Consider the following 72,089-nt stretch of genomic DNA (forward strand, 5'->3'; position numbering starts at 1 on the left):
AGTAGATTCATCAAGGTTCAATTACATAATTTATTCACTATTTAATTCCATTCCTACTATTTTTATTGATTTTTCAAATCAACACCACTTCTGCTGTCAGCATCCGTTTTTAAGGTAAACTTTACCTATTTCATGGTTTTCCATGAATCAACTAGAATTTGTCATACAAAGCACCAAAATGATCATGATTAACCATTCCAATGGCTAATCGTTACTAAACATTTCCATACCTCTCAATGAACAACATACAAAACGATTATAATGCTATTCTCAAAGAGTATATAAGCCATTTTCGTATGGCTATCCAAATTTATACAAAACCAAGGGTACATGACCAACAACAAAAAGGGTAGTCCTATACATGCCATTTTCAGAGTTCAACAAAAAGTGTACCAAAAGGGCTTTGATAGTGTGGACGACTTCGACTTCGACAATCCCGAGCCCGATAGCTGACAAACCAAAATCTATAAAACAGAGATTCAAAGAACGGAGTAAGCATTTAATGCTTAGTAAGTTTTGAGCAATGAAATCATGCACAACTGAAGTATAGTATTCATACGACTAAACGAATAATTTCATATACACATATTCTCACAATCATACCTACTTCACATTTCCAACCTTTATATTCATACGTAAGGAATCAACTTGTCTAAAAGCCGGAAGCTTGTTAGTCGATTGAGCAAATACTATTTAGAAGGAATCAATTATCTCAATGCACATACCGAAACATACCTCATCATTGGGATTTTACGAGCGTATTAATTGAAATTATTACAGCAAGATCGCTCATTCCCAAACCCAAGTATCTTGATTTAGCGGATATAACCACTTGTACAAGGCCTTGGTCTTAGCCGGATATGGTCACTAGCATAAATGCCTTCGGGACTTAGCCGGATATAATTGCTAGAACAAATGCCTTGGTCTTAGCAGGATATAGCAACTCGCACAAATGCCTTTGGATCTTAGTCCGGATATAGTCACTAGCATAAAAGCCTTCGGGACTTAGCCGGATATCATTCAATAACCATGCACATATATCAATAATCATGACACATCCATATTTCATTTTCATTACCAAAGCTCAAACACAAGACACTTATCACACTTACTAATTTCGGCTCAATAGCCACATACAAAGAGCACGATTTTGATTTGCTTTATGACATGATCTCTATGCACATACAGCTACCCATCATACGTATAGACTAATTAATTCAACATATAATTCAAGTAGAATCATTATATCACCATATTTTTGTTATGACTATACGTCATTACTTAATCAAATTGTAAACTAAGTTTCATTACTCGAAAACTTACCTCGGATGTTGTCGAACGATTTCGGCTGCTATTCGATCACTTTTTCCTTTCCCTTGTCCAACTTTGGTCCTCTAAGCTCTTGAGCTAATTCAAGCAAATTTAACTTATTAAGGTCTCATTATGCTTGCTTATGGCTGAATATTACAAGGAGTTGATAGGTCATATGGCCACCTTTAGCTCAAATACAAAGCGGTCATACGCATTTTTAATCACATTGAGCAATTTAATACAATTAATCTAACATTTCCTCATGTGCACCTTCTTGACCGAATACACACATCATTAACCTAATATCAATTAACTAAGCACTTTAACAAATTCTCCTTGAGCCGATTATCTAAGTCAAGATAAAAGCATCAATATGCTTGCCCCTAACCGAATACATGCAACACCAATCTATCTCATGTGGCCGAATATGCATGTCTATGTTGAGGCCAATTGTATGCTTAATACTTCCTACAAATATGGTTACTTGTATTAACTACATACCATTTTGTTTCAAGTTCAAAACTCGGCTAATACACATATGTACACTAGTAATCAAATACTAATATTTTCACTTCACCTTACTACCATTTCTCATGCAAATAACATGAACAACAACCATATTTCCTACTATGGCCGAATGCATCAAGACACCATACCATTTCAATTTTGGTCATGGGTTAAACAAAGAACCTAATGTCTATCTCAAAAAAAATGCTAAAAAGAAAATCCAAGAGGCATCAATCCACCTTAGCCGAAACTTAACTCATCTTCATGCATCATCACTAACATCAAACACCACCCAAGAAGACAACACCCATGGCCGAATACCATCTCCATCACATAGCAAAGATTTAAACCATGGGCTAGGTAGAGCTCAAGCTAACAACTAAAACATGCATGCATCTCATGGAACATCATCAAACATACCTTAATCTAGATACAAGTATGACCAAGCCTCCTCATCCTTTTCTTCCCCTTCTTCCTTTGATTTTTCGATCATAAAGAAACAAATGAGAACCTTTTCTTTTTTTTTTTCATCATCCTACTAACCATTATTATTTTATCATTTCTAACATAAACCATTAACACAACATGTTTATGACATGTTTTAACCATCACACTTTGTCCACCCTTATTGTCATGGCCGGCCACTACTAATTAAATGGGGGAAATTGACATGCAAGTCCACCCCTTTGATTACATGCACTAATAGATCCTTATAGATTAACCTATCACATTTCAAAAGTGTCACACATAAGTCCTATTAACTAAATTCACATGCAATTAACTAAATCAAAGCTTAAAACTTTCACACATTCATATTCACATATTTTAGACAATAATTATCATATTCAAATAATTTGGTGACTCGGTTTAGCGGTCCCGAAACCGCTTTCTGACTAGGGTCACTTTAGGGCTGTCACAGAATGTGAATGCAATCCCAACCCAATCCAGCCGTATACACCCCCGTACCAACCTTACACCATGTGGGGAGACAACTCGACCCACCCATCTGCTACACACTACAGAATTTGCAGCGTGGCTGCCAGGGCAGATATCGTGACAGAGTCACCAGATACAGATATTGTGGCAGAGCCACCATAATCAAATAATGTGGCAAACCCACCTAACAGAATACGTGGCACAAAGCCATAGATAACTGTAATAACTTCAGCACATAGCCATCAGTGACGGTAATATAACTGGCGCAGAGCCTTCGGTAAATATGATTGACACAGAGTCGTCAACAAATATGTTAGGCACATAGCTACAGGTAAATACGTTTGGCACGAAGCCATAGTCAAGATGGCACAAAGCCATATTTAGGTTGGCACAGAGCCATTAATAACGGGTCTATAATCGGCACGAAGCCCACAACAACGGCACACAGCCTTTGGTAGCGTGATCAGCACTTAGCCATCGATCGGTCAACAGATATTTTGACAGAGTCACCAAATACAAATATATTGTGGCAGAGCCACCAGAACAGATATTTGTGGCATAGCCACCAGAACGCTTCCTCCGTACAAAATCCCAACCCATACAACATGTCATGTATGCAGAATGTCATGCCCATATTTGAATCAAACAATCACAGTCAAGTCATTCATATCACCAACATATATTCACAATCAAATCCACAAACACACAAATTAAGTCACCACTTGCCCACAAGGGCAAAATAGTCATTTAACACCCTAGGGGCAAAATGGTAATTTTACCCCACAAGGGTATCTCGGTAATTCTACCCTACGGGGTATTTCGGTATTTCTACCCTACAAGGGTATTTCGATAATTCTACCCTACGAGGGTATTTTGGTAATTCTATCCTATAAGGGTATTTCAAGAATTCTACCCTATAGGGTATTTGGAAATTCTACCCTACGAGGGTATTTCAGAATTTCACAATCAAGGGTAAAATGGTAATTACGTAAATCAAGGGTAAAACAATAATTTTGTAAACCGAGGGTAAACCAAGAATTACAAATCAAGGGTAAAACGATAATTTTACAAATCGAGGTAAAACGATAATTACGTAAATCGAGGTAAAATAGTAATTACAGAAACGAGGTAAAACGGTAATTACGTAAATCAAGGGTAAAATAGTAATTACGTAAACCGAGGGTAAAGCGGTAATTACGTAAATCGAGGTAAAACGGTAATTTTACAAATCGAGGTAAAAGCAGTAATTCTATAAATTGATGGTAAAACAGTGAATTACATAACCGAGGATAAAATGGTAATTACGTAAATCGAGGGTAAAACGGTAATTACAGTAACCGAGGGTAAAACGATAATTACGTAAATCGAGGGTAAAGCGGTAATTTTAAAAATCGAGGTAAAAGCGGTAATTACGTAAATCGAGGGTAAAAGCGGTATTTACGTAAATCGGAGTACTTTGGTAATTTTACAAGTTGAGGCATTTCAAGAATTGGTAAACTAAAGTATTCTAAACATGGATAACAATACGAATGGGCCTAAAGCCTATTCTCTACCAAATGGGCCCACATGCTCGTGTGGCCCTTTTAGCCCAAACCTAGCCACAAATATGCGATTCACCTAGCCTAGTCCAATATTTACTACACAATCAAACAACTTATCCAATTGGGCCCGTAGGCCCATTGGGCCCACATGGCCCCTTTCGGCCCATCGCGGCCCGAAGTAGCCATCCAACAACAAGAGTAGTGATAAATACACACCTAATTGGAGACTAGAGTTAATCCACGCTCCAAGCACTCTTAGCCGACGCCCAACCCAAACGAGCACGCCATAAAGCGAAAGGGATCAGCCAAGAAAGGTACCTTTACTCTCCTCATGGTTCTCTCTATTTAAAGCCAGCTTCCCATCCACTCTTATGTTAGCTTCACGATGTGGGATCCCTCCAACATCAGAGTTTAAATTCAACACCAACTCTTGCCGCCCCCTGTTAGCAAAATAAATGCTCTTTGCTTGCTATGGGATTCGAACCCATGCCTCCCCTCAAATGCTCCACACGCCACTTGCCACTAAGCCATAAGGTTTTTTTGTGTCACAATTTCTCCAACAATATTCTTAAGGCCTACCTACTACACCTGTGGTTTGATTAACCTTAAACCAAATTTTTGCTAGAGTCCGGGTTTAAACCGTGACTTCTCCAACACTTCTCAACACACTTAACCACTAAAACAAGCCTTCATTAACGAAATTTGCATGCACAATAGAATATTATAAGCTGCCTTCAACCGCTCCCATGCTCAAGGCCCAAAACTTCTAGGCCCAAATTCAGGGTGTTACACTTACTCTGTTTCTTTCCTATAAAAATAGACTCAATACATTTTAATTATATATCTCACTCACCATTTAATTTCATTTTTACAATTTTAGTGATTTTTCAAATCCATGTCACTACTACTGTTTCCTAATTATTCCATTACTCTTTCATAGTCTTTGCATCAAACCTCATTTAGGCATACATAATACCAAAACATGTTATTAATTAGCTATATCATAAGCTAATCATTACCAAGTATTCACATGCCATTGTTTAATCATATCATAAGGACATACATACAAAATAGCCAAGTCCCTATACATGCCATAACTTAAGTATTTCTAGTCACAAAATATCGAGATAACTCGTTGATAGTGTGAGGCAAACTCCGACGTCCTTATGATTTCCTGAGTTGGCTTTGAGATACTATAAAAAAGAGAGAAAGGAAAGGGAGTACGCATAAAGTGTAACATCCCGAATTAGGGCCTAGTTGGAACAGTGGTTTCGAGACCACAAATTCGAAGTAGAAATAATTATTTTATGATTATCATAAAGTCTATGATATGTCTACATGCTTGTGTGAAAATTTCATGAAGAAATTTTATGTCTAAGGTGCTTGATTAGACTTTAAAGACTAAATTGAATAAATTGCAAAATATGAGTTCTAGAAGTTTTTAGTATGGAATTGAATTGGATTTTTAATTAGAGGATCTTAAATAGAAATTTGACCAAGTTCTATAATTTTGGACAAAAATGGGCTTGGATGGATAAAATTTTAAAGAAAGGTTAAAAGGGCATTTTGGTCATTTGGTAATTAAATAGACTAAAAGATAAAATAAAAGCCAAATATATCGTCCATCTTCTACCTATGGTCGAATATTGCATGGGAGAAGACATGGTTAGGGTTTTCAAGCTTCCAAGCTCAATAGTAAGTGCATTCAAGCCCCGTTTTTTATGTTCTTTACATTTTTGAAATCCCAGTAACATGCTCTACTCATTTCTACCATTATTTTGTTTACCCATGAATGATATGCATGTATTTTGAAGTTTAATGGTAGAATATGAAGGCTCAGTGTGTAATAAACAAATTTTGCTAAGTGATTTTCAGTAAAAATGCTTAAAAAGGAGTAAATCGTAAAAGTTATAAATTAGTCATAAAAGGGTGATTTAGTGGAAATTAGGGGCTTCCATATTTATGAAAATGATTCGACTAGGCTCAAAATGAAAGGAAATTGAATAAAAATCATTTTATCAGTATTGGGGCAAAAGTGTAAATATGTGAAAGTTTAGGGGTCAAAATGTAAATTTGTAAAAATATGATTTTTGGACTCATATGAATAATGTGACTAATAAATAGGCTAAATGTGATATTATAGATCAAGTAAAACAAGATTCGGGCTTAGAACGAGGTTGAACAATGTTAAGCACAAACTCAAAATAAATAGTCGTACTCGAAACCGAGGTAAGTTCATATGTCAATGATAATACAACAATATTATTGTTCATGCTTGAACTTAAATTGATGTGTTAGCATAGTGTGATGGATATTTATTTAGTTGATATAAAGATTATATATTGTAACAAATGCCTAAATATAATTATATGCAATACCATGTTTATTTCATGGACTAATGTCTAAATAAACATGGGAATGTGTTGAATTGGATGTACATTGCATGATTAGCTATGCATAATGAGATAATTGATGAAAATAGAAAATCTCGATTGAATAAAAATGAAATCTCGATTGAATAAAAATGAAAATCCTATGGATAAATCATGGCTTACATAACTTGAGATCCTGCATGTGTTGCAAAAAAGGATTTAGCCCGGACGGGTAATCTGTTGATCTCAGATAAAGAAAAGGATCTAGCCCGGACTGGTGTTCCTTGAGTGATCGAACCTCCCGAAGAATATGTGTGCATTAAGGATTTAGCTCGAACGGATAATCCGATTAGGATCTGAATTTAACCTAGACTGGTAATTCAGATCCGATCTCATTTGAGTATATGTCATTATAGGGGATTTAGCCTGGACTAGTAATCCCGGCAATACTCTATAAGTTTATATTATGGGGGATTTAGCCTGGACTGGTAATCCCACCGTAAGATGTAAGGTTCGCGGGAGTGTGTACTTGAGATGATCACTTGTATGACTTGACAGTAAATGGATTATCCATCAAGATTTCTAAGAAATTCAATGGGTATTATAAAGAATAATACGATAAAAGTCCCGAGATGGGCACGGTGATAAAGATAAAGTTAATTGATATGATACGGATATGTACAGGTACATACATTATAATCATAAGTGTTGCCTTATTGAAATGTGATAAATGATGAGTAAGCAAATTCATCCACATGTATGTGTATAAATGATAAACAAGTAAAAAGGTTTGAAAGATAAACCATCCTCATGCTTATGATTATGAATTGTGTTGTAATATCATGTTAACTTCCATTATGTAATGAGATATGGGTTTCATGAAATGATGAGTCCATGATCAATGAGCTTATTATAGTTACTATGAATTTGCACTGAAACAGTTTTGGACAGCAGCAATAGTTTGACTTTGAAAATCCACCAAAAATAGTGGAAATTGAGTTAGAGATTGAATAAAATATGAAATTAAATCTTATTGGGTCTAGTTTCATATAAAAGAAATGGTGATAGTAAAGGAATGTCATATGATGAGATATTTAAATTCTTGTGAGATAGAGTTAGAATGAGTTCAAAATCCCTTGTTCTAATTTGGGAAAATTACTAGAAATTGTACAAAAATAATTATAAGTTAGGAATCGTATGAATGAAATCCTTGATGACTCTACTTTCAATATAAAGATGCGGGAACATTATTTGAGTCTCGTACTATGAGATAAATAAATTTTAGTAAAGTAAGGTCAAAGCTGTCAAATAGCGAAATAGGGGAGACTTTGAATAATATACTGTACTTATTGGCTAGACCAAATATTCTAGAAATTTTATTGTAATAATAAAAATGAGTCTAGTTTCATTTAAAATTAACGGGTCTTAATTTTGATTTCCTTAACTCTAAATATAAATAAATTAATAACTATAAGTCGAGAAAATAGCTTAACCAGAATATGAGTAAAAGTGTCATTATGGTTGATTGCCTAAGGAAACATGTTGTTATAATGCTTATTATTTTCAGATGGACTTACTAAGCCTTAAGCTTACTCCCTCCTCTCCATTTCCTTAGTGTTCTCAGGTTGGCTCGGGGTTGGAGATTGTCGGAGGCAGCATCACAATATCAAGCTATCAACTCCAGAGTATTGTCATACGTGTATTAAACACTTTCAAGTGAGTGGTATGTATAAGGACTAGTTTTTACACTAGATATTGTTATGATTAGCCAAATGTACCGGCTTATATTGATCTACTGTATATAGCCATGAGATGTGGCTTATGATGGTTATGGCTTGCAAGCCTAATTATTCTTGATATGGGTTAATGCATGTCGTGTGATTATAATTGGTTGCTATGAATAATTAGTATAACACATGTATATGATGAATGTCCTAGAACCATTCGAGGTGGTCGCAGCCCTGGAATGAATATTTGGCCTAGTATTAAGTTGATAATGATTAAACATGGACAATTGTAGAATGTGTAGAGATTAAATGTTGGGTAATAAACACAAGTAAGACAATATGAAAATTATTTATTTGAATCTTTGTCAAGGTCGATTAACCATTAAATTGATGCTATAAGTCGGGTCCATGATGTGTAAAGTATGGGAAAGAATTAAGGACAACATAAGGCTTGGAAAATAGCCTAAGTGTTGGCCACACAGGTAGATACACGACCATGTGTCTCAGCCGTGTGGAGGACATGGTCTAGTACACGGGCGTGCGACTTGACCGTGTGGATCAATTTGTGTGGCTAATCTCATAAAGAGAGAGTTACACGGGTTGAGGATACGGGCGTGTCCCAAGCCTCATGGGCGTGTGTGACCACACGGCCCAACCCACACGGGCGTCTGATTCTCCAAAGCAAGAAAATTGGTTAAGTTGTTAAAAGTTTTTCAAAAGCTCTCGGTTCAGTCCCGAACCACCCTGACGTATGTTACAAGCTTCAAAGGCCTGTATAAGGGATGATATGCATGTGTTTGAGATGCTTTAATGTTGGGAAAAACTTTTGTGGCCTGGTTTTCAATGTTGTGAATGTTTAAGTCTAATAACGCCTCGAACCCTGTCCCGGCGTCGGATATGAGTAAGGGATGTTACATTTAGTGGTATCAAAGCTATGGTTTAGTCGGTTCTCAAACTAACCTAGCCTGCATGAAAGTCTAGCTATACATGCCACAAACCCGTGATAGTGTGATGTCTCCTGACGCGAATGAGAATCATCCTTTTTAGAAAAAAGTGCCCTCCAACAGAGCAATACCAACCATGTTTGATGAGAAGCTAAGGTTAGGGTAAAGTACAGTTATGATGAGCTTAAAATTAGAAAAGTATGAATAAAAGTTCATGATATGTACACGATAACATATGAGATGAAAGTTTAAACTGTGATGTATTTGTCCATGTTTGTTTGGCCTTTATAAAAAGTTATATGCAGGATTTGTTTGATTGAATGAATGAGATTAGTAAGCTGTCCAAAACACATAGAATGCATACAAAAATATTCTTTTTTAAATAAGATAATTGAAAAATTCTTGTCATACGAACATGAATAAAAGTTTGCCTGAAGTGAATGATATGCTTATGAAAATGTTACTTTGATAATGAGCTAATGATATATGTATATGAGTATGAGAAATGAATTAGGGATCTTACAACCCCACCCCCTTACCAGAGTTGTGTTTTGTGAAGGAATTTCACAAGATTCGTATTGAATAAGTTCACAAGCATGATACCAAAGGGTTCAGCTATAGAATGATTATGAACATGATCAGAGATTTAATTGGATTGATAAGTAACGATAGGACTAGTAAGGTAAGATGTTAGGAAATGTATTAACTAGAAATTTCTTCAGAATTGAACTTCTTTAATGAAAAGCATAATGTGAGATTTATGATGGCAGAAATAATTGAAGGAACAATGTTGAAAGGTAAGATACCAGATTATGGCAGTCCTTTCTGAGGTATTATGCATGTTTAACTATTCTCGGAAATATTTTTACGGTTACTGCCCTACTGATAAAATCATTGTTTTATGGGAGTGCTTTCTAATCATGATGTATAGAATGTATTGATAGCCCGACTGGTATATAATCTGTATTGCTCTATGTCTCTCTGGCATTCCATTACATTCCATCTAATGGGACTTTATGAAATAATACGCATGAATTGATGCTCTATTCAATATACATATATGGGAAGGTATATTATCCTTATTGCATTTAATCCTAGTGGGTTGGATTGATGTATTCTTCTGGACTTCTTTTCTCTGAAGAATTATCAAGATCCTTCATATTTTTCTTATGAACATTTTTTTGGGTCTTTCATTATGATATGGTATCTTGGATTATTGTACCTTGGATATCTTTATCTTGGATTCCTCTCTCGAATTTCTTTATTCTGGTTTTTCTTGTTATCTTTATCTCGTAAATTACCAATGATCACTTGTATCCAAGGTATGTTCTTCAACTTATGATGACTATGTCGATTATGAACATGCTTCTGGGTTGATTATAGTAACGTGATGACCCCCGTATCTGGATTTCTCTAAATTTTCATGTAAAAAATTGATATCAATAAAGGCATAAATGATGAAATTGCAGTTTTAGTTTGTATGGTAGATTCCTTTCCTCGAGTAAGTTAATCAAAGTTAATGCATTCAATTAAGGCATTTTTGTTATCTTGAGCTAATGCAATTGAAATGAACTTTCGCTAGTATGATAAGTGAGCTTTGAATGGTTTCATATCAAACCATCCTATCAACTGAAAAAGAGGATCTCTTAAAATGTCATTTATTGATGATTAATACCGACTTAGTGGTTCAAGTGGTATTGATTATTATTTGAAAGATTAAATAAGGTATTCGTGTCTAGGAACAAGATTTTACCTCTTTTCGGGTAAAAGATAGATAGTCTGAATGAAAAGTGGATATATCTTAGAAGACCTTGTTACGATTTAAAGTTATTCTGAGTGATAAATTTTTCATCTTGTGAAAGTTGAATGGTCTATTACATGTCATTAAAGCTTTGAATGAACGAGAACGTTATTGACCAAAGTCTTTGAATCGATGGAGTATGCACTGAACAAAAACTTCTTGAATTTCAATAATGTGTTATTGAATAAATTGTGTTGTGTTCTAAGTTAATAAATCAATGGGATGGCTAATGTATCTACTATCATAAAGGGAATTGGGTGTGAGATTGTGCAAATGACTTAAGTTGGTTATTACCTGATCCCTGAGAAGGGAAAAATATGGTTACAAGTACTTCAGATAAAAAAAAATTTGGGCTTATGTAGAGAGTTTGCAAGAAATATCACAGGAGTAATACATTGATGATCGAGTTTAGAACTAGACATTTCTGATCTTTGTAATTGAATACATGAAAGGTTATCAGGACTACCGCTGAACATTGGTTAATATCAAAACGATCTTCGTCAGTAGTGATATTAGAATGGAAATGAGAACGAGATGATTATGGATTTCTTGTTTGGATTATTCTTATATTTGGAAGAGAAAAAGGATATATGGATTTCTGGTTGACATATGATGAAATTCGTAAATCGTTTTGGTAAATGTTAAATCTACCCAACAGGCTAATGGAATCATGTATTTATGAGATTATCAGATTTCTCGGAAAGCTAGTCTTGGTTAATTGGATTGAGATTCGGACTTTTATATATCATGAGTTATTAGGAAAGCTAAATAAGACCCCAGATTTTAATGAAGGCTAAAGTAAAAGTTCTTTAGCACTAATTATGAGATAGTAAAGATTATGAGGAACTAAACCACTCTTTTGGCAAAATTTTCGGGGACGAAAATCATTAAAGGGGGGAGAAATGTAACATCCCGAATTAGGGCCTAGTCGGAGCAGTGGTTTGAGACCAGAAATTTGAAGTAGAAATAATTTTATGATTATTATAAGGTCTATGATATGTTTCCATGCTTGTGTGAAACTTTTGTGAAGAAAATTTATGTCTAAGGTGCTCGATTAAACTTTAAAGACTAAATTGAATAAATTGCAAAATATGAGTTCTAGAAGTTTTTAGTATGGTATTGAATTGAATTTTTAATTAGAGGGTCTTAAATAGAATTTGACCAAGTTCTAAAATTTTGGACAAAAATGAGCTTGGATGGATAAAATTTTAGAGAAAGGCTAAAAGGGCATTTTGGTCATTTGGTCATTAAATGGACTAAAAGACAAAATAAAAGCCAAATGTTTTGTCCATCTTCTACCTATGGCCGAATATTGCATGGGAGAAGACATGGTTAGGGTTTTCAAGCTTCCAAGCTCAATAGTAAGTGCATTCAAGCCTCTTTTTTTATGTTCTTTACATTTTTAAAATCTCGGTAACATGCTCTACTCATTTCTACCATTATTTTGAACTAAGGTTTATGTTTAAAAATTTACCCATGAATGATATGCATGTATTTTGATGTTGAATGGTAGAATATGAAGGCTCAGTGTATAATAAACAAATTTTGCTAAGTGATTTTTAGTAAAAATGCTTAAAAAGGACGAAATCATAAAAGTTATAAATTAGTCATAAAAGGGTGATTTAGCAGAAATTGGGGTCTGCCATAGTTATGAAAATGATTTGGCTAGGCTTGAAATGCAAGGAAATTGAATAAAAATCATTTTACGAGCATTGGGGAAAAAGTGCAAATATGTGAAAGTTTAGCAGTCAAAATGCAAATTTGTAAAAATATGATTTTTGGACTCATATGAATAAAGTGACTAATTAGTAGGCTAAATGTGATATTATAGATCAAGGAAAACAAGATTCTGGCTTAGAACAAGGTTGAACAAGGTTAAGCACAAACTCGAAACAAATAATTGTACTCGAAACCGAGGAAAGTTCATATGTCAATGATAATACAACAATGTTATTGTTCATACTTGAACTTAAATTGATGTGTTAGCATAGTGTGATGGATATTTATTTAGTTGATGTAAAGATTATATATTGTAACAAATGCCTAAATATAATTATATGCAATACCATGTTTATTTCATGGACTAATGTCTAAATAAACATGGGAATGTGTTGAATTGGATGTACATTGCATGATTAGCTATACATAATGAGATGCTTGATGAAAAGAGAAAATCCCGGTTGAATAAAAAGGGAAATCCGATGAATAAACCATGGCTTACATGACTTGAGATCCTGCATGTGTTGCAAAAAATGATTTAGCCCAGACGGGTAATCCGTTGATCTCAAATATCAAAAAGGATCTAGCTCGGGCGGGTGTTCCTTGAGTGATCAAGCCTCCCGAAGAATATGTGTGCATTAAGGATTTAACCCGGATGGATAATTCGATTAGGATCTGAATTTAGCCAGGACTGGTAATTCAGATCCAATCTCATTTGAGTATATGTCGTTGTAGGGGATTTAGCCTGGACTGGTAATCCCACCGTAAGATGTGAGGTTCACGGGAGTGCGTACTTGAGATGATCAATTGTATGACTTGATGGTAAATTCAACGGGTATTATAAAGAATAATGCGATGAAAGTCCCGAGATGGGTGCAGTGATAAAGGTAAAGTTAATTGATATGCTACGGATATGTGCAAGTACGTACATTATACTCATAAGTGATGCCTTATTGAAATGTGATAAATGATGAGTAAGCAAAATCATGTATATGTATGTGTATACATGATAAACAAGTAAAAAGGTTTGAAAGATGAACCATCCTTATGCTTATGATTATGAATTGTGTTGTAATATCATGTTAACTTACATTGTGTAATGAGATATGGGTTTCATGAAATGATGAGTCCATGATCAATGAGCTTATTATAGTTACTATGAATTTGCACTGAAACAGTTTTAGACAGCAACAATAGTCTGAATTTGAAAATCCACCAAAAATAGTGGAAATTGAGTTAGAGGCTGAATAAAATATGAAATTAAATCTTATTGGGTCTAGTTTTAGATAAAGGAAATGGTGCTAGTAAAGGAATTTCATGATGAGATATTTAAATTCTTGTGAGACAGAGTCAAAATGAGTTCGGAATCCCCTGTTTTAATTTGGGAAAATTACTAGAAATTGTACAAAAATAATTATGAGTTAGGAATCATATGAATGAAATCCTTGATGAGTCTTCTTTCAGGATAAAGAGGCAGGAACATTATCTTAGTCTCGTACTATGAGATAAATAAACTTTAGTGAAGTAAGGTCGAAGTTGTCAAATAGTGAAATAGGGGAGACTTTGAATAATAAACTGTACTTATTGGCTAGACCAAAAATTCTGGAAATTTTATTGTAAGAAGATAAATGAGACTAGTTTCATTGAAAATTAACAGGTCTTAATTTGGAGTTCTGTAACTCCAAAAATAAATAAATTAATAACTATGACTCGAGAAAATAGCTTAACTAGAATATGAGTAAAAGAGTCATTATGGTTGATTGCCTAAGGAAACATGTTGTTATAATGCTTATTATTTTTAGATGAACTTACTAAGCTTGAAGCTTACTCCCTCCTCTCCATTTCCTTAGTGTTCTCAGGTTGGCTCGGGGTTGGAGATCGTCGGAGACAGCATCACACTATCAAGCTATCAACTCCAGAGTATTCCCATACGTGTATTAAACACTTTCAAGTGAGTGGCATGTATAAGGACTAGTTTTTACATTAGATGATGTTATGATTAGCCAAATGTATAGGCTTATATTGATCTATTGTATATAGCCATGAGATGTGGCTTATTATGGTTATGGCTTGTAAGCCTAATTATTCCTTCTATGGGTTAATGCATGTCGTGTGATTATAATTGGTTGCTATGAATAATTAGTATAACACATGTATGTGATGAATGTCCTAGAACCATTCGAGGTGGTCGCGGCCATGGAATGAATATGTGGCCTAGTAGTAAGTTGATAATGATTAAACATGGACAATTGTAGAATGTGTATAGATTAAATGCTGGGTAATAAACACATGTAAGACAATATGCAAATTATTTATTTGAATCTTTGTCAAGGTCGATTAACTATTAAATTGATGCTATAAGTTGGGTCAATGATGTCTAAAGTATGGGAAAGAATTAAGGACAACATACGGCTTGGAAAATAGCCTAAGTGTTGGCCACACAAGCAGAGACACAGCCATGTGTCTCAGCCGTGTGGAGGACACGGTCTAGCACATGGGTGTGTGGCTTGACTATGTGGATCAATTTGTTTGGATGACGTCATAAGCAGAGAGTTACACGAGCGGAGGATACGGGCGTGTAGTGACCTAAATTTTACTGTTATCAGAAAGTGAATTTTTGGGTCTCCATTTTTGAAAAATGGATTCGTAAATATTTATTAAAAATATTTACGAAGTTAAATGAGTGGTTAATTAAAGTTTAATGAAGTGAATTAGCTTAAATTAAGGATAATTGGATAAAAGGATTAAATTGAATATAGTGTGAAAGTTTAATTATAGAATAAAGAAAATTGAAGGGACTAAATAAGTAAATAAGCCAAAGTGAATGCCAAGTGTGTGATAAAAATAAAATACATGTGTAATAAATATTGTACATACATTTGTAATACATGTATGTATTTATTTATTATTTAAGTAAATACTATTATTGTATATTAATTAAATAAAGAAAATAAATAAAATAAGGACAAGTGTGTGGTGGTGATGATAGAAAAATGTAAATTATATGTGTGTACAAATGTAAAATAAGTATTTGTTATTAAATAGATTTTTATTATAGATATTTATTATTGTTATTATTATATTATATATATATATATAAAGTAAATAAAAGAAAGAAAAAGAAATGAATATGAGACGAAACAGGGGAAAGGAAGGAAAGAAAGAAAAATAAAAGGAAAAATGGGATTTTGAAGCTTTAAACTTTAATAGGAAAGTCAATCAAGCCCTTTTTACTTAATTTTGATGGTTTAGAAGCTTTGGAATAAGGTTTTGATGAAATTAAGTTAATATTTTGAAAGTTATTAGATTTTTAGATATTGTTCATGTTGAATAAATTGAAGAATTAGAGGTTAAATTGATAGAATTTCAAGTTAGAAGTGAAATAAGGATTGAATTGTAAAATAAATCATAAGTTTTGAATAGTAGGGACTAAATTGAAAGAATTTCAAAATTATGGTTTTATCGTGAAATTAGTTTAAAGTGGAAATTGAATGGAAATATTGAGTTAAATGTGAAGAATAAAAGTTAGTCTCGGTTTAGGGACTAAATTGGAATTTAGACAAAAGTTGAATAAAATTTGAAACATTCAATGTGAAAATTGTACTTTATTAATGATCATGAATTGTATTAATTCTGTAGCTAACAGGGAGCCGAAAAACTCGACTAAGAAAGGAAAAGACGAAGTTAACGAGGGTTAGCTCGGAAATTGTTGAATTTATTACTTAATGTGTAGGGTAATGCATTGAAAGGTGAAATTGATTGTTAATTATTGTATGTTAATTAAATATTTTTGTAAGTAATTAAAGTATGAATTATTGGATTTTATGATTGAAATGGATTGATTTGGAATGTGTTAAATTTATTGAATTGATGATAAATAAATTGAAAATGATATTGAATTAAGAAAGTGAACCGAAAACCCTATTAACAGTATTGGGCTAAGTCAGATATTGGCATGCCATAGGATTGGAAGTGTTCAGGGATACTCCGACTTTGTGTCGATGAGACATTATAAGTGTCGACTACTATTACTATTCCGGATTCATTCCTAAGAGGTACCCCGTACCTTACTATTACTGTTACTGTTCCAGATTTATTCTGATGAGGTACTCTGTGTACCGTTACTACTACTGCTACTATTACTGTTACTGTTACCGTTACGGTGTATTTTGGCTTTGGCCAATGAAACACTGTATGTTATCCCGGTGTGTGGGTTGGATTCATGTATCCGTCTAGGTCCGAGTATGTTAATAGGGGGTAAATTACTTTACTGAACAATTGAATGATGTTGACAGTTACTGAATAATTGACTGATATTGAATAACTGATTGTCACTGAACAATTGATCGTTACTGAATGATATTGATAAAGTGATTAATATTGAGAATACTGACTGTTACTAGAATGGATAAACACAGAATATTGATTGATAATTGAATCGTTGAATAATATTTATTGATATTGAATAGTGAACTGAAGTATGAATAAGACACATGAGTTAAGTATCTTTGAATTGAATATGAATGAAGAGTATCATTGTTCAATGGTTGGTGAATTTATTGTGAAAAGCTATTTCGGATTAATAGATAATAAGAATTGAATTAGTTACAAGGAATTTATCTATGTATTGAATAATTATATAAATGTGAAGGATATATGATTTTTATGTTAATGTTATTTTTTCATATTATTAAGTGTTCGGATTATAGAGATACCACTGAGTTCACACTTAGCGTAGGGTTTCTTTCCGTGCGTAGGTTAGGTTAAAGATAGACCGTCGAATCAGCATCCCAGGCCGATCTCGAACTCCATAAGGTGAAATATGTTAATTGTTGGTAATGGCATGTACTTAGGATGTTTATGTGTATCATTTAGTGTCGTCATTATAATGATGAAATAAGTAGAATTAAGCTTGGTAATGATATATTGTATGAATAGGCGTAATTGAAATGAATTTGAACTAATTGATAATGTATGTGAATTATTTAAAAAGATCCATTCCAGAGGTTCATAAAATGACTTGTTGGTCATGATTTGGTTAAATTCAAATACGATTCAAAATGATTGAATGATTGGTTTTTAGATTGTTTGGTGTTATTGAATTGGAGGGTTGGTAAACTTGATGTTTAAGGCTCATTTTGAGTCCACAGGTCTGGCACACAGGCATGTGACCAGACCGTGTGAGACACAAGGCTTGCACACGGGCATGTTGTTAGACCGTGTGTCCCCTGCACCTAAAATGCTACAAAACAGATTGCCACACGAGTTGAGCACACAGGCGTGTGTCTTGGCCGTGTGAAATTACTTTGTTCATAGGTAAAAGTCAGAGAGCTCCAAGGGTAGAGGACAGGGGCGTGTTCAAGCCGTGTAAGCCACACGGTGTGGCCACATGGGCGTGTCACATAAGCCACACGGGCGGTGGTACTGTTCATTAAAGGGAAATTTTAAGAATTTTATGAAAATTTTTATAAGCTTCCGATTGAGTCCTGGTTTGGTTTTAACATACATTTTAAGTCTCGAGGGCCCATTAAAGGAACATTAAGATATATTTTATGAACTAAATTGTATTTTCTTTCTTTATTAATCTTAATCGAACTGTAGTGACCGGTAATACTCGGTAATCCTGTTCCGACTACGGGATAGGGTTAAGGGGTGTTACAGGACATGTCCCAAGCCACACGAGCGTGTCCCAAGCCACACGGGCGTGTCTGACCACACGGCCCTACCCACATGGGCATGTGATTCTCCAAAGCAAGAAAATTGGTTATGTTGTCAAAAGTTTGTCGAAAGTTCTCGGTTTAGTCCCGAGCCACCCTGATGTATGTTATAGGCTTCAAAGGCTTGTATAAGGGACAATATGCATGTGTTTGAGATGTTTTAATTTCGAGCAAAAATTTTGTGGCCTGGTTTTGCATGTTGTGAATGTTTAAGTCCGATAACGCCTCGAACCCTGTCCCAGCATCGGATACGGGTATGGGGTGTTACATAAAGCTTAGTAAGTTTGCATGTAAAAAAATAACTACATTCTAAATGAATTATCAAGATAACCTGAACCTTTCGAACGTGGACTTATCTTACCTTCCCTTTGGTACACTCTTTGAATTTTCCGTTGAACCATTTGGAATACTAAGGATACATGGGTACCTTTCCTTTTTAAACTTACCATTGACATGTCTTGACATGGTCTTACGTGGTATCCTTTCCTTATGAACTCACCATTGCCATACCTTGGCATGGTCATACATGGGATCTTTGCCTTATAGTAGTTTATTAATGCTATTTCTTGACAAGGTCTTACATGATTTCCTTGCCTTGTAAAACTTACCAATGTCATGCCTTGGCATGGTCTTACTTGGTATCCTTAAACTCTAATGTCATGACATTTGTATCCTATACATTCCTAAGGTTCAACTGAGACTTTTAAGTATCATTTCTCCGTCAATTCTTACTTGAATCATCAAGGAATAAATTTATAAAATAAATATATAGATGCTAAAAAGTAACATCATTAATTATAAATAATAAAACATTGCATTTATTTACCGCAAACTTACCTCGATACAAAATACGATCAAATATTTTCATTTAGTCGTCAACCTTTTTCTTTCCTCGGTCTAACTCTGAATTTCGTTCTTCTTGATCTATAATAACAAATTGAACTTATTAAATATTCACATTTATCAAAATAGTCCTTAACTATAACTTTGGGAAAATTACAATTTTGTCCCTAAACTTTTACAAATTTACACTTTTGTCCCAAGGCTCGAAAATGAAACTTTGTCCCTAATTCTTATGTTTTATGACATGTTGATCATTTATTTACCTACGGCAACATCAAATTCCCACTCTAACATGTACTTATGACAATTAGGTATTTTTACCGATTATGTCATTTTACTCGTTTTCACTTAAAATCACTCAGCTCAAGTCGTTTAACATAATTTCAAGCTTAATATTCTACCATAAAACATCAAAATAAACACATTTCACCTATGGGTATTTTTCCAAATATGAGCCCTAGGTTAAATTATTGCTAGAATAAGCTAAATCAAGTTACCGAGACATCAAAAACATAAAGAACATTAAAAACGAGGCTTGGAATCACTTACTATGAAGCTTGGAAGCTTGACAAAACCCTAGCTATGAAAAACCCTTGAAATTTTAGCCTAATGAAGAAGATTGGACATTTTGTCCTCTTTTTCCCTTTTTAATCTTTTAATTACCAAATGACTAAAATACCTTTCATTAAAACTTTAGCTATTTTTATCTATGCATGTCCATTGTTGTCCATGAAAACCTAATGGTCTAAATCCATTTAAGGACCTCTACTTCAATTATACTATTCAATTTAATCCTTTAGCATCTAAAACTCATATTTATCAAATTTTGCAATTAAGCCCTAGTAGGCAAATTAAGCATGCTATCTATAATATTTTCCATCGATACTCTAACACATGCATCTAATCACCCGGTAAATTATAAAAATTAATCGAAATAAACTTTTCTATCTCAGATTCACGATTTCGCAACAACTGTTCCGTTTAGGCCCTATTTTGGGATGTTACAACAACACAACTTAAATAAAACACAATCCAAAATATATCAAAACAATTTATACATATACAAAACATATAATACATAAATAACTTCATTATTGGAATATTAGACCTATTTTTATATAAGTCATGCGCATACACAAGATATACATCAATTGAAATAAATTTCATTACTAACCCATTAATTCATATACGCGGCATTAATATATTAGTCTGTATAAAATTCATATGTTTTGCATATTAACACAAATTAAAAACAAGCATTCGGTTATATGTAAACCCATTTCACTTCTTTGTCCATTCGGCTAACACAATTCATTTATACATATTCATAAACTTACAAATAACTAACGAATCTATATAACCATGCACATATACATGTCAACCATAATATAAACACATATATACATACATGTAAACATATAAAAACTCAACTAACATGACATGACCGAATACCAAGTGTACATATCCTTTATCATTAACTCAAACTCCTTATATAAATCCAAGTCCCAATGTGTCTTACTTATCATAACAACAAATCATATGTCATTCATATCATTAATAAAGTCCATAAGTGTATACCAAATTTATACCATGCAAATGTCTTGACTGTTACCTAACAAATACATGACCTACCTTAGCTCAATTATCATCCATTATAAACCAGATGGCCGAAACACATAGCAACTTCACAAACATCATATATTTTGGATACACTTTCAATATAGGCTCAAACCAAAACCAAACATATGTATAACATATTCGATTCATTCATGCCACATCCGAATTCAACAACCAACCACAATATACGATCACATAACACAAATTATAATTATCCATAGAACATGGCATAATAACCAAAATAGACTTAAACCATAATTAAACCAAAACAGATTTCAACCATAGAAGTTAAGCCATTTTCGCATGGCTCCACTTATGCATAAACAAAATATTCCAGCCTATACATGCCATAATTCAAGTTCAACTTATTAAGTACCAAAACAGTAGATAGTATGATGAACTTTGCTGAAGATCCTCGAGCTCGTAACTTGAAATCTAAGAATCTATAAAACAGAGTAAGCATGAACACACAGAGTAAGCTATCATAGCTTAGTAAGTCATAAGCAAATAAACAACCCAATGATATAATCAACTCATTTTAAACTAAATCGAAATTACATTAATATTACCATGCTTAGTTTCAAATTTACAAATTTTATAAATAATACATTATCATACTCAAATCCTACCTTGGCCGAATGCTCACATATTCAAGTTAATATATTATTATTCATCTTCCAAAGCCAAATAGTCATCATAAAACCTAGTCCACATACACTCAAATACATAAGCTCATGTATCAAAATATAACTTCATATACATATGCTAGTTATGTGGCCTAATATACATGATAATATATGCACATAGTTAAGATTCATTTCAATAATATCCACAAGAAGAATACACTTACCAAATTCACATATATTCTTCATTTGCATCACACATAATTTATAACAACTATCAAGTTACTTACTTACCTTATTTCAAGTAGACAACAAGCTAATTCATACCTGGCCATTTAGCTCACTTTACACATTCGTTCATAACTTATCGTTGCCCGTTGAACCATTCAGAATTGGATAGGACACTCAAATAATCACATATATCGTACAATGCCAGCGTCCCAGACGTGGTCTTACATGTAATCACATATTGATGCCACTGTCCCAGACATGGTCTTACTTGCACACAAATATCGGAATCACATATTGATGCCATGGTCTTACTTGCACATCACATATCAGAATCCTATGTCATGACATATGTATCCTAACTATTCATAAGGTTCATACGGGGCTTTCGGACGTCATAACTCGGTCGTAACGAATTCGTAAATATAGTTGCCAAGCTAACTCACATTCGGCTATTGCATATATTAAATCACACATTTCATTTCAGCATATATAATTTTCATTTAATTAAAATTCAGTACGTCTATTTGCTTATAAACTTACTTCGGACGATATAAAACGGAACGGGACGGCTAGTCGACAACTTTTGTTTTCCCCCGATCCAAATCCGATTTCTTTGGTTCTTAATCTAAACATATTCAAATTAAACTCATTCAAACATATTTTCACTCAATTTAGTCCAAAAACACATAAATGGGAAAATTACCATTTTACCCTTGATATTTTACACTTTTTACAGTTTAGTCCGTATTGCACAAAACACAAAATAGCAAAATTTCACTATACCCATGTTAGGCCGAATGTTCCTAGTATTCATACAAGTCCATATATTTTGTTTATTTCGTATTTTAGTCCTTCAAATTGTTATTTTTGCAATTTAGTCCTAATTACTCAAAATCATCAAAAACTCCAATACAAAACATGTTAACCCAAAACATATATTTAATATTTCATTATCAAACAATAAAAATCACAAGCTTTCAACAATGGCATAACTCAAAATATTCACCAAAATAAAAAATTCAAGCATGGGTCTTGAAGATAACTTAGCAACGATCTCAAAAATGTAAAAATTATCAAAAACCGAGTAAGAACGAACCTTGAATCAAGCTTGGAAGGTGGCAAAACCTAGCTTTCTTTTATTTCTTTCTTTTGTTTCTTATTTCGGTGGATGACAATGTAAAATAATGAATATATTAACTTTGGTTTTATTTAATATAAATTTATTAACTAAATTACATATATAACCTTTATAATATAATTTAAAATCATCATAAACCTTTATTTAATATAAGTTTATTAACTAAATTACATATATAACCTTTATAATATAATTTAAAACCATCATAAACCTTCGCTTTTACCGTCCAATACAATTTTCAATGGTCTAATTGCAACATAAATCCTCCACATTTAAAGAACAACCACTATTCCACTCCTTTTTATAATTAACCACCAAATTTTCATTTTACGCGATTAAGTATTTTTATTTAATCGGACACCCAAACGATAAAATTAAAGCACACACATACAAATTCACACAAAATAAACACAGAAAATAATTTTTAATTATTTTTTTGACTCGGATTCATGACCCCAAAACTACCATTCTGATTAGGGTCTAAATCGTGCTATTACAATGGCACTCACATAAATCATTTATTTTTTGTCGATGATGCCCTTCTTTTTATTAGGAAAAAAAAAAGTGAAGTCGAAGTCTTCATGAAAATCCTTAGGGAGTTTGTGCAGGTTTTGGGTCAAAAAATAAACCTCGACAAGTCAATGGTGTTCTTCAACCCGAATACTCTCATAGACCAACATCAGCTTTATGGTGATTTGCTTCGCATGAGAGTGGTTGACAATTTGGAAAACTATCTTGGGTTACCCCTCTACGTTGGAAAGAAAAAATCTATGGCTTTTCATAGCATTCTTAGTCGTTTTTCTTATAGGATCAATAGCTGGTCTAAGAGGCTCTTTTCCTACGATGGTAAAGATTTTTTTATAAAATCTATCATTCGATCACTCCCGACTTATGCACTTTCTATTTTCGTTACTCCTAAGGTCTCTCTAGAGGAGATGCAATCTAAAATCTGTAGGATGTGGTGGATATGCAAAGACAAAGGACGAAGGTGGGCAATGCTTGCATGGGACAAAGTTTGCTTCACCAAGGGCATGGGAGGGCTTGGCTTTAGAGACCTTCGGCTTTTTAACCTTGCTTTCCTTGGTAGACTAGTTTGGAGGCTCTTCACCATCAAATACACGTTGTGCTATCATGTGCTCAGCTCAAAATATTTCCCTAGTGGCGACCTCTTCCACCCTAAAAAGGTTGACAAACTGTCTTACACACGAACTAGTATTGCTACTGCTGCTAAAGCCCTCGAAAATGGCTTCGATTGGCAAGTTGGTGATGGGAATAGTATTGATATTCACAAAGACAATTGGGGCTTTGAAGGTTTAGACGGTGACTCACTGCGCTGCACTACTCTGAATTTTTATGAAAGAAAAGTGCACGATTTATGGGTTAATAATCGTACAAGCTGGAATAAAAATAAGGTGCATGAAATTTATGGCTGCAGTATCGTATTTGTAATTTACCTATTCTATCCAATGGCCCAAACGACAGCATGGTTTGATTCCATAACCCTCATGGATTTTACACCTCTAAGTCGGCCTATTCGTGGCTTCTTCTTAAGCAGATGGGTTTTGGTCCTCATAGATTCTTTGGAAGACTATTTGGAAGCTAAAAACCCTTCCAAAATTTCAGGTTTTTACTTGGCGTATGGGACATGAGCTTCTCCCTATGAATGCAAAGATCTCCTCTATAACACAGAACTTTAGAAGGGATTGCCCTAGGTATGGTGCAAGTGTTGAAACCCTTGTCCACACCCTTAAAGATTGTCCAACTGCTCGAGCCATTCTTACCCTCGGTGGACTTGATGGTAGGCTTCTCAACAAAGACTACTTATGTTGCATTAACTGGATCGAAGATGCCATGTGTTTATTGGATAAGAAAGCTATAGTAGATTTTATAACAACGTTGTGGAATAGTTGGAACAACCGAAACAATTATATTTTTCATGGTAAGAAAGAAGAAGCACAGGTCATTTGGGATAGGGCCATAACTCTTTGTTAAGATTTTTAGATTCAAAATATGGTCAACAAGCCGGTGTTACCTTTAACCCCTGCTCTTAAGAACTGGGAGAAGCCATTAAGCGGGACAGTAAAGATAAACTTTGATGCTATTGTTTCCAACGATAAAACGGGGTTTGGTGTAATTGTACGTGACTCTGATTGCTTCGTTATTAATGGGGGCTGTGGTTTCAAAAATGAGAAGATGATGGTAGATTGGGCAAAGCTATATGCATTTGAAGAAAGCCCTAAGATTGCGCGCTCCCTTAACATTGCAAATGCCATCTTCGAAACTGATTATGCTAGCCTCGCAAACAAGATAAAGAAACGAAGAGAGGATATTACAATCATTGGTCATTATATTAATGAGTCTTTGAAAACCATGGAGATGTTAAATAATGTTGTTGTTAATTGAGTCAACCGAAGTTGTAATAAGGATGCGGACTTCATGTGAAATATGCCATTACTAATTATTGTAATTTGGTCTTTAGTATGGACTACCCTACGAAAATCCATGATCTTGTAATTGATGATTTTATTAATTGAATTTTACTCTTTCCGAATTTTTTTTCCAAAAAAAAAGTCTTTATCGCATTAGATTTTTTGGCTAGATTTTAACTAGCCATATTCATAGGTAGTAGTCACCCAAGAGAGAGTATCATGCACTTTATATGTTGTAAATGACTAGATACATAAAAATAATTTTTAGTATATATTACGAGATTCATGTACTCGTATGATATATAAATTATGAAATGGACCACCTTCTTCTATCCATGTAATACATGTATGTGTTATTTATTGAATTGTAAAATCTATCATCCTTTATGTATTTATAACTCTAGAGTAAAAACATGTTTCAAACAATAAGAGTAATAAAAAAATTAGTAGCACAACAAATTCCTAAAAATTAAAATTACTAAAAACACCTTTGTTTTAATCTTTCTCTACTTTTGACATCTATTGATCATATTAAGGTGTTCATGCTACGTTTGATGAGTATTGTTTTTCCATATATTTTAATATATGAATTAACAATAAATTAATTCAATTGATAACATTTAGTTAATTTTATGACTTAATTTTAGTAAAGAGTAGAAAAAGTAAATTTCGAGATTTTATTTTGACTAAAATTTTACTTATCTTTCTAATTTCGAGCTTAAATTTATATGACTATTCTTTAATTTATGTCTAGTTATGATAATACATACATAATAAATAAATAAAATTATGACCAAAGAAAAAAAAAATTCCTGCACACTAGTAACCAAACCAGATAACAGTGTTGGATATGGTTTCCAAAGCCCCATAAACGTTACCAAGCAGGATCTTATTTTCTTTTTCCTCTATAAACATTTTATATGAAATCTGCAACTCCATGAAAACCGAGATAATCCAACTGATTTATTAAGTTACTTTCAAAAGATGACAGCTAATAAATCTGGAGTTTAAATTACAACATCTGCAAATGTTCCCGACTATGATCTCTTTTGTCTCAAAAATAATTCATCCCATAAGATAAAGTAGGACTCCGATAAACAAATCATAACTCGTCATCAATGCATTTCAGCATCCTTATCATCAAAATAATCCCCAGTATAAGAATCAATAAAATTCAATAAGACAACAATGACCGATGACTCCTGAAAACCAGTTCTACCTTTTACCTGTTATTTGTTCGCTTGAGATGTAGTGATGAACTTGGTAAGAACAAAGCAGTCAGGAGGGTCAATGTTTGTGTAATAGCTCTTGATTGTCTCAGTGATTTCAAACCCGAATTTCTTATAGAAGTTGATGGCATCATCATTGTTTGTCTGAACATGCAAGTAAATTTCTTGTATGTTTTGCTTCAAACAGAGATCAAGAACTGTTGAAGTTGGCATGCATGCAGCAGATAAAGCAACTAAGGAGCAGACCGTACAACATAAGTTATCCGGATGAAGTATGAAGAAGTAGATCAAGCTGTTGTAGTATTTCCGGATGAAGTACTTACAGCTACTGAAGTTAATGCTACTGTTCAATTTCAGTTTCATTTTGTAATATTTTGTAACTTAGTTAAATTAGAACTAAGTAGGTAGTGTATTTAATGCATTAGGTGCTGATAAGATTGATATATCAGTTTATCTAATTTTACAAGTTGCAATTTGCAAGTTGTGCAAGTTGCAATGAAGCCTAAAAATAGTAAGTGAAACTTGTCAAAGCTGACCAGCTTATGACTGGTATATGTACTGGCAGTATGCCATTTTTCAATCCAATGAATTTCAATAGAAATCATTCCAAAAAATACTCTCTCAATTTTTGCTTTCTTTTACCAAGTAAAATTCTGTTTTGTTTACCCTGCAAATATAGAGTTTTTTGAAGCTTAATCTTCCTTCATTCTTTATCCGGGTAAATTACGTTGTTGCTCAAGTTTACACTGAGCTTCATACTTCATCCGGATAAAGTGTGTCAAACACCAACAATTGGTATCTAGAGCCTTATTCTTAGTGGACCTGTCATATTTCAATTCTTACAACCATGGCTTCATCAGGCTTCTCACCAGCTGCACCACCAGGTTTTAATGGAGAGGGCTACCACATTTGGATAGTGAAAATAAAGACCTACCTGCAGGCATTCGATTTGTGGGAAGTGGTCAACTCAGATGTTGAACCAGAACCACTCAGAGCCAATCCAACAGTGGCTCAGATCAAGCAGCATGCTGATGAAAGAACAAAGAGGCATAAAGCTATGTCATGTATCCAGAATAGTGTATCTGATGTGATTTTCACAAGAATCATGGCTTATGAGTCACCAAAGCAGGCCTGGGATAAGTTGAAGGAGGAGTTCCAAGGGACTGACAGAACAAGGCAGCAGCAGCTACTGAATTTAAGAAGGGACTTTGAAAACTTGAAGATGAAAGAGGAAGAAACTGTCAAGCAGTACTCAGACAGAATCATGGCTGTAGTAAACAGCATAAGGCTACTTGGAGATCAATTTAGTGAAGCAAGAATTGTAGAGAAGGTGATCTCAACCTTACCTGAAAGGTATGAGGCAAAGATCTCATCTCTTGAAGACTCAAGGGACTTGACCAGCATATCCTTGACAGAACTAATTAATGCTCTTTATGCTCAAGCAAAGGAGAGCAAGTAGACTGGAGGAGCATCAAGAAGGTGCCTTCCAAGCCAAAACTAGACCAGCCTCAAACTCCTCTAGATACAAGGGGAAGAAAACCTGGTCAGACAAGCCAAAGACAGATGGTGCAAGAAAATATCCACCTTGCCCACACTGTAAAAGGCTAAATCATCCGAGTGAAGTATGTTGGTTTAAACCTGATGTGCAGTGCAAAATCTGCAAAAAGATGGGTCATGCAGAAAAAGTTTGCAAAAACAAAGGCAAACAGAGGCCAAATCAACCTCAACAGGCAAGAGCTGAAGCTCGAGTAGCAGAAGAAGGCAGTGACCAAGAAAAGCAAGTCTTTGTAGTTTCTTGCTCAGCTACCAAAAGAAAAGCCACAAAAGGATGGTTGATTGACAGTGGATGTACTAACCACATGACTCCTGATGCTGCCATCTTCAAGAAAATTGACAAAAGCTTCAAAACAAGGGTGAAGGTTGGAAATGGACACTTCATCAAAGCGGAAGGCAAGGGAGATGTGCTAATTGACATTCCTACAGGTACCAAACTTGTGTCAAATGTACTTTTGGTGCCTGAAATAGATAGAAACCTACTCAGTATAGCTCAGTTGCTTGAAAAGGGCTACTCTGTGGTATTCAAAGGCAATGAGTGCCTAATCAGTGATCCAAATGGATCCAAGCTCATATCAGTGACCATGGCTGACAAAAGTTTTGTGGTGGACTGGAACAAAGGCGTAGACAGTGCCTACACAGCTGCTCGGGATGAATCCAAGCTATGGCACAAAAGACTTGGCCATGTCAACTACAACTCAATGACTCAGCTAACCAAAAAAGATTTGGTTGAAAAATTCACTAACTCAGTTGAAAAAGAAGAAGTTTGTGAAGTATGTCAGCTAGGAAAACAAGCTAGACTACCATTTCCTACAAACAAAGCTTGGAGAGCCTCTCAAAGACTGCAACTTGTACACACTGATGTGTGTGGTCCAATGAAGACTCAATCTCTAAATAGCAGTAGGTATTTCATCTTATTCATTGATGATTACTCGAGCTATTGCTGGATTTATTTTTTGAAACAGAAATCAGAAGTGGCTTCAGTATTTTTTAAGTTTAAAGCTGCAGCAGAGACTGAAACAGGTTGCAAGTTGAAGACATTGAGGTCTGATAATGGGACTGAGTATACTTCATCTAGGTTAAATACGTTTTGTGATGAAGCAGGCATCAAACACCAGCTTACCAACACTTATACACTTCAACAAAATGGTGTAAGTGAAAGAAAGAACAGAAGCTTGATGGATATGGCCAGGTGCTTGATGTTTGAAAAAAATTTGCCTAAGACATTTTGGGCAAAAGCAGTTAACACTGCTGTTTACCTCCAAAATAGGTTCTCAACCAAGGCTTTGGCTCAAAAAACTCCATTCGAGGCCTGGTTCGGGTTCAAACCATCATTGGCTCACCTAAGAGTCTTTAGATGTGTTTGTTATGCTCATATTCCAGCAGCAAAAAGAGACAAGCTTGCTAAAAAAGCTCATCCTGGTATTCTGGCAGGCTACAGCAGTATCAAGAAGGGTTATAGAATACTTGATCCTTCAACAAACAAAGTCTTTGTAAGCAGAGATGTTGTATTCGATGAGAAAGTAAGCTGGAACTGGGATAAAAATGAACCAAAGGCAGTCTCTGAAGATCTTGCAACAGACCAGACTGAAGCTGATCAAAATGGTCTTGAAATGGACATTGATGATGAACCAGTCAGAGGCACTAGACCATTAGCTGAGATTTATGAAAGAGCTCATGTGGCTGCTATTGAACCAAACTGTTTTGAAGAAGCTAAAGCTCATCAAGGATGGAAACAAGCAATGGCTGATGAAATCAGTATGATTGAGAAGAATCAGACCTGGCAGCTAGTTGAAAGACCAATCAATAGAAAGGTCATTGGAGTGAAGTGGGTATTTAGAGGCAAGCACAATGCTGATGGAAGCTTGAACAAATTGAAAGCAATGCTGGTTGTAAAAGGGTTCAGCCAAAAGTATGGCATTGACTACTTTGAAACCTTTGCACCAGTGGCCAGGCTTGACACCATAAGGCTACTAGTTGCCTTAGCAGCACAATTGCAATGGAAAATTCATCAACTCGATGTGAAGTCAACCTTTCTCAATGGTCTCCTTGAAGAAGAGATACATGTTAAGCAGCTTGAAGGCTTCAAAATTGTTGATCAAGAAGACAAGGTGTACAAATTGAAGAAAGCCTTGTATGGCTTGAAACAGGCTCCAAGAGCCTAGTATAGCAGGATTGATGGCTATCTAGCTAGCCTTGGATTTGAAAGAAGCATCAGTGAACTTACTTTGTATGTGAAAAAGCAAGGTAGAGAAACTCAACTGATAATGTCTCTATAAGTTGATGATTTGTTAGTAACAGGAAGAGACAAAGCAATGTTGACAAACTTCAAGTGCAAGATGCAACAAGTGTTTGAGATGTCTGATTTGGGACAAATGTCTTATTTCTTTGGCATGAAAATATCCCAAACTCAGCAAAGGATCTTCCTAAGTCAGAAGTTTTTTGCCTTAAAAATTCTAAACAAATTCTCCATGTAGAATTGCAAGGCAACAAGTACACCAGTTGCCATTGGAGAGAAACTATCAAGCCAAGGCGATTTTGAGAAGGTTAGTGAATCAACCTATAGAAGTCTAGTTGGATGTTTACTCTATTTAACTGCCACTAGACCAGACATTATGTTTGCTGTAAGTTTGCTTTCAAGATTCATGCATTGCTGCAATGAAAAGCACTTCCAAACTGCCAAAATAGTTCTCAGGTACATTAAAGGTACACTGAGCTATGGAATGATGTTCACTAAGGCTGAAAGCATGAAATTAATTGGCTATGCTGATAGTGATTGGGCTGGATCGATAGATGATATGAAGAGTACCTTAGGGTATCTATTCACCCTTGGTTCAGCCATCTTTTGCTGGAGTTCAAAGAAGCAAACTGTTATTACTCAATCAACTGTTGAAGCAGAGTATATGGCACCTGCAGGAGCTATCAACCAAGCCATTTGGCTAAGAAAAATAATGGTCGATTTAAATCAACACCAAAGGGAAGCAACAGAGATTAATTGTGACAACCAATCTGCTGTTGCAATTGCAAAAAATCCAGTGTTCCATGGGAGAACAAAACACTTCAAGATCAAATTTCACTTTGTTAAAGAGATGGAGCAAGCTCAAGAAGTGAAGCTGATTCATTGCAGTTCTGAAGAACAACTTGCTGATATCCTAACAAAGCCCCTTAGTGTGTCAAGATTTGAAGATTTAAGAGCCAAAATAAGAGTTTGCACAATACAAGCCAAGGAGGAGTGTTGAAGTTGGCATGCATGCAGCAGATAAAGCAACTAAGGAGCAGACCGTACAACATAAGTTATCCGGATGAAGTATGAAGAAGCGAGATCAAGTCGTTGTAGTATTTCCGGATGAAGTACTTACACTCACCGAAGTTGATGCTACTGTTCAATTTCGATTTCATTTTGTAATATTTTGTAACTTAGTTAAATTAGAACTAAGTAGGTAGTGTATTTAATGCATTAGGTGCTGATAAGATTGATATATCAGTTTATCTAATTTTACAAGTTGCAATTTACAAGTTGTGCAAGTTGCAATGAAGCCTAAAAATAGTAAGTGAAACTTGTCAAAGCTGACCAGCTTATGACTGGTATATGTACTGGCAGTATGCCATTTTTCAATCCAATGAATTTCAATAGAAATCATTCCAAAAAATACTCTCTCAATTTTTGCTTTCTTTTACCAAGTAAAATTCTGTTTTGTTTACCCTGCAAATATAGAGTTTTTTTGAAGCTTAATCTTCCTTCATTCTTTATCCGGGTAAATTACGTTGTTGCTCAAGTTTACACTGAGCTTCATACTTCATCCGGATAAAGTGTGTCAAACACCAACAAGAACATGGTTCAGTAGCCTCGTACCTGCAAAAATACCAACATTTCAGCAAATTTCTGGACAAATAAGAAACCTGAAGGTACCTGGTTTTTAACCAAAGGAACAAATTTTCAGTGAAACATGTTTGGGACGGTTCTTGCATTTCAATATTTGTTTCTTCAGAGTAAGCTCTCAACATTCGGTTGATTATTCTTTCATGATAGTTATCAATAAGCATGAATCAAGGTTATTCCATTGAATCCTTGCAAGACCTACACCAGAAGAAGATTTTATTTGTTTACTAACCAATGCCTAGCCCGCGATATGGTGCTAAAACACCTAATGTCATGATATACACGCAGATGGCCCCACCTTCCTTCTTCTCCAGCCGACAAGCAATTGATTCAACACATATGTCACTGTAATATGCTGAGTTAGAAAGCAAAAGAGTGACAGTTAGACAAGACCGAACATGACTTAAGTATTAAATATAACGTATAATGTATATAATTATCATGACAAAAGGAAATGGTATGATAATTTTTCTTCGAAAAATAACAGGTTTTGAAATGTCTACAGTTTCAGTGAACAGATATAGACCATAAAGCTCAATAAGCAAGTACCTGCTACATAGCATCGTAATTTTTGGAATCAGGAAATGTTAGCTTCGTATTTTATGACTTTCAGAAGTTTTCTAAAAAAGTTTAATACAGCTACAAACCAACTACCTAGAAGCTCAAAAGCAAAGCAGGGTTAAGATGGATGTATTAGCATTCCATAATATGAGGACAAAGATAGAAAAGACGGTCCAACGTTGAAGATCCATAATGTATTTGAGTCTATGGCAGCAGAAGAGATAATTAATAGTTGCATAGTAGGAACATATATATGCATGTCTTGAAGAGGATGAATGGCACAGATGATGACACTTTTCTTAAGTTCAATAAGCCCAAAAAATTGAATATTGGGGAAAAAAAAGGTTGAAGGTGTTAGTTATCAAATGCTGTGGGACACAATAATTAGAACAAGCAATATATATATATATATATATATATATATATATATATATATAAAGAAAAGGTTATTAAACCTAAAACCATGAATCCAACAACAAATTACTTTCAAAAAGGGTTCCCCTGGAACAATGCAAGGGGCAATTAATCAAATATAGAAGTTAATGTTTCAGGAACAAAGGCTGCCAATTTCATTACCTAATTAAACATAATGGCTGCAGTTTGGTCTTTCATAATAGAAACATAACCAATGGAAGTTTCAACTTCATTATAATCCCGTTGCCAGGCTTATAAATTCTTATTAAACTACTTATGGATCATTTGTAGGCCCAGAAAAACTGGCATTTTTGCAATGCAAAGAGATAAAACCCTAAAAATGCAAAGCCAAAGCCAAAGCCAAAACCAAAAAACACAATAAAAAAATTCCCATAATATGATATGCAGCAGGTAAACGGAACAATAAATTACCCAATAGATAGTATATGCTAATGAACAGAAAAGAAAAAGCCATGATTGAGAAAAGCCATTGCAGAGAAAGAACTAAACGGCATAGAATAAACAAAGAGAACTAGGCATTGTGTTTTCAATCTAAATAAGGAAAATCCAGAAAGGAATAGGCAAGATATAAGGAGCAGACCAAGCTTGGCGAAATCGCCAGAAGCGAGAGCATCGGCGTAGTACTTGTCGTTGTAACGAACAGGGAAGAGAACAGTGTTGAGCTTCTTCAGCTGCATCACATTCTTGTCCCTCACTCCGTCTAGTGATATTGCAAATTCTCGGCCACCCCCCATTGATTACTTTATGGGTCGAAGAAAATACAAGATTTTTGCTGAAACAATGGTGATGATTGGAGAAGGAATGGTACGGACAAGACTGGAACTCTTGTATGTACAACAATGGTAGGCTTTTATACCAAAGACAAGGAAGGATAGGGAGGAAATTTTGGGTTTCCTTCATTTTTCTAAATTATTATTGTTCGCTTCCCACAACTTTTCATGGTTTATTATTATTATTATTATTTATGCTTTCTTCTTCAAAGCTGGGATTGGGCGTTTAGAATATATGCCAGCAAATGTCAAATGTAGTTACCAACGACAAACTTGTATACATTTCAAAATTATCTTCATAGAACAGTCAAATCAAACAATAACAAACGAATTCCATTTCAAATTCTTCTTATAAATAAAAAGAGAAAAAAAGAATTAATTTTTGAGGACCATAATTGATTCTCACCTCCAAGCGGATACCACATATTATTCTCACGGTTAAAATTATTACTCCTTTTAATAAAAGAGATTTAATTCATGTATAACCCTTAAAAATTATGCATTTCTATTTTTCAATTTAAAAATCGTTTATTCATTAAATTTATTAAGTATTTTTTAATTAAAATTTGTTAACAGGTTAGGATTGATAAAAATAAGTATGATAATTTTTACATAAACTACCAACAATTATAATTATTCAACTAGGATTTTAAAATGAAATGGACTAGAATTCAAATTCTATACAATACAGGGGCTAAAATCATATTTTAACCTATTCTTATTCACGTCTGCATCTACGACTACAATCAAAGAGATCCCATTGTCACATGCTCACCAACACCCTTTCTTCACCACAAATTCCCTGCTAAACCAGAGCGAGAGAGCTCTAGAAATGGCTGAGAAGCAGAAGAAGAAGAAATCAAAAGTAATCATCGTAGGAGGGAGCATAGCAGGGGTCTCATGCGCCCATGCGCTTACTTCAATAGGATGGCAAGTTGTGGTGATCGAGAAAACTGCCGCTCCCCCAACCGGTAGCCCAACCGGTGCTGGACTGGGGCTGGACCCTTTGGCTCAAATGCTCATTACTTCATGGATTGCTAATCCCCACCTTCTTCAGCACGCCACCTTGCCCCTCACAATTGATCGAGTAAATGTCAAATCTTTTTACTTTCCCTTTACCAGATTTTCACTCACATTAGCTATGCAGTTTCTTAATAATTGGGCCTATCTAGATTGAATCTTGTGGTTTCTCGTATTAATTTGACATCTACATGACTACTTTGCCGGGTAGTTTTATCAGTCGGTAATCTTTACATTACATGATTGGTTGCTAGTTTTGTTACTATATTGTGCCATTTTTTGTGGAAAAGTGTTATTAACAGAACCAAGCAACTGATAGTTCTACAAAGGTGAGTTGGACACTGACAAGAGATGAGGAATGCAATTTTAGAGCAGCACATTGGGCTGATCTCCATGGCCTTCTGTACAATGCATTGCCACCAGATATATTCTTATGGGGTCATCAGTTCATCTCTTTCAGCATTTCTGAGGACAAATCCTATATCAAAGTTAAGGCTAAAGTTCTTCGAAACGATAAGATCGTTGAGATAGACGGAAATTTACTGGTCGCAGCAGATGGGTGCCTGTCTTTAATCCGCCAGAATTTTCTCCCAGACCTTAAATTGAGGTATATTTCAGTATGTGTAGCTTAATAAAACTTTAAATTTGCTCCTACTTTGCTGACTGCAGTGCTTTATGGTAAGTATCTTTTGTTAAACTGCGAGTTAATGCAACACTCTTCGCAGGTATTCCCGTTACTGTGCATGGAGAGGGGTTCTTGACTTCTCAGGAAGAGAGGATTCCGAAACCATTGAAGGCATCAGAAAAGCATACCCTGACCTTGGGAAATGCTTGTATTTCGACCTCGGCTCTAAAACTCATTGTGTGCTTTATGAACTTCCCAATAAAAGGCTGAATTGGATTTTCTGTGTCAATCAACCTGAGCCTGAGATAAAGGTGCTTGTTTACTCTAATTTGATACATTTTGCTGCTTACATAGCAATTACATGTTATATTAATGACGTTTTCAGGACAGCTAAAGTCGGATACGATCGTACTGCTTTGACATGCCTCTGTATTTCCTTTTTGCTGCATGTTCAGAGAAATTCAGTTACTATGAAAGTAAGCGAAGACATGATCGATGAGATGATGAAAGAAGCAGAGAAAGCTTGGGTTCCGGAGTTGGTTAAAGTGATGAAGGAGACCAAGAACCCTTTCTTAAATGCCATATATGATTGTGACCCTCTAAGGCAGATCTATTGGGACAATGTAGTGTTGATTGGAGATGCTGCTCACCCAACAACTCCTCATGGTCTAAGAAGCACAAACATGTCGATACTAGATGCAGCAGTTCTTGGCAAATGCCTCGAGAAGTGGGGAGTGGAGAATTTACACTCAGCTCTGGGAGAATATCAGTCGATTAGGGTACCTGTTACCTCTAAACAAGTGCTGCACTCACGGAAGTTGGGCCGTATTAAGCAAGGCTTGCATCTTCCTAATGGAAAACAGTTTGATCCGAAGAAAGCAACTTCAGAGGACCTCAAAGAACTTCAACAGAAGAACATGCCCTTCTTCACTAGTGTTTATTAATTACCTGATTCTATCTTACACCGTGTTTGACTCTCAAAGGATGAAAAATAAAAATTGATATTAAAGTACTCTGCAGAATACCTGAACTGTAAGAGAAACAATTTCCTTTGATCTATACATTGGCCCTCCGGTCAGAACATGGTGCATATAACTAGGTGACTTTTTTGCTGTTGACCAAAAACGGGAACTTTTATTAATAGGTATAGTATATGCATAAGCACTAAGGAAAAAATTTTCAACCATAAAAATATCTTTTATTTTATCATATTATTAAATAAATATTTTAAAATATCTATAATATTTATTAGTTAAAAAAGTTACTTAGAATAGAAGTGGTGATATTTATACATTTAAAAATTATTATAATTTAATTTACCAGTTATTATTTAAGAAAAAGTTTGACGCTAACAAAATTTTAATAATTTTAAAATAGAATTATTAGTTGAATGGAACTCTAAGAATATTAATATAAAAAAAGTTGTGATAATTATAATTATATTTTAATTTACATTTATTAATTAAAATAGTTATCATTTAATTTTGACATTATTATAAAATGAAATTTTTATTTTTATTTAAAAATTGTTACTTTTATATATGTAAAATAGAGTTATTAATTAAATAGAACTCTAAGTATTTTAATTATCACTTAATTACTATTGTAGTTAAATAATCACTTAAGTATCATAGTTATGTATGGATTAAAATTTAATTTTAATTTTACATACGGATTAAAATTTATCTTTAGCTTTATAGATAAGATGTAATATTTACTATATTCGATCAAGTAGCATCTAAAAGAATTACTCACAACAAGTAAAAATTGTTAACAATAATAAACTATAATTATATAAAAAGATTAGAACATTAAAATAATAATTTTTCAAAAGACAGTTTTAAATCATAATTGAATGACGACACCAAAGGTAAACATAATATTATTTGTAAACATTTTTGTTTTTACCCTTTTTCAAATTTGTATATTATTTTATTAGTTTTACGTATTTATTTAATTTTTATTTTCGTTATTTTATTTTCTCAAGTATTTTTTTAAAACTAATTGAACTTTAATATAAATTAAATTATATTTTAAAATTATAAAAATATATTATTTAATAAATTAAAAATATATAAAATTATGCATAGCACATGCGAGACATTAGAAACTAGTACTATAAAAAATATTATTCAACAAAATAATACAGGGTCAATATTATCTACCAAAACAACACAAATGTGACGTGAGATTGAATCCAATAAGATTAACAATGACGACAAAATTAATTACTATAGCCCAAAAAAAATTCCAGTGCCACAACTCATCCTCTTAACCATAAATCATGGTTTTCATAGAAAGTTTTATTTCTCACTCGACAAATGTGTTATAAGAACGAAAAAGAGGAGACACTTCCAAGCAAGTTTCTAAATAATACATACTACCAATAACAAAACAAAAGAAAAAATGTGAATTTCATTTCTGATAACCGGCACATGAAACAAACAGGTTTGCATTCTTAACCCAATAGCTATTTTCTACTAAGATCGTGAAATTAGACCGACTTTGCAGGCCATGTTGCTTGAGCTGACATGATTATACCTACGATCACCCCGAACAGTCCAAGTGCACTGCCAAAAATCTCAATCACAAGAATCTTCACAAACAGTGAGGAGTTTTGTGCATCAGACAGCGCACAGCTACTTCCAATTATTCCAACACACAATCTGTCCCCAAAACAATCCATAAGTACACAGAAATAAGCAAAAATATTAATTTAGATTAAAAAAAAAATTAAGGTAGGGAGGCACACCCGCAAACAAGGTTTGCAAACCCAACAATAATTCCTGAAGCAAAGATTGCATATCCAGCTCTAAGAGACTCTGGTTCATATATCTGTGATGAAGGAACACTCTCTAACTTTGTTTGTAAAATAATTGCCACAATAACACCATAGATAGCAACAGCTTCGCAGAAGATCACACTGCAATGACAGTATAGAAGAGCAAAAATTACTATTTCCATAGGGCATATTACAGCATTTCAAAATCAACAATGCTGAGAAAATGTTTAACCTAGATTGAGACATATTTTAACGGCACCATAAATTGAAAAAATTCGCCTGAAAAGGATGGGCACTGTTTAGTATCTTCAATCCTATTCCATGACTCATAATTGTCCCCCCATTCAGCAATGCACTCTAATTTAAAACTCATCCAACAGACAGACAGTACACACAACACCTAAATCCCATAACGAGAAACTCTGAGGATTAGCTATGATATGTAAGTAGAAACTTGAGCTCATACATATGAGGGACCTTTTGTTGGACAAAACTCTGAGGCCTTTGGGACAAAGTGGATAATACCTCACGGGTTGGTGCTGTCTCACTGTACATGAATAGAGTTGAGTAAATAACCAGCAACTTGTCTCAATATTTCAATTGCAGCAGGCATATGAAAATTTGTAAGGCATTAAATGGGAAAAAGCCAGAGTCAAATTTCAAGTGATTGATTAACAAATTGGGTCCATTAGATAGCTAGCCCGTGTCAAGGTCAGAGCCATTTATTTTGTGTATATCTTTTTACTATTTTACTGTTTCTGTTAAGTCGTTGGTAACTGCAGAAAGGTGAGAAATGAGTGCACCAAGAATCTTGGAATATAACGAGCAAAAGGATCAACGAATTGAAAATTCTCTCTCAACAACATTGGCATCAAAGCTCTGATTCCGACACCATAGTTGATGGTGTAGCTACCAGAATGCAAAAGGAACTCACCCAAGTCCAAGGCAAGACTAAACTCGATGTGCAGCAATTCAATAAGAAGTTTGATGACATTCGAGCAAAGTTGAAGCATGATTTATAAAACTTCCTTGATTTGATGACCCAGAGGACAATCAGATGAAGCATCTAACACTAAGGTCAACAAAGAGTGACACTAGGAAGACAAGCCTTTACTCCAATTCAACCAGGGTATTTGGATCAAGGGAATCACCGTTTCTTCAAGTGAAATACCCCAAGTTCAATGGTGAAGATTTTAAAGGGTGGTTGCTCAAGCTTTGAGCAATACATTGTGGCTGCACGAGTAGCTAACAACCATACGGTCAAGGTGGTAATGCTAAACTCGGAAAGGACGTGCCCTTCAATGGCACCAGTACTAGGCCCAAAATACGAGGGGGTCTGGGTAATCCAGTATGAGCTACTGGGAAGCAATGAAGGCTCGTTCGCTACAGGAGAATACGGTGATCCTATGGAAGAGTTGGTCAACCAAAACCAATCTGGTACCATTGATCACTACCATGAGAAATTTGTAGGTATACTCAATTTACTCCAGCTTGATGACACTTGCGCGTCGATTATTTGTGTTAGCAACATGAAACTTAAGATATCTCAAATCTTTAAGGCTATTTATATCCAAGTCCATGAATGAGGCCATGCACTTAGCTAAACATATCAAGGCTATAAACCCTAACGACAAGAAAACTCCTATTTTACCTACCTATAAACCAACTTGCCTTCTTCTTTGCCAGACAGCCTATACCTCCACTAAGCCATGATCCTTACCACCATTGCAACCTACTCAAAATTTCCACCAAATTCCAACCTGAACCTAAAACCAAACACCTTAAATACTGAAAAAGGTCCCCCTACCTATAACCAATATACCAACTACAAAAACAAAAGGCTGACAGAAACTGGGGGAAGAAGGAAAAAAGGTCTCTGCTACTGGTGTGGCTTGAAATTCTCGTATGGTCACAAGTGTATGAAACCCCAACTCATTCAGTTGTTAGCAGAATCTATGGACGAGAAGAGTGAACCTAAAGTATTCTCGAACTGTTGAGACAACCTTGATGCTCTAGCAGTTGAGAATGAGCAGCCAATATTGTTTCTCCAGGCCATGATGGGGTCACCTGGTTTTCAAACTATGAGAGGCAATGGGAAAACTGGTGAGCATGCCATCAGTATGCTTGTGGACTCTGGTAGCATTCATTAATTTTATTGACACTAGAGTGGTTAAGCAATTGGGGTTAAGGGTTGTACCTGGACCTAGAATGGGAGTGACTTGCAAACGGTGGAAATCTATTTACAATGAGCAAATGTCTAAAATTACAATGGTCAGCACTGAACATGATGTTTTGCTTAGACTTTATGGTTCTACCCTTGTCTGGCTGTGAAATAATATGAGTACAATGGTTGGTCACTCTTGGACCAATCCTATGGGATTTCTTCTCACAAAGCAATTTGGATTCAATGAAAAGTCGTACAAGCTATAGGGAGTTCAAGCTACTACAGTTAGCTTATCATCCCAGAAAGTTGCTACTGAGTTATTATTGTCATTTATGTCAATAGAAGCATCACAACCTTGTGCTTATTTGTTAACAGTTTCAAAACCTCTTACCTAATCTAATTTTATCATTGATGAACAACAAATCAGTAACAAGGGGCAGATGATTAAATCAACACTCTATGAGTTCAATCATTCATTTACACTCTTACAAGATTGCCACCTGTTAGGATCCAAGATCATAGAATCTCACTGAGGGATGAGAATCAAACAATAAAAATTAGGCCCTCCAAGCATCCTACTGCCATTGAAAGGTCGATAGAAGAAAAGCCAGACAATGGTGACCTTAGAAATAGTGAATTTGAGGACCATTTGCTACATTTGAGAAAGGTATTTGAAGTGTTACAAAAAATCAATCGTTCCTTAAACATAGAAAGTGTCTTCTTGCTGCTCAAGAGGAGGAATATTTGGGTCATATCATTAGTGTTGTAAGGATGACTATGAATGCTAGCAAAGTACAAGCAATGCTAGATGGCTTACCCCATGTCATGTGTAGACAGATTGTCAAAATATGCACATTTTATACTTGTCTATACCCTTTTACAAGCCCTCTGTTACCAAGTCTTCATCAACTTTTTAAGCTACATGGTTTACCCCATATCATAGTCTTTGATAGAGATTAGGTATTCCTTAGTAGCTTCTGGTAAGAACTCTTAAAGACTGGACTACCTTAAAGTTTTCAACATCCTACAACCCTCAAGCACATTGAAACCTATTTAAGGTGCATGACTAGTGAGACTACTAAAGAGTGGGCCATGTGGTTACCATTGGCTATGTATTGGCAATGTATTGGCAAATTTAACCCATATCCCTTGTCCTCGACACAGGAATGGCTTCCCCTTTTCCTAGTCTGAGCAACAGAGGTTGCAAAGTCAAATTTCATGTTATTTCAAATTGGTTAAATTAGTTGTAATCAAAAAATGCCTGGTTGTAGTGGGTCCATTAGTTAGTTAGCCCATGTCAAGTCCAGAGTCATTTACTTTGCAATTATCTTTTTACTATTTTATGGTTTCTCTTAAGTCATTGGTAGCTGCAGATAGGTGAGCAATGTGTGCACCAGCAATCTAGAATATAATGAGAAAAGGAATGAAGGAATAGGAGAATGGAATTACCGTTTGGAAATTCTTTCTTTCTCCCTTTCTTCTCTGTTATTCTAATACTCTTCTTCTTCCGGTTACACATATGACATGTCAGTATCATCTTGGGACACATTCGAGGCCAGCAGTAACACAAAAAGAGATAAAAAGGGGATTCATACAGAAGAATACTAAAATTATAGCTACTCTTGTTACTTATGCTTGACGTTAAAGCCTTATACCCCAATTGAATTTCCAAGCAATAAAAATTATATAGAACGAAAGCCTAGGAATCAGCAAACTTGGGTGACCTAAAATTTTCTTGCTTCCTAGTTTCCCCCTAATTGATTTTAGAAGGCCAGTAACAAAATTTAATTCAATCCAATAATTTATAAACTGTAAAACAAACTTAATCAATAGATTAGTGTTTATGAAAAAAAAATCGATGGATTTACAGATAAAATGACACAATAACTGCGAAAACCATAAGAAAATGAAAAAATTTACCTAATGAGATTCTTGGAAGTGATTCGAGGAGCTTTAATAGCGGCACCGATCAAACTACTCCCAGTTATGTAAATTCCCCTATGAATATATATAAGCAATTTAACACATATTTCATGAAATTATGCATAAGATTTATAGAAAATAAAGAATATATATATCTATATATATATAAAAGAAGGGGTACCAGGCGGCGCCGAGGACGGAAACGCCGATGGCAATGGCGATACCGACGGCGGAGAAAGTATAAGGTGAAATCTTGACAAGAGCAGTGGACCAGGAGCTTGAGTCTCCTAATGTTGCTGCCATTTTTCTTAATTTGCTTTACTTCTTGCTCTGATGATTTGTTGCCCTTTGAATGGATCTAATGAGATCAGGGAAGAGAGGAGAGAGAAAGAGAGAGAGAGATCTTTTTCCCAAAAAAAAAATAATTAAAGAAACAAAAATACAGATTTATGTCCCCGACTCAGGGAAAAAAAAAACGAAATTTCGTGCTTTGGGTTGAGAGACGACGTCGTTTTCTCAAATTTGTTATTGGGATAAAGCAACATTTAGTCCCTAAACTTAATAACTTTTCAACTTAGTCCTTACATTTTCTTTTGTCTAGATTGATACTCAAACTTGGATTTCATCAAACAATTTAGTCTATTTTTGTGACAGTTAAATGATGATGGCATGACACTCTTTGATTGTGTCATATCATTATTTGAATTTCTTTATGCTCTATTTGTAAACTTTTGAAAATTTGAATTAGAATTTCAATTGTAATGCAAATTGTAAAAATGAAATGAATATGTTATGTACAAATTAGTTTAGATTCAAATTAATATATATTAAAAAGTATAAAAATATGAATTTGTCAAAATTAAAAATATTTTAAGGATTTTAAGTTTATTACTAAATATAAATCTAAGAAATAATCATAAATATTACCTTTCTAAATAATTTACTACTCAATCCATATTATTTTTAAAATTCAAATTCAAATTTTTAAATCCTAATTCAATAAACACTACCTTCAAGATAACGTGTCTAAATTTATTAATACCAAAACACAAAAGAACAGATGATACGTTAAATTTTCTCAAACCATTGAACCAAGTCTACGATTCCATACCCTTTTTTGCCAGATAACCAGCCACAATATTCGCAGGTTGACAGACATGCAGCAATCAATATGAGTGAAATCTAGAAGAAAGAAATTGGGACATATTTAATGATACATCCAACCGAAATTAAACAAGACTAGATAATTGAAGCTTGAATGGGCAGTTGCCTTCCACCTACACATTCTAAAGTCCCAAAGCAAAAAGTAATAAAATCTTCAAATATTCAAATAATATGCAAGTATATACAATGGTCAACAAGTAATAAAATAGTAAGTAAAAGGTATCGTCTCCACAGAGAAACTGTATAGGTAAATATTGTGAAAATAAAATCTTAACAAATTGGTGATGGAAATAATTGTGAGTAGATTGAATTAACTAATTAATTTAACTAAAACTTAAGTATGCTAAAAATGAATGAAAGATGTAAACACATAGCAATAAGCAACACTTCACAAGTTTAATTACTATGACATGAACAATATTGATGATGTTACGGAAGAAATCCATGGTAACTCGGTTATATATTAACCCATGAAATCACGCTTATTAAATTATTAATTTTTTCTAGCATATTTCTGTGTTCAATCAACTTAGTAATTTTCATAAGCAGACATCAAATAATGTGAGATAACAAAAATATTTCTATATTGAAACAGTTTAATCACATTAATCTTAAGGTTATGAAATTCAATAAATTTATTTTGATATTATTATTAATTTGACCTAATTTATCATAAAAAGATCAAACATGCACCATTTAGATATTATGTCAATTAATTACAATTTCGGTCTGATTAAATAATTAATTCAATTGCATCCCTACATTTATAATGTATGAATAACATGTTCATGATTTTATTTGAATGAATAAGCAACCAAGACACATAACATCATTTTTAGCAAATGAGAGCCTTGAAAAACTCTCTTCACATGGCCAATCCTTACTCTAAGGAAAGTGGGTGGATGGCTTTACTATTGTGACAGCCCTAATTTGACCTTAGTCGGAAAGTGGTTTCGAGACCACAAAACCGAGTTGTAAAAAAATAATTAATCGTCATATTTAATGCTTAATATATTTGAAAGTGCATGTGTGAAAGTTTCATACTTTAATTTCTTTAATTGTATGTGAAATTTATTAGAAAGGACTTATGTGAGAAAATTAGAAATGTGCTAGGCAAATGTAAAGTGGCCTATTTATGCATGTTATAAAATAATTGTACTTGCATGTTAAATAACCCTTTTGGTTATAGTATAGGCCCGATGAGGAATTTATATTAAAATAGATGTAAATAATTAGTTAATGGTTGTATAATTGAATTTTGTTAAGTAATAATAATAATAAAAAGAAAAAAGGTGATAAAACAAAGGTTCATTCTTTTGGTTCTTCTTGGCGAATTGAAGAAAGAAAGAAGGAAAGATTTCGGTCACTTTAAGCTCAAGGAAGGTTAGTTAATTGTGTTAGATTTTAAAATTTTAAGCTTGTTTCTAGTTAATTAGCAAATTTCTTACATAGCCCATGTCAAAATTTGAAATTTTGGCGATGGTTTGAGCATTCGGTTTGGTTATTAAAGGATGAGCTTGGGTTATGATCTTTATGTTGTATGAAAAATTGTTGAAGAGAAGGGTTTAAGTTAGTCAAATTATAAATTTTAACACTCATGAGTATAATGACCAAACATAGATTTGTTTAATGAATTGAACAAATACCGTGTGAGTAATTGAAATGAATGAGTTTGAGGTTGGATCATATTAAGATTCGGCTTTGTACATAAATATTAAGAGTTTGATATTTTTTTTAATGATTATTGGATGGTAAATAAGGTTATGCATAAGATAAATATTAAGATTATGGTTGACTTGTATTTAGTGAAGTTCGGCCAATGACTTTATGTACATGCTTATTCGGTTTAAGTAGAGTAAATGTGACGGGTAGATATGACTAGGTTGTAGTTTATTATTGATTCGTTTGACTGTATGAATTAGCTTGTAAATTGGTTTGGATATAGTAAATAATAAGCATGCTTGGTAACGGTAAGGTTATTGATAATATGTCATGACTTTAACTTAACTAGTTGATTGGATAAGAAATGAATTGGATATATATAGATAATATTGACGAACCGCTTAGCTTATGAGTTTATATATTGGTTCGGCTACTAAGCTAGAAAATAATTGTTGGTAACATGGTATCCGTATCTATGCACCTATGTAGATATATATATATATGTGGTATTTTAAGTATAATTGTTCATTTGATAAAGTTGGCTAATAGTTCAAGTAAGGATTACTCTATTCGATATGTCCATGAATTGAGGCAATGGGTTCGGTAATTAGCTTAGTACATTCGGGTAATATCACATGTCCGATCATAGTTAAACATTCGATAGTTGTGATTCTTTGGCTATAATATTTGAATATCACTATGGGAAAAATATATGATCGGTTGCCTATTATTTACTTTGAAATGAATCTTAATAAATAGGTATTCGTATATAGTAAAGTTGGACAAGTAATTGAATAAATTTATTTGTTTTATTAAGCTCAAGAGCATAGAGGGTCTAAATCAGATAAAGGAAAAGAGAAAGCAGTCGAGTAGCCTATCCGCAACCGTTTGAATATACCGAGGTAAGTCGTTGAGTAATGAAACTTAGTTTATGATTTGATAAGGCAATTATTTATCTATGAGCATAATAATTAACTTGTGACCTAATGATTCTACTTGAATTACATGACAAAATAAATAAGTAAAGTATTTACTTGTAGCCGTTTGGTTATAGAAATCTTTTGGATTAACGAAACGGGATCACGTTATTTGTTTAAGACTAATGAATCGAACGATGTATGGTTAGTAAACATACTGTAATCGCATTCAAGTATCAGGAATGATATTCAAATGTGATATGATATATAGATATGTATGCATATATGTGTGAATGTTAATCGGGGTGTAAATCCGAGCTTGGGTTCGAAGGGCTTTTAAGCCAGTGTTAATCGGGGTGTAAATCCGAGCTTGGGTTCGAAGGGCTTTTGAGCCAGTGCTAATAACCAAACTTAATTACGAAGGGCTTTTGAGCCAGTGCTAATAACCGAACTTAGTTTCGAAGGGCTTTTGAGCCAGTGTCATAACCGGACTTAGTTCCGAAGGGCCTTCGAGCCAGTAGCCTAATCCGAGCTTGGTCTCGAAGGGTTTTGAGCCAGTGTTAAGAATCATGCTTGATTCCGAAGGGTGGTTGTGCCGGCATAATATTTGAGGTTGAAAACCCATAAGTGTTCGCACGAGAAATCATATAATACATATGGAAACAATTTTAAACACCTGTGCTACTTACCGTAAGATAACCAGGTAAGTAATTTACTCTCGTTGAGAATACAATTGATTTTAAACTATGACTACGAAATTCGGTAGGTATGCTTAGACCATTGTTAAATCATTCAAATGTTTATAATCTGATCATGATGCATGAGTTCAAGATTAGAGAGTTCAATTTCATAAATATGAGATATATGTGTATATGCATGAGATTGATATGGAAATTTGAGATGAACAGATTCTACTATAGATTGAATTTAAATTGGATATATTGACTTTACCTTTGTGATATGAATGATAAAAATGATACCTTAGTTAGGTTTATATTCGGCCAAAGGATGGAACAAGTAAACTTTCAAATTATTATGCCACTCTTTTAAATGATTTCATTACCTAAAACTTACTAAGCATCAAGTGCTTAATCTTTTGCTTAAATTCTGCTTTATAGATTTTGTTCGTCACCATCGGACTCGAAGGTGTCAAAGTCAAGTCATCCACACTATCTAAGCCACTTTTGGTACTCTTCAGTTGAATTTTATAATGGCATGTATAGGGCTGACCCTTGTTGTTAATTAAGTATCTTTTGGTAATGTATATTCGTATAGCCATGCGAAAATGGCTTGTATATTTTGAGTATAACATTATGATCATTTTGTATATATGGTCTTATGATATGGTTATTAAGTGGTGTGGAAATGTTTGGTAATGATTAGCCATTGGAATGGCCAATCATGGTCCTATTGGTGCTACGTATGTCATGGCTAACCGTGATTATACTTGGAAATAATGTATGTCAAATTACTAGTTGATTCATGGAAAACTATGAAATAGGTGAAATTTACCTTAAAATAGATGCTGACAGCAGCAGTGATGTGAGTTTGAAAAATCACTAAAAATAGTAGAAATGGAATAAAATAATGAATAAATTATGTAATCGAATCTTGATGAGTCTATTTTCATATGAAAGAAACGAAACAACCATATGAGCCGTATTTTATAAGATGTTTAAGTTTTCGTGAAACAGGGCCAGAGCATTTTCTGGATCCCCTATTCTGACTTTGGAAATTCACCATAAATTAACCAGAGATAATTAGAAGTCATGCTTTATATGTACAGATTTCGTTTTGAGTCTAGTTTCATTAGAAATAAACGGCATAAGTATTGAAGCCCTGTACAGGGAGATATCTAAGTCGTAATGCATGAAGGTCAGAGTAGTCGAACCCTGAAACAGGGGAGACTTTAACTAATAAACTGTACTAATTGGCCTGACCAAAAATTCTAGAAAATAATTAGTAAATATATGTATGAGTCTAGTTTCAGGAAAAATTTATAGAATTGGATTTCGAGTTTTGGAACTCGAGATATGAATTTTAGAGTGACTGTGATGCAGTTAGCCAGCTCGTCTAGAAATTTTAAAAATGAAATGTATGAGCTGTTTAAGTAAGGAATTAAGTCTGTCAGCACCTCGTGTTCGACTCCGGCAACGGTCTCGGGTACGGGGTGTTACAGCTATTTTTGTTTGATTCATGCTTGATTTATGGGAGATAAACCTTGAAATGAATAGGGGGTTGGATGGTCACATGTGGGAATTTTGTGGCTGATTTTTAATGTTTTACCAAGTCTTGAGGAGGCTAATTTGGGAACCTCTATGGATGGTTGGGCATTCTCCTCCTTAATTGATGGTTTGGGCTCCTATTTCCTTAACAGTTTGTCCATTTTTGCTAACCCAATTTTTGAATTGGGTCAAGAGAATTTCAAGAGTCTAATAAGTCTTCGATTGGGCGTCCAAAGTTGACAATATATCAGCCCTCTTCTGTATGACTTATGTTGTAGAAATGCTACAACATTGAACATCAAAAGGTGAAATTCAAGACTGTCTTTTCCTCTAATCCATCAACTATCTCAAAAACTGCAAAAACCATGTGTTTTAGTGTATAAAAAGATCAAATTAGCAAATTCAACTTAGTATCAACCAATAAGACAAAATTATAACAAAAATTCCAAATTTTGTTATCAAACACTCAAAATTTGCATGAATTACTAGTTTAAAAGTGTTGAAGATAACTCTATATTTTAGAATTATCACACCCCCAAACTTAATTCATTGCTCATCCCGAGTAATGACACTTTATAAATGCAAGAAAATGTAATTGCAACATAGTAAGTATAATTAATTATTCATTTAGTCATTCATCAATGACATCATACTCAATTTATTATTATTATTTTTTTTTGCAAATATGTAACTCAAGTATATACATTTTCCAAATTTATTAAAACATTAGAGTGCCATAAAAAATTATGAATTGAATGCCTTCTCTTCATGAATGTGCACTAAGTTCTCTCCAATCAATTTTTTGTTTCCCTCAAGTAATGCTAAGAAACAATCCTAATGCTTAAATTATGTCTTCATATGTTGAACTCAGTAGCTCTTCTCCATTAATGTACAAGCACAGAAATCTAAATCAATAGGTTTTTGATATGGTTATAATATGGCTTGGATTAATATAGGAAAAGATAGACAATTTTTAGGCTAAAATATTATACTCAGCTTACCTCGAACCTTCGAAATGCAATTATCCCTAAAAATACCTACTTTTTTTCAATTTGAGTATATATGCTCTCTGTACATATTTTCTCAACAACTGGATTTTTTTTAGCAACAACATATACTTTCTTGAGCATATAAATCAACATTTGTACTTGTATTGTGTAACATCCCGAATTAGGGCCAAGTCGGAACAGTGGTTTCGGGACCACAAATCCAACGTAAGAAAATTTATTTTTATTATATTTTTATGGTCTACTATTTCACGGAACGATTTCATGAAAATTTGTTCAAAACTTTCGACGTTTGGGCACTCATTTTGGTCAAAAGGACTAAATTGTAAAAAGTGCAAAAGTTGAGTTCTACATGTTAGAGGTATGAAATTGTTATGAAATTTTAAATGGAGGTCCTTAAATGGTAATTAGACCATTTTTAACTTGTTGGACAAAATGGCCTTGGATGGATAAAATTTCAAAGAAAGGCAAAAATGGCATTTTGGTCATTTAGGGGTAAAATGCATTAAAAGACAAATTTTAAAACCCAAATGTGTCCCTTTCTTCTTGCTTCAGTCGAATTTACCTAGAGCAGCCATGGCTAGGGTTTGGCCAAGCTTTCAAGCTCAATAGTAAGTGATTCCGAGTCCCGTTTTTAATGTTCTTTACATTTTTGAAATCCCGGTAACATGCTCTAGCTATTTCTACCATTATTTTGAGCTAGGTTTTGTGTTTAAAAATTTACCCATGAATGACATGCTTGTATTTTCATGTATAATGGTAGAAAATGAGTGTTGGGTGTTTAATAAACGACTTTTACTAAGCGATTTTTGATGAAAACGTTCGAAAGGACCGTTTTGTAAAAGTCGTAAAATTGGCCATAAATGGGTGATTTAGTGGAAATTGGGTGCTGTCATAGTTATGAAAAATGATCAGCATGTCATAAAACATAATAAAATAGGATGAAGTTTAATTTTCGAGCATTGGGGCAAAAGTGAAAATATGCAAAAGTTTAGGGGTCAAAACAAAAATTTGTAAAAATATGATTTTTGGACCCCTATGAATAATGTGACTAATTATTAGGCTAAATGTGATATTATAGATCAAGGAAAACAAGATTCAGGCTTAGAACGAGGTTGAACAAGGTTAAGCACAAACTCGAAATAAATAGTCGTACTCGAAACCGAGGTAAGTTCATATGTCAATGATAATGCAATGATATTATTATTGTTCATACTTGAACCTAAATTGATGTGTTAACATTGTGTGATGGATATTTATTTAGTTGATATGAAGATTATGTATTGTAACAAATGCCAAATTATAATTATATGCAATACCATGTTTATCTTATGGACTAATGTCTAAATAAACATGGAAATATGTTAAATTGGATTTACATTGCATGAGCAGCTATGCCAAATGAGATACTTGATGGAAAGAAAAAAAAATCTTGGTTGAATAAAAAGGGAAATTCGATGGATAAACCATGGCTTACATGACTTGAGATCCTGCATATGTTGCAGAAAAGGATTTAGCTCGGACGGTAATCCATTGATCTCAAATATAGAAAGGATCTAGCCCAGACGGGTGTTCCTTAAGTGATCGAGCCTCTCGAAGAATATGTGTGCATTAAGGATTTAGCCTTGACGGGTAATCCGATTGGGGTCTGAATTTAGCCTGGACTGGTAATTCATATCCGAGCTCATTGAGAGTGCTTGTCGTTACAAGGGATTTAGCCTGAACTGGTAATCTTGACATCACTCCATGAGTTTATATTATAGGGGATTTAGCCTGGACTGGTAATCCCGCCATAAGATGTGAGGTTCGCGGGAGTGCGCATATGAAATGATCACTAGTATGAATTAACGGTGAATGGAATATCTGTAACAGTCCAATTTTGACCCTAGTCAGAATAGTGGTTTCGGGACCGTAAATACGAGTTTAAAAAATATTTTAATATTATTTTCTGTGTCTATGATATGAGAATTTGCATCTGTGAAATTTCTATGATTTAATTTGTCTGTTTCTATACTTAATTATAAAAAAGGATTAAATCGCGAAAAGTGTAAAACTTGAGTGCTAGATGATAAAGCACCTATTTGGCTTGGCTTTTAAAATAAAGGTCCTTGCATGTCAATTGTACCATTTGTTTAAATGGTGGACAATTATGGGCATTAGTGGATGGAAATTTATGTTTTATTAACAAGGGCAAAATGGGAAAATGGTTAATAATGTTAATTAAAAATGAAAACAAAACAAAGATGACCTTATTCTCATGTATGTTAACCAAAAATCAGCAAATGAAAGAAATGTTTGAAGCTTTTGTATATTCGGCATCTTTGATTGATAAATTAAGGTATGAATTTTCATCTTTTTTGATAATTTCTACGTTTCTGTGATCGTTGGTTTGTGTTCTTCAAAGCCCATGTTCGAATTTCTATTTCTGTTAAAGATTTCATGAAATGCCATTGTTGATATTACGAGTTTTGTGATGTTTTTGGATGAATTATGAAGGCTTGTTAGATGGGTTATATGTTTTGTTCTTGAATTTTTGATGAAATGAGCTATTTGGGCTAATTTGTGAAAATGAGGTTTTGAAGGACTAATTTGTGAATTAAACATGTTGCATGGGATTATATGGAAGCCATGTATATTTGGCCAAGCTATAGTCTTGGTGAATTTGGCATATTTGTGAATTTGTGAAAAATGGACTAAAGTGTCAAAATCTGAAATTATAGGGGCTAAATTGTAAAGTGCCCTAAATATGTATTCATGGACTATTTTGAACGAAATATATGATTGAATGGTTGAATTTGAATTGTATTAGATCAAGAACAAAGAAAATCAGACTTAGATCGAGGGAAGTCCAAAGTAGTCGAATAGTCGACTCATTTTCGTCCGAAATCCGTATGAGGTAAGTCAAACTACACTTATGTGTTAAGTTGATTAAATTTTGTGTTTGTAAATTGTTATCTGCATTGGATGGCCTTGAGAGCCTGATAAAAGAACGTTGGTATTAATCTAAATTATCGTGTAAGACTGTGTCTAGGGCATAGGCATCGATTTGAAATTTACGTGTAAGACCATGTCTGGGACATCGGCATCGTATTTGATTTCGTATAAGACCCTGTCTGGGACAGAGGCATCGATACTGAATTACATGTAAGACCATGTCTGGGACATTGGCATTATACTCGTTTATGAATATTTGTATCGTTTCTGAACCGTCTGATGACAAAGTATGAGATATGAAAATGAACATGTGAAATGTGTAATCTATACAGGTATGTTTGTATCGTACTTAATTTCTAAATGTGAAAGACTCTGTTTCTGCGAAGTAGGTTCAGAATCATGGAAATGAATATGATATGCATACAAGCAAATGAGCATGGTTAAGTTAATGAACAACTCTGAGAAATGGCTATGAATTCTTATTGTTGTTTTGAACTACATATATATACTTTAGTAATTAGACCATTTGTGTTTGGCTTACTAAGCTCTTTGTAGCTTACTCTATGTAATTTCTATCTGTATTTCAATTGTCGTAGCTACTGAAGGCTCAGGGATAGTCGAGGATCGTCACCACACTATCGAACTCATTTTGGTACCCTTGAAGTGTAAATATTGCTAAGTATGGCATGTATAGGCTAGAATGTCTATGTATTAAGTTTTGAATTGTATAAAAGTTATGCCATTTGAATTGGCTAGCAAATGATATGTTTGTGTATTGTTTTGGTGTATGTGGTAATGTGCCATGTTCTAATGTGTTTTGGTCATATTTGAGCATGGAATTGGTTGGAAATGTTGGTATAATTGTTGCATATTAATGCTTGTAGGATTGGAACTGTATGGGGTGGCAAATTGGCTTAACCAAGCTTGCATTATGCCACATAGCCAGGGAACACGGGCATGCCTTGTGGCCGTGCGAAAAAGTTAGTAGCTAGCTAAATTTTACACGGTCTTGGCACACGGCAGTGTCTGTTGGCTGTGTTAAAAAAGTCAGTATAGGACCTCTTTTTGGCATGGTTGGACCACTTGAGCGTGTCTTGTGCCCGTGTGAGTCATAAGGGCGTGTGACTTTGTCAGTTTTGAAAAGTTTGATTAAGTTCTGAAAATTCTGAATGGGTTCGGTTTAGTCCCGACCTTTCCTAAATGTATGTTTTAGGTATTGTAGACCATCTTAATGGATGAATTGTTGATGAATGCAAATGTATTAATGTTATATGATATCTATGAATCTGTGTTGTTCGGAAATGCTCTGTCTGAACGGTGACACCCCTTACCTATTCCAACGATGGTTACGGGATAGGGGTGTTGCATTTTATTGGTCTCAGATCTATGGTTTAGTCGGTTTTAGGACTACCATAGCGTGTGCGAGTCTAACTATACATGCCATATGTCTGAAACTGTGATAGTGTGATGAATCCTGACATTTGAAATGTGCTTTGATATAGCAATGGATCCCAATAGAGCCGTAACTGACGATGTTGAGAGTAATGCGCCTGCTCCCGTGTAAGGGACAGTGCAAGATGATTCTTGACCGGCTACTAGTAGCCGTGATAGCGAGGCTAAGCAAGCCTTCTATCAGATGATGAATGATTGGTTCACCTAATATATTAGAACCAATCTGACTGTTCAACAACCTCCACCCCCGGTTAATCCTTCTCAAATTCCTATTATGACTTCCGTGAATCCAGTTCAGTCAAGTAGACCACCAGTTGACAAGATTAGAAAGTATGGGGCTGAAGAATTCCGAGCTACAATGAACGATGCTGCTGAAAGAGCCGAATTCTGGTTAGAGAATATGATACGGGTGTTTAATGAAATGTCTCTGAATCCAGAGGAATGTGTTAAATGTGCCATTTCACTTTTGAGAGATACGACGTACCATTGGTGGAAAACTTTAATATCTGTGGTTCCGAGCGAAGGGGTTACCTGGGATTTCTTCCAAGCTGAATTTTGGAAGAAATACATTAGTCAGAGATTTATTAATCAGAAACGTAAAGAGTTTCTCGAGCTTAAACAGGGCCGAATGCCTGTCACTGAATATGAACAGGAATTTGTGAGATTGAGCCAATATGCTCAGGAATGTGTCTCAAATGAAGCAATAATGTGCACAATATTTGAAGATGGACTAAACGAAGATATCCGTCTGCTAGTGGGGATTTTGGAGATTAAAGAAATGGTAATGCTCGTTGAGCGAGCATGTAAAGCTGAAGAATTAAGCAAAGAGAAAAGAAAAGCTGATTCTGAAGCTAGAGATGCTAGAAGGAGATCTTCGAGTAAATCATTTTAGTTTGGACCAAAGAAATTCCAAGATGATCAGAACTGTTCAAATACTAATGTGAGACATTCAAATCGAGATCGAGCTAGATCGTATTCGAACACCAGAGCCCCTGTTACTTTTGTTGCAAGTGTTGGAAATGTCCGATCTAAGTGCAAGTTCTTCGGCACCAAATATGAGATTAAAAGTGAAGACCACTTTTCTGGTAAGATTTTCGGGGACGAAAATCCCTGAAGGGGGAGAGTTGTAATATCCTGATTTTGGGCCTAGTCGGAATAGTGGTTTCGTGACCACAAAATCCGAGATATAAATAATTATTTTATGATTATTTTAAGGTCTATGATATGATTGCATGATTGTGTGAAAATTTCGTGAAGAAATTTTATGCATAAAGTGCTTAATTTGAAATTTGGGACTAAATTGAATAAATTGCAAAACTTGTGTTCTAGAAGTATTTTGCATAAAATTGAATTAGATTATTAATTAGAGGTCCTTAAAGAGTAATTTTACCAATTTCTAAGTCTATGGACAAAATTGGACATGGATGGAATTTTTGGAAAGTTTAGTAGTAAGGGCATTTTGGTCATTTAGGGTAAAATGAATTAAAATACAAAATTAAAAGCCAATTTTGCTCATCTTCAACCCCATGGCCGAATATAGCAAGGAGAAACCATGGCTAGGGTTTTTCAAGCTTCCAAGCTCGATTGTAAGTCCGTTCTAGCCTCGTTTTTAATGATTTTTACGTTTTGGAGTCCCTTAGCTCGATTTAGCTTATGCTAGCAATAATTTAACCTAGGGTTTATATTTGGAAAAATAACCATAGGTGAAATTTGTGTATTTTGGTGTTTTATGATAGAATATGAGGTTTTAAATTATGTTAGACAACTTGTGCTACTCGGTTTTAAGTGAAAACGAGCAAAAGGGCTTAATCGGTAAAAATACCTAATAGTCATAAGTACATGTTAGAGTGAGAATTTGATGTTGCCATAGAAGGGAAAAATGATCAGCATGTCATAAAACATAAGAAAATAGGCTGAATTTTAATTTACGAGCTTTGGGGCAAAAGTGTAAATATGCAAAAGTTTAGGGGCAAAATTGTAATTTTTCCAAAATATGATTTTGGGTCAATTTGAATAATGTGAGTCCTAATTAGACTATATTTTAAATGATAGAGCAAGGAAAACTGAAATTCGGGCTAAAATGGGGAAAATACCAAGTTGTGGACGAAATGGTAAAATAGCCATTTTCGCATACGAGGTAAGTTCATATGTAAATGTTGGTAACATAGTTATTATTTTAAATGTTTTAATGTTTTTAAATGATATGATAATTATTATGAAATATTATACTTGTGATAATTGTTTGATAATATGTAATTATGTGAATTACTTGATGAGTATGAACTATCACCAAGTATCGATTTCGATATTCCGTGGAAGACGGCAAAGATGTGAGATCGAGGAAAAAGCCCGCTTGAACCTTAGGAATAGATTAGGATACAAGTGACATGTCACTAGGATGGTTGAGCATCCGAACTCGTTGAGTTGAGTCTGAGTTCACTTATGGATGCGAGCGTCCGAACTCGTTGAGTTGAGTCCGAGTTCGTGAGATGTAACTAGGCATCCAAACTCGTTGAGTTGAGTCCGAGTTCACTTATGGATGCGAACACCCGAGCTCGTTGAGTTGAGTCCGAGTTCACTTATGGGCGGGTTACATGGTAGCTTGGCTACATATGTGGCACTTATGTGCAAACTTTCCATGTATCCGAATTATATTCCGATGTGTTCAACGGGTAAAGTTCTACTCAAATGGAGGAATACTCAAGATGAAAGGGACGTATTGGTAAGTCTTGTGAAATGGATACTTTGAACAGGTATGTACTTAACCCTCGGGTTGAAAACTCGATATAACAACAATATGGTAAGATGATAAATGAAAAGGTGACATGAATGTCTTGGTGATGATTATGCAAATGATGTTTTATGTTTGCTTATATGGTTATGTTACTTGCTATTTGCATGTGAGCTTACTAAGCATTTATGCTTACTCCTCCTTTTCATTCCTTGTAGTGTTGACAAGCCAGCTCGGAAATCGGAACGGTCGGAGGCACGCCACACTATCCGTATACCATCTTGGCATAATGGCTTGTATATTTTGAGTATGGCATGTATAGCATTATAATCATTTTATATGTATGGTCTTATGATATGGTTATTGAGTGGTATGGAAATAGAAATGCTTGGTAATGATTAGCCATTGGAATGGCTAATCATGATCATATTTGGTATTATGTATGTCAAATTGCTAGCTAATCCATGGAAACCATGAAATAGGTAAAATTTACCATAAAATAGATTCAGACAACAGCAGTGATGTGAGTTTGAAAAATCACTAAAAATAGTAGAAATGGAATTAAATAATGAATAAGTTATGGAATCGAAGCTTGATGAGTCTATTTTCATATGGAATAAGCAAAACAGGTATATGAGCTATATTTTATGAGATGTTTAAATTTTTGTGAAACAGGGCCAGAGCGATTTCTGGATCCCCTGTTCTGAATTTGGAAATTCACCATAAATTTTACAAAGATAATCAGAAGTCATGCTTTATATGTACAGATTCCTTATTGAGTCTAGTTTTATTAGAGATAAACGGCATAGTCATTTAAGCTCTGTACATGGAGATATCTGATTCGTAATACACAGAGGTCAGAGTAGTTGAACCCTGAAACAGGGGAGACTTTAACTAATAAACTGTACTAATTGGCCCAACCAAAAATTCTAGAAAAAAATTAGTAGATATATATATGAGTCTAGTTTCAGGAAAAATTTACGGAATTGGATTTCGAGTTTTGTAACTCGAGATATGATTTTTAAAGCGACTGTGATGCAGTTAGCCAGCTTGTCTGGAAATTTTAAAATGAATTGTATGACCTGTTTAATTAATGAATTAAGTCCGTTAACACCTCGTGTTCGACTCCGGAAACGGTCTCGGGTACGGGGTGTTACAGTAAACATCGTGGTAAAAGACATCGAGGAAATTTTAGATTGAATGACCGAGCCTGTTTCTAATATGGGTCCCTGGATCATTTTGTAAGAGATTGTTCTGAACCTGCTGAGTAAGAGAATGTACAGAATCCGAGACAGAGTAACACCTCAGCTAGAGGTAGACCTTCCAGAAACACGAGAAATATAAGTGGTGATCAAAGAGCTACTAGGGATACTGCTATTAGATCTGAGGCCAGAGCACCTGCTAAGGCCTATGCAATCCGAGCTTGTGAGGAAGCCTCATCTCCAGACATGATTACTGGTACTTTCACTCTTTATGATACTTCTGTGATTGCATTGATAGACCCTGGCTCAACGTATTCTTATATCTGTATGAATTTAGTGCAAAGTAAGACTTTGCCTGTAGAGTCTACTGAATTTGTAATTAAAGTATCGAACCCTTTAGGCAAGAGTGTTTTAATTGATAAAGTCTGCAAGAACTGTCCGTTAATGATTCGAGATACCTGTTTTCCTGTTGATCTGATGCTATTGTCTTTTGACGAATTTGATATAATTCTGGGGATGGACTGGTTAACATTGCACGATGCTATTGTGAATTGTAAAAGAAAAGTCATTGACTTAAGGTGTAAAAATGATGAGATAATTCGAATTGAGTCTAGTGATCTAAATGGGCTACCAGCTGTGATATCTGCAATGAAAGCACGAAATTATGTAAAGAAAGGTTGTGAAGCCTACTTAGCTTATGTGTTAGACTCGAAAGTGGATGACAAGAAAATTGAATCAGTACCCGTTGTCTGTGAATTCCCTGATGTGTTTCCTGATGAACTACTTGGTTTGCCTCCGAATCAAGAAGTCGAGTTTGGCATTGAATTGGTACCTAGTACTACTCCGATATCGATAGCTCTGTACAGAATGGCTTCGACGGAACTAAAAGAATTAAAATCTCAGTTGCAAGAATTGACCGATCGAGGATTTACTAGACCGAGTTTCTCACCTTGGGGTGCTCTTGTTCTGTTTGTGAAAAAGAAAGACGGCACAATGAGAATGTGTATTGATTATCATCAACTTAATAAAGTGACTGTAAAGAACAAATACCCTCTACCTAGGATCGATGACTTATTCGATCAGTTGAAAGGTGCTACTGTGTTTTCAAAGATAGATTTGAGATCGGGTTACTATCAGTTGCGAGTAAAGGACTCTAATATTCCGAAAACTGCTTTTAGAACAAGGTACAGGCATTATGAATTTTTAGTTATGCCTTTTAGATTAATGAATGTGCCTACTATCTTTGTGGATTTGATGAATAGAATTTTCAGATCATATTTAGATCAATTTGTTGTTGTATTTATTGATGACATATTGATTTATTCACGTAATGAATCTGAACACGCCGAGCATTTGATGATAGTGCTACAGACACTACAAGATAAATAGTTGTATGCGAAGTTTAGTAAATGTGAATTCTGGTTGCGAGAAGTTGGTTTTCTGGGTCATATTGTATCAGCCTCTGGTATCCGAGTTGATCAGAGCAAAATTTTAGCTATTATAGATTGGAAACCTCCAAGAAATGTATCTGATGTCCGTAGTTTTCTAGGACTTGCTGGTTACTATAGAAGATTTGTGAAAGGTTTTTCGATGATTTCTACTCCATTGACAAAATTGCTCCAAAAAGATGCGAAGTTTGAGTGGTCAGAAAAGTGTCAGAACAGTTTTGATCAGTTGAAAACTTTGTTGACTGAAGCTCTAGTATTAGTACAACTTGAATCGGGTAAAGAATTTATAATTTACAGTGATGCTTCATTGATTGGTCTGAGATGTGTGCTAATGCAAGAAGGTAAAGTCATTGCTTATGCTTCAAGATAGTTGAAGCCACATGAAAATAACTATCCGACACCCGATCTTGAGTTAGTTGCTATTGTGTTTGCTCTGAAAATTTGGCATCACTATCTATTTGGCGAGAAATGTCATGTGTTTTTTGATCATAAAAGTCTGAATGTATTTAATGACGCAAAAAGATTTGAATCTGTGACAGGGAAGATGGTTGGAATTGTTAAAAGACTACGAGCTAGTTATTGATTATCATCCGGGAAAAGCAAATGTTGTTGCTGATGCTTTAAGTCAGAAATTATTGTTTGCTTTGCGTAAAATGAACGCTCATTTGAATCTATCTGATGATGGTTCAGTTTTAGCAGAACTGAAAGCAAAACCCTTATTTATGCAACAGATCTGTGAGGCTCAGAAATCTGACAATGAATTGATAGTTAAACAAACTCTGTGTGATTCTGAATTCCGGGTTGATGTTAATGATTATTTGAGATTCAGAGATAGACTCTGTATGTAACAGCCCGATTTTGGGCCTAGTCAAAACAGTGGTTTCGGGACCACTATTTCGAGGCCAGAGAAAATTATTTTAGTATTATTTTATGTGTTATAATATAATTTTATAAGTGCATGTAAATTTTGGTAAGTTAATTTTAGCAATTTCTAGTCCAATTTCGAAAAAGGACTAAATCGCGTAAAAGGTAAAAGTTGTGTTTTAATACCTAAAGGTGTTAAATTGCCTTGTATATTAAATTGGGGGTATTTAAAGTGAAATTAGGCCATTGAAAGTGTGATGGCCGGCCGTGGGAGACAAAATTGTTGAAAAGTCAAAATTAGGTGAAATTTGGTCACCAATTTTGACTAGTTTTATTATTAACAAATCAAAAAGAAAAAGCTATCATTTTTCTCTTCTCCTTCACCGAAATATGCAACAAAGAAAGGGTCTTGAAGCTGGAAAATTTTCAGCAACATATTTCCCTTGCTTGTAAGTGATTTTAATATCTTTGCTTGATGATTTTTACATTTTTGGAACCCCTAAAGCATGAGCTTTCATAAGAGGGGACTATTTTGCAAAATGATGAAGAGTCTAGGGTTTTGCCATGAGAGTAAATGTGTTGTTTGCTGTGTTTTTATGGAAGATTATGAGTCCTAGTTGTCTAATAAACAACTTTTGTGAAAGAAATTGCATGAAAACACCTTAAAAAAGGGCTAGATTGCTAAGTTGTAAAATGAGTTGTAATGTGTAAAATAGTAGAAATTATGAGTTGTTATAGTCATGAAAATGGTTCATCTAGACTCAAGGAGTAAAGAAATGTGATAAAAATTATTTTACGAGCATTGGGGCAAAAGTGCAAATATGCAAAAGTTTAGGGGTCAAAATAAAAATTTGTAAAAATATGATTTTTTAGACCCATATGAATATTGTGACTGATTGGTAGGCTAAATGTGATATTATAGAGCAAGGAAATCGAGATTTGGACTTAGAACGGAAAGAAATCGATTAAGGGATGATTATGTCATTTTCACCTTTGTGGTATCGAGGTAAGTTTGTATGTAAACAATACCATGCTATACATGTATTTAAATGTTATCATTACATGAATTGTACAGATATTAAGTGTATGTGATTAATAGAAATATGATAAGACAAAGCCTTAATAGACGAGGAAAAATCCCGTTTGAACCTTAGGAATAGTATAGGATACGAGTGACATGTCCCTAGGAATTATGAGTCTAGATGGCTAGCTTGTGAGTGAGCATTGAAATGTCATGAGATATGAGGTAGCTTTAGCTACAATTGAGGCACTTATGTGCAAAGGCTTTTCCGAGTATCCAATTAGTATTCCAAGTGTTCAACGGGTAATCCGAGGAAAGAGTTGATGATGGTCCCAATGAGGTAAGTCATTGGTGAGTATGCACTTGAGTTATGTTACGAGCTGTGCAAGTATGTATACTAAGCCTATGAGAATGCCTTGATATGTGATGATCTATGATGCATAATATGTGTTCTTACCATGATGGATTAAATGATGTTGTATTAATTTTGTGAACAATGATCATGAATGAGTAACTTAGCTTTGACAGATTTGAGTTACTGCAGTAGTATAATTTTTAAAATACCCTATGGGATTAAAGCTTAATGAGTCTATTTTCACATGAAAGAAACAGGGGAAGAAAAAGAAATCTATATTATGTGATATTTGAATTATTGTAAAACAGGGTCTGAATGAATTCGAGATCCCCTTTTTTGACTTTAGAAATTCACCATAAATTGTAAAAAAATTATTAAGAGTCATAACTTACATGAATGGATTCCTTATTGAGTCTATTTTTAAGAGAAACAAATGGCATGGTCATTGGAATTCTGTACAGGGAGAAATTCAGTTCGTAGTGTACAAGGGTTAGAGTAGTCATACCCTGAAACAGGGGAGAATTTAACTAATAAATTGTACTAAATGGCTTGACCAAAAATTATGGAAATTTTTTGGAAGAAATATAAATGAGTCTAGTTTCATAAAAAATTTACGGAACTTAATTTAGAGTTTCATAGCTCCAGAGATAAATAATTTAGTGACTATTGCGCAGGAAGACAGCTTGTCGTGAACTTCAGAATATGTTGTAAACATTGATAAAACAAGTTAATGAGTTGCTTATTGTTTTCATATGAACTTACTAAGCGAAAGCTTACCCCCTTCTTTCCCATGTTTTCTAGGGTTTCCAGGTTTTCAGGTTGGAGTTCGCCGGAGATATTATCACACTGTCAAGCTAACGCTATTGGTGTAGTGATTTCAAGTACTTTGAGTCTATGGCATGTATAGGAGTTTAAATATTAGAGTATGTGATATGGCTTTGACCATATGTGTTGGCCTATTTTGATTATTGGATTGTAAATTCATTTTAATTATACATGCATGTGCTATGGTATTACGTGATGAGTTTATAATGATTATAGCATGAATATGGTAAAGATGTGAGAAAAATCTATGATATCTATTGCATGTGAAATTACCATGGTCGTGTCATGTTAGGAATGTTTAACTGCCAAATTTTGCCATGTTGTATGCTATTGTATAAGTATGTGTGCATGTGTTAGCCTTGTATTTGTCCAGGTTTTTGGACATGGGTTTGGGACACGGGCGTGTCCCTAGCACACGGGCGTGTGCTCTATACCCACACTGGCGTATGAAGTGTAACACCCCAAACCTGGCCCAGACGTTATGACTGGATCTGACATGCCACATCGAAGCGTTCAAAACATTTTATATTGTTGATCCAGAAAAACTTACTTAGTGTTTTAAAAGATAATTTCATTATAGGTTAAAGTGAATGGAAGTCATGCACCGTAGGAAACCAAAAGAGGTGGTGAGTCCATCTGATCGCTATACCAAGCTCCTTCGGATCCAATCCTAGACATGCATACCACCATTGCCACACCTTAACGTCATGGATATTTCTAGGAAACCGATTTGATTAAGTCATTTTAGGAAAAGTGATTAATTTTGGAAAATACTTTCATTATGAAGCTTTGCTTGTTGTCGTGTTATTTTGAAATCAATTGTTGTTTTTGAAAACGCGCCTAAAGCTATCCAATTCAACAGTTAAAATAAATATTATCTATCTTAGTAATACATATTGAAACCATCAAAAATAATTAAGCGGCCTTATTACATTTAAAACCGAAAACTTCAAACGTAAATAAAAGGATGTCCAGCTTCACGGAAGAAAATCAAACTTTCGAACGGGTGGCCACTCCAATTCCCTCACGACTCCAAGCCCACTATGGTTGGGGATTACCGTGAATGAAAATAAAAGGGTGAGTTTGGGGAAACTCAGTGTAAATTAACCCAACCATAGCCTACATCACTCAAACCACGTAAATAGAATAAGTTGGCCTTAGCCTGCAATGTAATTGAGAATAAAGCCCATAGGCCCATAATGTAACAAATATTACATGTTTATGCAGAAACCCAACCCAGATTCATCCATAACACCCCCGTACCAGCCTTACACCATGTGAGGAGACTACTCGACCCACCCAACCGCTACACACCACAAAAATCGCAGCGAGGCTGCCAGATATTATGACGAAGTCACCAGATATAGATATTGTGGCAGAGCCACCAGAACAGATATATGTGGCAGAGCCACTAGATCAGATAATTGTGGCATAGCCACCAGGACAGATATATGTGGCAGAGCCACCAGATTAGATAATTGTGGCATAGCCACCAGGACGCTTCCTCCATAGTATAACCCAAGTCCCCATGCAATGATATATAATCATGGCATACATCATACGTAATCGATCGTCATGCTTTTCACCAAAAGTAACCCTAGGGGTATAATGGTAATTTTGCATACATAGGGGTATTCAAGTAATTTAACTATTCTTAAGGTTTTCATACATAACATAGCCATTTACGCATTTATCGTAAACACTTACCGCGCTTTTCTTACCAATTTGGGCCCGTTGGCCCATTATCCCGCCTTTGGCCCATTAAGCCCAAAAATATCGAAATGCATGTAATCGCGCTCTCTGCAGCCTTATCACTTTAATTTACCATATACATCAAACTATTAATCTCATGAGCATTCACACACTCGCAAGATCTCAAAATACGGCTTTTCGGCATTTGACTTTTCGACTTGTGCCGATCTAGTCTATAAGAGGGTGTTAGTTACACACCTGCTTTGCGACGATATCTCGATTTAGATCCACACACGAACCGCCTACAATTGGATTACTAACACGTTAATCTAACTATTCAAATACGAACTACGATTAACCCCTTACAATATTCGCCAACCACGCCTACAGATCGAGTAAGCTTATAAGAAATCAATAAGCAACTCATTAACAAATTTTTGTCGATGTTTACCACATAATCATAATTTCACCGCAAGTGTCTTCCCGAGCAACAGTCACTAAATCATTTATCACTGGAGCTACGAAACTCCAAATCAAGTGCCGTTAATTTTACCTAAAAATAGACTCATATATCTTCTATCCATAAAATTTTCAGAATTTTTGGTTTAGCCAATCAATACCAGATTTTTCTAAAATTTTCCCATGTTTCACTGTTTGACTAATCTGACCACTCTTCATTACGAATCAAATTTCTCATTGTACAGAATTAAAAATATGTTCTTGTTTATTTCATTTGAAACTATACTCAATAAGCTTTAATTACATAATTTATTCAGCTTCTAATTCATCTCCCACAATTTATGGTGATTTTGCAAAGTCACGTTACTACTGCTGTCCCAAGCAGATTTATTACCAAATCACTCTTTCACACATACCTTGCATGCATGTTATTTAAACATGTATATCACCAATCAATCATCACATATCTATGATTTTACTTAAGTATAATCTCCATTTCATCATTTTAAAGCACAGCATGTTAGCCGATTTTTCCCTTTAGCATCTAAGGCACATGCATGCTCATTTGTTTGGCTCAACTTCACCTAGCTTCCATTTTTCATCAAAAGAACATGAAACAACAACCATTTCCTTCATTTTAATTCATGACTAAATGCTGACAACACAACTAAAAACCAAAATATGCTTCAAGAGTTAAGGTAGAATCAAGAAGAACTCATGAACCTCAAAATAGAAGCAAGGTACCAAGAACTTACCTTCAATTTTCCTCCTCCTAGTGACCGAATACTCAAGAGCTTTCTCCTCTCCTTTCTCTTCTCTAACTTTCGGCTATGATGAACAAAGATGGACAAAACTTTGTTCTTTTCATCCTTTTGTTATTTTATTACCCCACATTTTATGACAAAAAATAACTTATATTATTTGTGCCATACCTATGCCATAATGTCAATAAAAAAAAATGCCCATAATGCTTATCATGCCCATCATGGAACATTTACCTAACCCATTATCAATTTTTTTTATCAATTTGTACCATAAATTATGGATATCAAGTGCACATATTGTCTTCAACAACATGATGGCGGCCACTTCTTGTAAATGGGAGGTTTGACATGCAAATCCTCCTATTTTGCACTACTATTTATTTGGCCAAGACAAATTAGCCTATAGCATTTTCAAACATTTTCACATAGGTCCTATTTCATAATTTCACTCACAAATGACAAAATCAAAGCATGAAATTTTTCCAACATTCACGAATTCCGAAAATTAGGCGTTACAACTCTACCCCCTTAAAGAAATTTCGCCTCGAAATTTACTCCGATCCAAATAGTTGAGGGTATTGTTGACGATAGTCTCTTCGATTCCCAAGTAGCTTCTTCCTTACATGATTACGCCAAAGCACTTTCACTAACGGGATAGATTTCCTTCTGAGAACCTTAACATCTCGAGCCAATATTTGCACAGGCTCCTCCTCAAAGGTCAACTCAGTCTGAACTTCAATTTCTGCAACTGGTAGGACATGAGTAGGGTCAGAACGATAACGCCTTAACTTGGAGATGTGAAAAACATCATGAATCCTATCTAACTCTGGAGGCAATTCCAACTAATAAGCCACTGGGCCTACTCGCTTCAAAACCCGATAAGGTTTAATGAACTGCGGACTCAACTTGCCCTTCTTACCGAACCTTAATATCTTCTTCCAAGGAGAAACCTTTAAGAAGACCATATCACCTACTGAGTACTCAATCTCCTTACGCTTCAAATCGCATACAATTTTGCCTATCGATGCTTCTTTAACCGATCCCTAATTATTCGACCTTATCCTCGTGATAGCTACCAACTCGTCCAAGAATTTGTCGCTCTCCTAGTTCACCCAACAACTAGGTGTACGACACCTTCGTCCCATACAATGTTTCATACGGTGCCATTCGAATACTACTTTGTAACCGCATTGTACCCAAATTCGCCAACGACAAGTAATCCTCCCAACTACCTCGAAAGTCAATCACGCATCCCTCAACATGTCCTCCAGAATCAATAACCCTCTCGATCGACCATCGGTTTGGGGATGGAAAGCCGATTAAAGTTCAATTGCGTCCCCAACGCCTCATGCAACTTTTGCCAAAATCGAGATGTGAATCTGGGATCCCGGTCAGAGACAATCGAAACTGGGACTCCATGAAGTCGTACAATCTCCGCCATATACAGCTTGGCTAACTTTTGAAGCGAAAAGTCAGTACATACAGGTATGAAATAGGCTGATTTGGTCAACCTATCCATAATCACCCACACCGAGTCTTTCTTTGATGGTGTCAAAGGCAACTCACTCAAAAAGTCCATGGTTACCCTCTCCCACTTCCAAAGTGGTATCTTCACCGACTGTAACAGTCCAGAAGGTAATTGATGCTTAGTTTTCACTTGTTGGCATGTCAAACATTTTCCTACAAACTCCGTTACTTCTCGCTTAAGTCCAGGCCACCAGTACAATTCTCGCAAGTCGTGATACAACTTATTCCCTCCAGGATGCATGGCACATAGTCCCCCATGAGCTTCCTTCAATATTGTTTGCCTTAAATCAAAGTCCCTTGGAACACAAATTCTTCCTCGGAAACACAGAACTCCATCATGAACGTATTTCCTAATCGTCATGAGCTCAAGGTACTTACCCGATCCGCTGTCCATACTCAACTCGATGGAGACACACCCTCCATATATATATAGAGTACGCACACACGTTGCTTAATACTCGATTTCGCACACTTAGTGCCATGCGATTTAAGCCCGCACACATAGTGCCATACCCTTCGAGCTCGCACACCCAAAGGTCAGATATTTCCAAAGATGCACACTTAGTGCCATATATTTCCAAGATGCACACTCAATGCCATATATTTCCAAAGACGCACACTTAGTGCCAATCTCGCCACCGTACACACGTATTGTTCAAGACACTTAGTGCCGAAAGCAAACTTTCTACACATTTCACTATTTCTTTTACATTCAACAATTGTCATCACTCCATACACATACAATTTCATTTATATATATATAGCATCCCATTAAACACAATTGCATAGATTTTTCAATCATTTAAGCAATATCAAACATATGTGCTTAATGACTTACCTTGTTTTGGGTAGAACGGTTCCAATTCGCTACTCGCTTGCTTTCTCCTTTCCTTTGTCCGATTTAGTTCCCTTTGCTCTTGAGCTAAATCAAACAATTTACCTCTCCATCAAACACAAACATACGGCATTCACATACATTATTATGATTATTGCTTAACACTTAACACAACTAAGCTGAAAATTTACTCAATCTCATCTTAATTTATTGCTACTTATTTATCCAAAATTTCCAATACAAGGTATTTAACACCTATGCCCATTTATACCCCCATATGGCCGAATGTATGTATATATGTATATATATATACAATGTCAACTATAACATCTTTTAAACACCTAATTTCACCTTATGAACACTTAATCAATTTTTTTCCTAATCTAGCATATATTTTCACATCCATTGTATCATCATGTAAAATCACATATAACTCATATAGGTGCAAGGTCAATTTCAAGGTGTCCATAACCATCCAAAACACAAAATTTAACTATCATGCAAGAAGCATAAACCATGCTCATGAGCATGCCATGGCCGAATACATCACACACCATACTCCTTATAATTTTGGTCATGGTTAAACAAAGGACTCAATGCCCTACTCAAGAATACTAAAAAGAAATTTTCAAGAGTAGTCAATCCATCATTGCATGCATCATTAGCAAGCTTCACACTTAGCATGCAATGGCTTCAACACAATATCAACCTTGGCCAAATACCATTTCTATGGCATAACAAGGATTTGAACCATGGCTAACCATGAACATCAAGTTAGCAACTATAACATACATGAATCTCATGACACAACCTCATACATACCTTAATCTTGATGCATGTATAGCCAAATCTCCTTCTAGATCTCTTCTAAACCAAAATGGAGCAAAATCCTATCTTCTTCCTTAGTATTTTCGGCCAAAAGGAAAGAACAAGGATGAACAAATTTTTTCTTTGCTTTTCTTTCACTCACGGCACAAAGGGGGAAAGGATGAGCAAATTTTGATTTTTTGTTTCTCTTCCTACATGCTTAATTTTTATCATTTCCTCATCATCCATTAACAAAACATGTTTCAACATGTTTTCTTTGCCCATAAACCATGTCATGGCGGCCACTAAGCTTCCTTTGGGAAATTTGACATGCAAATCCTTTATTTTTGCATGCATTATCAACTAGTCATCACACATTTCCCATCATACTTTCAAAGTTTACTACTAGGTCCCTTCTAGTGAAATTCACATTTATAACTCTAAATCAAACATCAAAATGTCACACATGAATTAACACATATCATAGGCATCAAAATAAATTTTAAATTATTTTTATGCCTCGATTTTGTGGTCCCGAAACCACATCCCGCCTAGGGTCGATTTTGGGTGTCACAACTCTCCCCACTTAAGAAATTTTCGTCCCGAAAATCTTCTTGTAAATAGGTTTGGGTATCGCTCTTTCATAGAGTCCTCGAGTTCCCAAGTGGCTTCTTCAATTTCATGTTTATGCCACAACACCTTCACTAATGGGATTTTCTTATTGCGCAACTCTTTTACTTCACACATCGAATGCGAACCTGTTCCTCTTCATAGCTCAAATTAGGTGAATCTCAATCTCGATTTGAGCGATTACGTCGATGGATCGACCTATATCGTCAAGCATCGAGACATGGAAAACGCTAGGATCCTTTCAAGCTCGGGGGTAAAATTAATCGATGCGCCATCGGTCCAACTCGTTCGGATACTTCATACGGACCGATGAACCTCAGATTCAATTTTCCCTTACGGCCAAATCTAAGCACCTTCTTCCGGGTGAGACTTTGAGAAATACCTTGTCTCCAACCCGATATTCAATGTCTTTCCTTTTCAAATCCGCATACGACTTTTGGCGATCCGGCGACCTTCAAACTTTCACAAATTACTCGAACTTTTGCTCGGCATCCTTAACCAAATCAACCTCAAGATTTTTCCTTCACTAAGTTCACCCAAAATAGTGGGTACGGCATTTACGCCCAGATAAAGCCTCGTAAAGTGCCATCTTAATACTTGATTGAAAGCTATTGTTGTGCGAATTCAACCAAAGGTAAAATACCGTTCCATGAACCACTAAACTCAAGGATGCAACATCTCAACATGTCCTCGAGTATTTGAATTATCCGTTCGGATTGACCATCGGTTTGGGGGTGAAAAGCAATGCTAAAATGCAGCTTGGTACCCAAGGCCTCTTGCAATTTCTTCCAAAATCGCGATGTAAATCTTGGGTCTCTATCCGACACGATAGAAATAGGCACCCCATGCAATCGAATAATTTGGGAGACGATAACTCGCCAATTTATCAAGCGAAAAATTCGTGTGGACAGGAATAAAATGAGCAGACTTGGTCACTCTATCAACAATGACCCAGATCGCATCCTTCTTACTCGTTGACAATGGCAGTCCGGATACAAAGTCCATGGTGACTCGATCCCATTTCCACTCGGGTATCGTGATCGGCTGAAGTAATCCCGATAGCACTTGGTGTTCCGCTTTCACTTGTTGACATATCAGACACCTTGAAACAAATTCGAAATGTCTCGTTTCATACCGCCACCAAAATTGGCGTTTGTGTCATTGTACATTTTAGTACTACCCGGGTGGATTGACATTCGAGTACTATGAGCCTCGTTCAAAATCATCGAAACAAGTTCCGAATTCCTTGGAATACATAATCGACCCTTGAATGTCAAGCAATCATGGTCGTCAATCTGAAATTTCGATTCCTCATTCGAAACACATTCGGCTCGCTTAGCGACCAATTCAGCGTCGACCTTCTGAGATTCAAGTACTTGATGAATCAATAACGGTTTGGTCTCTAATTCGACTACTAGCACCTTATCGGGTGAAACGGATAGATGAGCATCCATCGCTCTCAAAGCAAACAGTGCCTTGCGACTTAAAGCATCGGCCACCGCGTTGGCCTTTCCCGGTGATAATCAATGATGAATTCATAGTCTTTCAACAACTCAAGCCAACGGCTTTGTCGCAGTTTAAATCTCTCGAGTCATCAAATATTTTAGACTCTTGTAGTCCAATAAATGTGACACCTTTCTCCAAACAAGTAATGCCGCCATATCTTCAAGGCGAACACTATGGTCGCTAGTTCAAGGTCATGGGTCGGATAGTTTCTCTCATGCGGCTTTAGTTGTCTCGACGCGTAAGCCACAACTCGACCTTCTTGCATTAACACACAACCCAACCCAAGCAAGGATGCGTCATCAGATATGACAAATTCTTTACCGGACTCATCATCGTATTTAGTACCGGGCCTCGGTTAAACAGGTTTTTAGTCGATCGAAACTTTCTTGACAAATTTGACCACTCGAACTTAACATCTTTTGAAGTAGTTTTGTCATCGGTGCGGCTATCATCGAAAAACCTTTCACAAATCGTCGATAGTATCCGCAAGCCCCAAAAGCTCCTAACCTCGGTAACATTCCTTGGAGGTTTCCAATCGACTATGGTCGAAATTTTGTTCGGGTCCACCGACACCGATCGCGACACCACGTGCCCCAAAAAGCTAACCTCTTTCAACCAAAATTCACATTTATCGAACTTTGCGATAATCGCTTATCTCGTAAGATTTGCAACACTAGCCTCGGTGTTCAAGATGTTCGGTTTCATCTCTCGAATAGACCAAAATGTCATCGATAAATACAACTACGAACCGATCCAAGTATGGCTTGAAAATTCTATTCATTAAATCCATAAATCTGCGGGGCATTAGTGAGCCCAAACGGCATCACTAAGAATTCGTAGTGACCGTACTCGCTCTAAAAGCGCTTTGGGTATGTCCGATTCTCGAACCCTCAACCGATAGTACCCGACCTCAAATCTATCTTTGAAAACACCGAGGCTCCTTTAATTGATCAAACAAATCGTCAATTCGTGGAAACGGATATTTGTTCTTTATCGTCACTTTATTCAACTGACGATAGTCGATACACAATCTCATAGTTCCATCCTTCTTCTTCACAAACAATACTGGTGCGCCCCATGGAGAAAAACTCGGTCGAGCGAAACCTCTATCCGTCAATTCTTGCAATTGAACCTTCAATTCCTTTAATTCCGTTAATGCCATACGATACGGGGCTATTGAGATCGGCGTAGTACCGGTACAACTTCGATGTCAATTCCACTTCTCGAACCGGTGGCAATCCGGTAACTCCTCGTGAAAAACATCCAATACTCACAAACCACCGGTATCGATTCGAGTTTCCTTTCCGTCTCTTTACTTTCAAACACATACGCAAGGTATGTTTCACACCCTTTTCATGTACCTCGAGCGGTCATAGAAGATACTATCGCCGCACTCCTTTTAAATCAAGAGACTCGACTTTGACTACCTCATTATTTGCACTCCTCAAATCAATGGTCTTCCTTTTGCGATCCACCATCGCATCATGTACTGTCACCAATCCATACCAAGAATAACATCAAATTCATCAAATGGTAGAAGCATCAGATCGGCCAAAAAACAGGATTCTCGAATTATTAGGGGGCATCTCTTGCATACTTTATCAACAAGTACGTATTGACCCAAAGGGTTTGACACTCGAATTACGAACTCAGTAGACTCAAC

The 72,089-nt window shown here is 35.1% G+C and overlaps 3 protein-coding genes across 4 annotated transcripts; 1 reads left to right on the forward strand and 2 right to left on the reverse strand.

The window, feature by feature from the left end:
• Positions 1-26,556: 26,556 nt before the first annotated feature.
• Positions 26,557-34,154, reverse strand: LOC108463727 (uncharacterized). The gene is made up of 4 exons (XM_017763631.2): positions 33,696-34,154; positions 32,352-32,474; positions 32,063-32,092; positions 26,557-26,882 (listed from the first exon to the last, which is right to left on the reverse strand). Exons 1-4 carry the CDS (start codon positions 33,847-33,849, stop codon positions 26,686-26,688), a joined length of 504 nt encoding a protein of 167 aa, XP_017619120.1. The 5' UTR covers positions 33,850-34,154; the 3' UTR covers positions 26,557-26,685.
• A 451-nt stretch (positions 34,155-34,605) lies between these two features.
• Positions 34,606-36,625, forward strand: LOC108463717 (uncharacterized). 2 transcript variants are annotated; one of them, XM_053024799.1, is made up of 4 exons: positions 34,606-34,972; positions 35,208-35,512; positions 35,631-35,841; positions 35,916-36,130. In XM_053024799.1, the coding sequence occupies exons 1-4, from the start codon at positions 34,718-34,720 to the stop codon at positions 35,922-35,924; spliced, it is 780 nt and encodes a 259-aa protein (XP_052880759.1). In that variant the 5' UTR covers positions 34,606-34,717; the 3' UTR covers positions 35,925-36,130. The 2 variants fall into 2 exon arrangements, with proteins under 2 accessions (XP_052880759.1, XP_017619112.1); XM_017763623.2 differs by having other exon boundaries at positions 34,616-34,972; positions 35,986-36,625.
• A 1,176-nt stretch (positions 36,626-37,801) lies between these two features.
• On the reverse strand, positions 37,802-42,984 carry LOC108460662 (V-type proton ATPase subunit c''1). The gene is made up of 4 exons (XM_017760256.2): positions 42,581-42,984; positions 42,397-42,474; positions 38,283-38,453; positions 37,802-38,196 (listed from the first exon to the last, which is right to left on the reverse strand). Exons 1-4 carry the CDS (start codon positions 42,700-42,702, stop codon positions 38,025-38,027), a joined length of 543 nt encoding a protein of 180 aa, XP_017615745.1. The 5' UTR covers positions 42,703-42,984; the 3' UTR covers positions 37,802-38,024.
• Between the last annotated feature and the right edge of the window lie 29,105 nt (positions 42,985-72,089).

The sequence above is a fragment of the Gossypium arboreum genome, chromosome 2 (assembly GCF_025698485.1).
Source record: "Gossypium arboreum isolate Shixiya-1 chromosome 2, ASM2569848v2, whole genome shotgun sequence".
Lineage (NCBI taxonomy): Eukaryota > Viridiplantae > Streptophyta > Magnoliopsida > Malvales > Malvaceae > Gossypium > Gossypium arboreum.

What these genes read in the sequence shown, in the direction of transcription:
- LOC108460662 (XM_017760256.2), bottom strand. Translation starts at nt 42,702, where the DNA reads ATGGCAGCAACATTAGGAGACTCAAGCTCCTGGTCCACTGCTCTTGTC. An exon ending in ACTTCCAAGAATCTCATTAG is followed by an intron (nt 38,454 to 42,396) that starts GTAAATTTTTTC and finishes CTGTCATTGCAG; the next exon opens with TGTGATCTTCTGCGAAGCTG. An exon ending in TTTGCAAACCTTGTTTGCGG is followed by an intron (nt 38,197 to 38,282) that starts GTGTGCCTCCCT and finishes TTTTGGGGACAG; the next exon opens with ATTGTGTGTTGGAATAATTG.
- LOC108463717 (XM_017763623.2), top strand. Translation starts at nt 34,718, where the DNA reads ATGGCTGAGAAGCAGAAGAAGAAGAAATCAAAAGTAATCATCGTAGGA. An exon ending in CTCCCAGACCTTAAATTGAG is followed by an intron (nt 35,513 to 35,630) that starts GTATATTTCAGT and finishes CACTCTTCGCAG; the next exon opens with GTATTCCCGTTACTGTGCAT. An exon ending in AACCTGAGCCTGAGATAAAG is followed by an intron (nt 35,842 to 35,985) that starts GTGCTTGTTTAC and finishes CTGCATGTTCAG; the next exon opens with AGAAATTCAGTTACTATGAA.
- LOC108463727 (XM_017763631.2), bottom strand. Translation starts at nt 33,849, where the DNA reads ATGGGGGGTGGCCGAGAATTTGCAATATCACTAGACGGAGTGAGGGAC. An exon ending in ATATCGCGGGCTAGGCATTG is followed by an intron (nt 32,093 to 32,351) that starts GTTAGTAAACAA and finishes GTATTTTTGCAG; the next exon opens with GTACGAGGCTACTGAACCAT. An exon ending in ACTGAACCATGTTCTTGTTG is followed by an intron (nt 26,883 to 32,062) that starts GTGTTTGACACA and finishes CAACTTCAACAG; the next exon opens with TTCTTGATCTCTGTTTGAAG.